This window comes from Telmatherina bonti, assembly GCF_933228915.1.
Source record: "Telmatherina bonti genome assembly, chromosome: 5".
Classification (NCBI taxonomy): Eukaryota; Metazoa; Chordata; class Actinopteri; order Atheriniformes; family Telmatherinidae; genus Telmatherina; species Telmatherina bonti.
This window is the reverse complement of record NC_136623.1, coordinates 21,313,393-21,374,340: the sequence shown is the minus strand read 5'-3', so window position 1 is coordinate 21,374,340 and position 60,948 is coordinate 21,313,393. Positions and strand designations below refer to the sequence as shown.

General features: G+C 39.8%; 5 protein-coding genes across 6 annotated transcripts in view; 2 read left to right on the top strand and 3 right to left on the bottom strand.

The window, feature by feature from the left end:
- Positions 1-2,446: 2,446 nt before the first annotated feature.
- Positions 2,447-4,880, top strand: rnf41l (ring finger protein 41, like; the record flags this gene model as incomplete). Its single annotated transcript, XM_079240904.1, has 6 exons — positions 2,447-2,652; positions 2,787-2,926; positions 3,273-3,299; positions 3,807-3,969; positions 4,052-4,172; positions 4,476-4,880. The coding sequence occupies 6 exons, from the start codon at positions 2,447-2,449 to the stop codon at positions 4,878-4,880; spliced, it is 1,062 nt and encodes a 353-aa protein (XP_079097030.1).
- A 2,312-nt stretch (positions 4,881-7,192) lies between these two features.
- Positions 7,193-22,100, bottom strand: virma (vir like m6A methyltransferase associated; the record flags this gene model as incomplete). 2 transcript variants are annotated; one of them, XM_079241219.1, is made up of 27 exons in its annotated part: positions 22,021-22,100; positions 21,459-21,571; positions 19,919-20,005; positions 19,203-19,251; positions 18,948-19,110; positions 18,682-18,801; positions 17,779-18,024; positions 16,475-17,226; positions 16,180-16,317; positions 15,855-16,081; positions 15,242-15,769; positions 14,995-15,149; positions 14,822-14,904; positions 12,316-12,409; positions 11,769-12,157; positions 11,121-11,276; positions 10,785-11,020; positions 10,448-10,697; positions 10,133-10,350; positions 9,920-10,052; positions 9,188-9,328; positions 8,938-9,092; positions 8,657-8,753; positions 8,354-8,520; positions 7,912-8,261; positions 7,486-7,632; positions 7,193-7,398 (listed from the first exon to the last, which is right to left on the bottom strand). In XM_079241219.1, the coding sequence occupies exons 1-27, from the start codon at positions 22,081-22,083 to the stop codon at positions 7,193-7,195; spliced, it is 5,463 nt and encodes a 1,820-aa protein (XP_079097345.1). In that variant the 5' UTR covers positions 22,084-22,100. The 2 variants fall into 2 exon arrangements, with proteins under 2 accessions (XP_079097345.1, XP_079097346.1); XM_079241220.1 differs by having other exon boundaries at positions 17,809-18,024.
- A 1,050-nt stretch (positions 22,101-23,150) lies between these two features.
- esrp1 (epithelial splicing regulatory protein 1) lies at positions 23,151-33,352 on the top strand (the record flags this gene model as incomplete). Its single annotated transcript, XM_079240793.1, has 16 exons — positions 23,151-23,282; positions 23,728-23,886; positions 24,020-24,136; positions 24,512-24,623; positions 25,007-25,150; positions 25,751-25,805; positions 25,901-26,011; positions 26,155-26,287; positions 26,425-26,467; positions 27,076-27,395; positions 28,041-28,265; positions 28,358-28,610; positions 29,979-30,159; positions 31,192-31,333; positions 31,819-31,908; positions 33,218-33,352. The coding sequence occupies 16 exons, from the start codon at positions 23,151-23,153 to the stop codon at positions 33,350-33,352; spliced, it is 2,352 nt and encodes a 783-aa protein (XP_079096919.1).
- A 3,472-nt stretch (positions 33,353-36,824) lies between these two features.
- On the bottom strand, positions 36,825-52,766 carry epb41l4b (erythrocyte membrane protein band 4.1 like 4B; the record flags this gene model as incomplete). The annotated part of the gene is made up of 23 exons (XM_079241245.1): positions 36,825-36,888; positions 38,392-38,525; positions 38,688-38,808; positions 39,003-39,148; positions 39,238-39,294; positions 39,407-39,520; positions 39,605-39,726; positions 40,781-40,920; positions 44,448-44,551; positions 44,695-44,728; positions 45,054-45,087; positions 45,708-45,817; positions 46,563-46,732; positions 46,820-46,889; positions 46,998-47,086; positions 47,174-47,261; positions 47,900-48,020; positions 48,173-48,225; positions 49,299-49,343; positions 49,596-49,674; positions 50,161-50,203; positions 50,289-50,393; positions 52,473-52,766. 23 exons carry the CDS (start codon positions 52,764-52,766, stop codon positions 36,825-36,827), a joined length of 2,337 nt encoding a protein of 778 aa, XP_079097371.1.
- A 3,319-nt stretch (positions 52,767-56,085) lies between these two features.
- Positions 56,086-60,948, bottom strand: part of ptpn3 (protein tyrosine phosphatase non-receptor type 3) — a 12,961-nt gene continuing 8,098 nt past the window's right edge. Inside the window, exons 21-26 of the mRNA XM_079240447.1 lie at positions 60,740-60,801; positions 60,397-60,543; positions 59,617-59,745; positions 58,433-58,578; positions 58,211-58,346; positions 56,086-56,590 (exon numbers count right to left, since the gene is read on the bottom strand). Of these exons, the coding sequence (XP_079096573.1) occupies positions 56,516-56,590; positions 58,211-58,346; positions 58,433-58,578; positions 59,617-59,745; positions 60,397-60,543; positions 60,740-60,801 (695 nt within the window). The 3' untranslated portion in view covers positions 56,086-56,515. The remainder of the gene's footprint in view (positions 56,591-58,210; positions 58,347-58,432; positions 58,579-59,616; positions 59,746-60,396; positions 60,544-60,739; positions 60,802-60,948) is intronic.

Below are 60,948 nucleotides of genomic sequence, written 5' to 3'. Positions count from 1 at the left end.
GTTGCGCTGAGAACTCGAGCCAGCACTCTGGACAAACCTGGAGCATCCTGGCTTGCTTTTCCTGTTTTATTCAAATTTGGAGCTGAAAGACTTCTCTGAACCTGCAAAGAGAGAGGAGAAAAGGAAATTCATGAATGTTATATGATAAATATAATGCAAAAATAGCTTTCAGTCTGCAGGCGAAATGTTGAAACTTGCCTTGTCCAATGCATTGTCTAGAGTGGGTCTAGGGGCCAAAGATTTTGATTCAGCTGCAAAAAATGAAGACGATGTTCCAGGTGGCAGAAATCTGGGTTTTTTCACTGCATTGCCCAAAAGCTGACTCGGAGCTCCTGAACGCCGCATTTTTCAAATGGTAACACAAAATAATCTTTATGTCTTAAACACAGATAGCAATGATTATTAGCACAGTAACACAATGATCAGGTTACAGCATGACATCAGAATATTTGACTATGTTGCGTTTTCACTGTAATAACTAGATGAAATAAACCAGGTGAATATCCGAAATCATCTTAACTTATTTCACATTAACCATCGTTTTAACAACTTATCACCTTAACTTAGTTTAACTTTCTAACCAACATACTCTGCATTCCTACATTATTCATTATATTCCCTCTCTCATAGCGTTATAACATGTACTGTAGCTAAGATATAACATTAAACTAATACGTACAGAATAATTGAGGGTAATTCATTTTTCTCAACACATTCAGTTGATTAAATGAAAACAAGCAAAGTTAAATATCAGCACATCATAGGGTATCCGGGAGAGGCAACTTATTTAAACATTTTATTCTTAAACCCTGACTATGTTGTTTGTTCATGTGGCCAAACGGGGGTTTTTCTCTTCCTTTTAAATTGCATCTTTGACAGTCTATGATTATCTGCAAACACTTATCATGAGGTAGCTAGCTAGCAACAATCCGAATTCAATGCTGTGACAAGTTAGCAGACTAGCTAACACGATTTAAACAAACAGTCCTAAACAGCGTTGATACAGCCTAACATCAGCTGTACTATCCAGCTGGATAACATGTGATACCTACCCAAAGAGGTTTAACGTTTGGTAAAAACCAACTTGATTAACTCCTCTAATGTTTGTAGCAGCAGGCTCCGTTTCTCCCGCTGAACGTTTCAATTCAAAGACTGTGATTGGTCGAGAGCCGGAAGAAGGCGTGGCCAAATGATGCTGTTTATAGTTTACATTTTACAGTAGCTGTACTCCACAGACTACATACTATACGTGATAATGGGCCACTTACATTTCTGCACCAGTCAATTTCATATACACTCTCTCAGAGTTTCACCAAACAAATGTTATGGGAAAGTTTTAAATGTAAGTTTTATTCAATTTGGCTAAATCTACCCTCCATTTAAGATTTTTGCTTGTTGTTTTGTAAATATTTGTACTTATACTTTGTCTTTATGGATTCACGCATGTCCACATTATAAAACACTGCTGTTTTACATATCCTTCTTTGGTACAACTGACTTGAACGAGCCAAAAGTGGCTATAAATGAAAGTAATTAAACAAATTCACTCAGTCTACTTAAAAAAAAAACAAAAAAACATTTAATGAGGTAAATAAAGAATATGTACTTAGTTTTTACTTTTGATTTGAGCAACCAAGCTTGTTCAAATTTCTAGTGTATTTAAGTATTTTGGTTTAATACTTCATTTGGAGTTTTATTTCACAGCTTCTTTTGTCACTGAGTTTAATCTTGGAAATTATGTTGGGAAAAGTAAAAGGAGTCTGGTTATTTGGGGTGACTTTTGATTCCTGTGCTCATGTATTTTTGTTCCATCTGATGTTGTGTGCTCTGTAATCCAATCAGGGAGGGAGAGAGTGTAATCCACGTTAATCCCACATTCAAAGACAGACAGAGAGAGAAACCATAGTCATTAAAGAGAGACAGAAACAGCAATGATCTCTGATGGCTATGCCACAACACAATTTTAGTGGTTAGGTAGTAAGTAAGTGAAACCAACTACTTCAGAGTTTTAATGTTTTGACTGAGTGTTTCCTTTGTTGTAATTCTGTCTTTCTTTCTGATCTGATCTCATCTGACAGCTGCCTGGCTGTATCCTGAACCCTGTATCCTGTTGTCAGGGACACCTCTCCATAGAAACGCTCTCCCAAAGGTAGTGGGAGGGCTCTGTAAGAGAAAAGACCCTTACCTTGATGACAAAAAGGGAGATGATGAAGAGGGACAAGCCGTAAAACAGAGAAAAAGATACCTGTGGAGGAGCAAGTGGAGTCAAAGTCTCCAGAAGTAAAGTACAAAAAGTTGGATGAAGCCAAGGTGAACTCTTCAGGTAGGAATATTATTGTCAGACAATAAACAAATCACCAAACGCTGTGACAAGATTGCACAATAATTTTCCTCTTGATTTCTGTCATATGCTTTAAACCCTTTTATTAAAATATGTATTGACAGGATGGGCTATGATCTGGAGAGGTTTGTTGGCTATGTGAATGAAGGTCTGCTATGCTGTGTGTGTCGAGATGTGCTGGAGCGTCCCCTGCAGGCACCCTGTGAACATGCCTACTGCAGCTCTTGCATCAGCAGCTGGCTGCTCCATCACCAGTCCTGTCCCGAAGACAGACTGCCGCTGGATGTTAGCACTCTCAAACCACTATACAGGTCTGTCTGTCTTTACCTCTACAGCTGTGTAAATTGTATTATCACACTCTTAATAACTCATTAAATTTCACAAATTATTTTTACAGCAACATTATTAGTCAGCAAGGGTTCTGACTTTGTATGTTTCATGACAGGTATATGCGTAATGACCTGAACCGTTTGCAGATCCGTTGTGTCAATGCAGGGCATGGATGTGAGGTAGTTTGCTCATTGGAGAGTCTGCACACACATGAAGATGAGTGTGAGTTTGCCTTCATATCCTGCTCTAATACAGGTATGAAAAAATGCACTGAGAGTTACTACATATAGTATATGACATGTTGTTTGACTTCTATTTATCACAATAATCATTAAATAGAATGTTATTTTCAAAGAAGTGTGTGATAGAGAGGTAATGTGACACCTCAGTGTGGGTGAGCAACAGGTGGCTCATCCGTTGTCATGACTCCCCTGTAAACATGTGTACCTATAGGTTGTGGGACTGAAGATTCCCAAAAAGCTCACAAAAAGGGGACTCAGGCTCCATCATTCTTTAATAAGCAATTCATAACTTTGAATGTAAAGTATACATAAGTATGCACCGTTCTGCTCATCATGTGCCTGTGGCCTGTCATTGGCAGGAGGAGAATACATATGTTACCACTGTGGTAGGTATAAAAACAAGGTGTGGATATGCAGTGGGGCTTTACTTTGCATTGCTAACCTCATTTGTTTCTCCTGCAGTCTGTTTGCTGTGATCTTTAAAATATTGTTGTTTCTGGTGAAAAACATTGTCTCAAGTATTCTACTTTCACACCACAGTTACAATCTTAAACTAATTTAAACCTGGTTTTTTTTTTTTTTCACAAGAAAGCAAATATTTTCCATGGGTGGTTGATCTTTCCTCAATATGAATTACATATTATTTCATATTGAGCTTTTCCTCTGAGAGACTTGAGCTCATAGGACATTGACTAATCTTAAAGAACCTTTACTTACTTGAATTATATTTTTTGTGCAGCATTGTCAGTGGAAATCATGTTTTTGATTAAAAAAAAACAAAAACCTTCCAATTTTAACTTCCAATTTGTATAAAAATGATTGCAGATCTAGTGCATACATGTAAATCTAAACTGGTTGCTTAACGTGAACTTAATTTGACCCTTTGATCTCAGGCTGCCCTGTGGAGGTAGAGAGGCGGGGTTTGGAAGCCCACCTGTCAGAATGTAACTTCCGCAGCAGAGAGTGTCCTCATGGCTGCGGCCACGCTCTCCACTCTATCGAGCAATCACAGCATAACTGTGTAGCTGAGCTGCGCACAGAGGTGGAGATGCTGAGGTAAAAAAAAAAAGAAAAAGAAAAAAAAAGTGTGTACTTTTCTATTTTTTGTCTTTTTGATCTCAATAAATGTTTACTTCAGAGCAGAGATGCTGTGTAAAGTGGAGGAGGTGAGACGAGAGATGGAGTCTCGGTTGGACTCACAAAGGAGACACATGGTGCAGAAAGAGTCACAGCTGAAGAATGAGGTGGAGGAGCTCAAGGTGAACCATTTATTCACCTCTTTTAACAGCTTTTCGCATAAAAAACATGATCTATTGAACTGGTGCTAAAGTACACATTTGATTCTCTTTACTAGGAGTCTTCACACTACATTTACTTAAAAAAAATACACTTAAATTACCTTGGAAAAGTTCTACTGTGCAGTGTAAAACAAATTAATAGACAGTAATAAATATGTACACATGCATTTTTGACCTCAGCCTCACCCCAGGTTTCAATAAGCAGTTGTCAAAAACTTTCAGTCACATCTGGTTTAAAGTTTTTGATGTGTTCACTATGTGCAGAGTCAGTTATCACGTGTGATGTGCGACATGCGGGCCCTGTTAGGAGCAGAGCGTCTGAGGAGACAGGAGCTTGCAGAAGCAGAACTGGAGAAGAGGGAATTGTTGGAGCTCCTCAGAAACCTACAACCCACCAGGAGTCAGCATCTTCCTGAGCAGCCAGACATGGATCAGCTTCAGAGAGACCAGCAGACATCCTGCTGGGAGCTGCACACCAAACCAACACCACACCAGCAGAAAGAGTCTACTTTTCATGCTTCCAGTTTGTCGCTGCACTCAGCTCAGGGTACTCATGCTGCAGGTCCACCTCCATCACCTCTGCTAGGAGAGGGAGTGCATAAAGGAAGCACCCGGAGTCTGACTCTGGACTGCATCAAGAGAAAGAACCGGGAGGTGACAGTCATCTGAATACACAGGAGCTGATGATCAGCCCGTACACAACAAAGTGAATGATTATTATTTATGTTTAGTAAATTATTTTAAAAAAAAAAAAAAGGTTTAGAATTCCAAAAGTTCTCTTTGTATTTTCAGTTCAGTCATTTTTAGCAAAAATCTTGACCAGCTGTCAATTAAAAGACAAAAAGTACAATTGTGTGGTTTTGAATGAATTTATGAAAACAGGCAGATGTGAAAGAAAACATCCATTTTGTCAAGATATCCCTACTCACTATTTCTTTAAAAAATGTTGCAAAACTTTACTGGATTTAGATTGTTTTCTTTATCATATGATCAGGTTATTGGTACAAGAAAATGGCACCAGATTAACTATTGTTTACTCACAAAGACAAAGTTTTGCTTGGGTTATTAGATAAAAACACCACCAAATCAAACCAAAATACACCAAGGATGAGTGGATTTTAATACAAGTTATACACTTAATATTGAAATCCATTGTATTTTTGCCTTTAATGGTCTCCATAAAGTGATTAACAATCTAACCCACATGTTCACCCACCTTTCTTTTCACTGACTGATCAGTATGTCACTACGAACGATACTCAAATAGTCATTGCCACCTTGAGAATAATGAAAGTGAATTTTGTCCCACCAGGGGCCAGTTACAGAAAGAAAGTTTAACTGAGTGTCGTCAGAAATGTATTCTAAGTTGAGCAACTGAGTTTTCAGTTTCAGAACTGCAGCTCTGGGCTGGTGCAATTAACGCGGAGTATCTTTCTCCATAATTAAAAAAACACAACAAAAAGTCACTATTAAGGAAGCCCCAATACCTGCATTTACCGTGACAACCATTAACAAAAGTCTAGATATTTCACCCCATCAGAACGAGAAGATTTTATTTAAGCATGTGCAGAATAGGAAACTGTATTCAGTAAAAAGGGACACTGCTACTGCTTAGTAAAGAGAAGCATCATGGAAGAAAACTGCTGCCTGAGGCAATGAAGTTTAAATCCACTTGTCCACTGACTGAATATTTAACTTGGTCAAAACATGTGGGTACCGTTAAAATATTGGTGGATAGAATAAAGTCTTGATTTTATTTAGATTCAGTCCCCAGTAGATTATGTAGGAAAATAAAAGGTAAGTATGAATACTTTAGAAAGGTAATGTATGGTACTAGACTATGATTCTTAGTTTTATGAACATCCAACCACAGCAATAAAACCCTGCTGTTTGAAGTAATCAGTACTAATATTGCCAGATATGGTATCTTAAAATTAAGAGAGGCCAAATTATAGAATTAGTTTTTTTAAAAACTTGTGAGGAGTATGACATGATTTGACATGCCAGTGTCTTTCTTAAAGTGTTGTGTTGCCAATGTTGAAAAGAAAAATTAGGGTACAAAACAAATTTTTTTCAAATATCAGTTTGAAGCACATTCATATCACATTCAGTGGGTCACATTATGTATGGATGGAGAATCTGAGAAACAGCAATATGGCTGAGTAATTAGACATATCACATGTTAAGAGTTCTGAAAAATTATATTAGTTCAGCTTCTAAATCTCTGGAATCACGTTGGTACAGACAATCACTGTCCCAATAGCTGCTTCAGGTGGGAGAGACGGGTAGAAAAGTCAAGGTTTCTTTATGGTGAATTTGCCAACAAGGAGGTTTATTTCATGGAGTCAGTTACCATGGTAACAATACTTCTGTTTTGGAAAACCCAGAGTTTCCCTCATCTCGGGGTTAACATACTCAGAGTTTCAACATAACCCAATTTCTGGAGCAGGCCCCAGCCCTGTTTCTGAAAGACTTTTAGTGATGTATAATTTTTATTCCTCAGTGGGGCTAACTGGACATTTTTTAACCAGTCCAGCATCCTGACAGCAGAATGATGGTCTGGCTGCTGTGCTGAACAAATTTACTCTTCCAAGACGAGCCCATGGAAATGAGGCTCCCCTTGATTCTTAAACTTTATTTTCTTATTTAGTTATTTATATCATAAATCTGTTATTTCAGCATATAACTGCTGGACCGGACACATGGACAAATATTTTAAGAATAATGTAAGTAATTGCTTAGATGAACGTTTATCTGTTTAATGAAATGTCCAGAGTATTCCCCTGTTAATTGTGTAGAGTAAAAAAAAACAACTCAAATACTACCACCTTTATTCTCTGCTTACAACTCATAATAAACAAGACATCAACACAGTCCTTGTGACAACATTATACCACCATGTTTCCATGGAGACAGCATACAAAACATCCTAATTGGTCCATTTGTAGCCATGACAGGCTTCAGTCATTACCCAGGTGAATTTACCTGGTAAAGGAGCGCACATGTCTGCCCCTCCCACCTCCACTCCCACCACTGAATTTGCTTCCCTGAGATCCTCTTCCTCCTCCTCCGCCACCTCCTCCGCCGCCACCAGCTCCACCAGCGCCTCCTCCCCCGCTAAGCCACGACAACCCAGCACCTCCTCTGCCCCGTGGAGCTCGATCCCTAATAGCCAGCCGATAAGCGCCTGAGAAGGAAAAGTCAAAAGCAAGCCATTTTTAGATGCATGTGTATAGGTTTGCTCTGTAAAATGTAGATAAATGTGAATACATACTTGCTGGGGGTTGTCGGGAGGGAATAGGTCCTCTTGTGAAGTTGCTCTGGCCTCCGCGGGGTTCGCTGTAGGTTCCTCTGTGAGTGACAGCTGGAACTTGGCCACTCCATGATGAGCCACGACCTCCGTCTCTTCGAGGGTAGTTGCCTACAGGATGAAAAAAATCATTTACCACCCTCTACTAGTAAACTCAGGAAGTAGAGATGCCAGGAAGTAAGAGAACAAGAAAATCCAACTTATGTTTGCTTTTTAGTAACTGTTAAAGCTGGCCATTGCTCAGAAGATAGATATTTTAATGCAGGTAGAAATACTGTGAGCAAGACAGTTTTTGATAACAGAATATACTGAATAAATGCAAGATAAAAATGTTATTTTATATAAATGTACATAAATATGATGCGCATTATAATATAAGTCCATACACACCTGACAGCAGAACACCTTTAGGTTGTGGTGGAGTGAAAAAGCGGGTCTGGCCGTGGAAGGTAGCTCTGCCTCTGTTACCAGTAAAGAGTCCTCGGGTGGGGGGTTTGGGCGTGCTCTTTGGGGGTCGTTTTGGGGGCAAAAGTCCAAGAGGGGTGGCAATGTCTTTAAACTCCGCTGCAACAAAGTCATCTACATGCATACTCGGAGGACGGGAAGTGTTTTGTTTGCGGAGCCGGAAAATGTCATGGGGACGGGAGACATTCTGCCCAAATCCTCCACGACCTCCACGGCCCCGAGGAGCAGGCATGATGTGGGCTCTTTTAGCAGGTTCAACATAGTCAGACTTGCCACTGTGAAGACAAAACAAAATGACATCCAATAAGTTGACTTAAACTACAATTCATTGTGTGAAGTGAAAGGTGAGGTTCAACTAGAGCTGTACCTTGAGGTAATGAATGTCTCGTGTTTGTGTTTGCCCAGTCGGAAACCTTTAGGAGCCTTGGTGTGACCAGGAGAGGATGGCTCAGACAGGAAGGAGCGCTCCAGCTCAGCCTTTAGGTCCAGCTCCGGACAGCTCTCTTGAGCCAAACCCACCAGATCTACTTTCATCTACCACACAGACAAAGACATGTAATGTCAACTAAAAAAAAACCACATGAAGGGAAAATTTCTCACAAGTTCTCTGAAACAAGCCTTAAGAGAATCGCTGTGAATATATAGAGATAATAAAATAAAAACAAGTCACCATATCCAGATCTGTTTCTATGTCATCTGTTTGGAAGGGAGAGAACCACAGAGCCTTCAGCTGATCATCCAGTGCTTCTGACAGAATGAACACCGTCCTGCAGAGAAAGATACACAAATACACCCTCTTTATTTTTCATTTGACTAATACATTAAGTTTTGATATCTCATCTATTTTCTTTCTGAGGGTGCAAAGGTAACAGTGCAGGACTAAAGATTACTAAATTGTTGCACGTGAAATACTTTCATCTGCAAATCATTAATGCCACAATGCTGACAAACCTGTGATTAAACTGAGCTCCCAGTGTCTCTGGTGCTGGTAGAGTGGGCTCAGTGTCAGCTGCAGAAGGCGTGTCTGTGGCTGCTTCCAGCGTCTGCCTCAAAACAATCACATTCTCCAACATTGTTTCCAGAGAATCATCTTCTTTACACAGTTTCTACAGACACACAGACAAAGAAATTTGAATGTTGAGGAAGCCAAAATAATAAAAAAAAAATTTAAAAAATCTTTGCAGATGTGTATTATGTGTACCGCGATTAGCTTCTCTAAGGTGGGTAGTGGATGTGACTCGGACTCCTCCCACTGGAGAATAGTTTTCATGTCAGAGCCTGACAGCAATCGAGGTGGAACAAAGGCAGGCTCCTCACTGGACCCCTGACCCTCCTCAACACACTGGAAACAAAGAAAAGGCAGATTTAGAATTATCCGAGTTGAGCTATAAGAAGTTTTAGAAAATAAGTAGTTATCACCAAGACTTAAATAAATTATAAACAATATACATTTTCTCTTTTATTTGACTGGTGATTTTTGGAAAGTGACCAGTGATCAAATACCATATGCCCACCTACACTCTTCTTTTAGCGATCAGCTAAGCATTTTTTTCAATTATTGTAATTTGAATCATTCATTGTGTTTGGAAATGCACATCGATATTATGTTCTAACTTGTTATTTTCTGGGACATTTTCTAAAGACTTTAACTGTTTTCAATTTCTGCTCAGCAGGATTTATCAGGATTTTTTATTTTTTATTTTTTAAATCAAACTTCATCCATTTATGGAATATTTTTTATTTAATAAAGTGCATTCATTTATTAAAAAATATATTAAAAACAGACTCATTTATACATTATATATTTATGAATGTTTTGGTCACTTTACGTCAAGTGCTTATACTGAACATTCCTTTGAATTTAAAGGAAACATCAAAGAGTTAGTTTAAATAAAATTAATTTGATTTTATAGTACATTTAAGCAATACTTACCACAGTTTCTGTGTTTAGAATCTGCCTGAGGAAGTCAAGCAGAGCTGAGAGCAGATCTGCTGAGTCCTTGTTGAACGAAACCACCAATCTTTTAAGCAACGATGACAGTCCTGCACCATGTTTCCTCAGCGCACTAAAAGGTAGCAAAGTTCTCGTTTATGAAAAGGACACAAGCAGTAACAGTAAGTGAAACAGTGAATCATTTGCATTTACACTTTGAGGTGAAAGAGTCCATAGTTATGCTCTGTAAGGAATGTCAAAGTCCTGATGCAGGTGAGTAGGAGCGCGACGCTGCTCTCTTTATTGCCTAAAACTTCCAACAGGGAATTACACACTGATGACAGCATCTCTCGTCCCGGAAGTGCATTAGCCAGTTGTTCAGCCTCTGACACACAAGTCTCACCAGGTGGAGACACCACAAGGGATATGTCCTGATAAAGACAAAAGGAAATAACATTTTTAGAGGTTTTTTCCTATTCCTTTTCAAAATGAAGACTTCTGCACTTTGATGTGTATGGTGCATCTTACCTGGTCACACAGTGACTGTAATATTGTTCCCACTAGAACACTGCATTGTTGCTGTTGTAGAGAGTGATCCGGGGGAGGAACCAGCAGAGACAAAAGCAAGGGGAACAGATCTGCCAGCTGTTCGTCTCCAGAAATGGACCCTGAAAGCAGGTGCAGTGTTGCACTCTTACAAGCCCTCTGCGAGACCAGAGCATCCTTTAAGGACAGCAGGCGCAAGACTTGGCCCCAGCACACATTTTTGCCCTCTGCCCTGCAGTTAGAAGATTATACACATCTAAAATACAGTTTACTGCATAAGCATAAAAACTGAGTGTTTAGATGTGGGTGCTTTACTTACGGCTGCAGCTCCTCCAGCAGCAGCTCCAGAAGCGTCTTCATAATAAGCGTTGCTGTGGGTGAAGATAAGTCTGCCAACTGAACACACACTCTCCTCAGCATGGCAAGGAGAGGAGGGCAGCTGGTAGCACATGCACATTGCAATACTTCTGACAGTACTTTCCACTGAGCCCTTATGTGCATGCTCCACAGCTTCCTTGTATTTAAGGCTATAGCCACATCTTGGACTGATATCACCTGTGAATCCAAAGACTGAATATTAGTGTCCATGCCAGGATGAGAGCCATAAGAAGCTGATTGAAAGAACATGAGTTGGTAATGAAGGTGAGTGAGTAACCTGAGTGCTCTGCATTGGCAGTGGAAGAGGCATAAGCTCAGATAGCAGCGTTAGGCCAGAGAACAGACCTTCCGGAGCTTTTAGCAGTGAGCCCAAAACCTCCTTGAGCATGAGTGACCAAGTGTTACTGGCCAGAGTCTCTTCTGTGTGAGTGACCTGCAGGGCACATAAACATAGTCTCCATGAAACTAATAACAAAGACACAGTTCGCATCATCTTTCTAATTCTTAACCATTTCATGCATGAATTAATAAAAAAACAATGCAACATTTTTTTAAAAATACAGTATTTTATGTTTACAGACATGTGCAATGATGCTTTTTTTAAATGTATTCTATAAAATATTTATAATACATAATCATAATTATATTACATAAATCTTCTATAAAATATAGCTGGAACATTTTCTCTTCCTATTTATCAGAAAGGCAAACTTGTGTAATTACATTATGTTTAATTATATATTTATTTATTCTCCAGTGAGTGGAAATGTATTGGATGACTCACTAACACCCACTGAAGTGGTTTAATTAACAAAAATATCATCCTCATTCATGAATATGCAAGAAAAAAGCTGGGAAATAGGTGTCCACTATATGGCCACTATGCATGAAAGGGTTAAATATGTTTACATTCTCATCCACACACCTCTTCACTGACACCCTGTGTAAAGGTTAGCAGCACATCAACTATGAGAGCCTGCACTCTGGTCTTGTCTCCATCTAGACGTCCTGATGCAGGGATGGAGCACACAATCATGTGGAGGGTCACCAACACATTGGCAACACGAGTGTCTCTGAACTGGAAAGCCCCCCCACAGAGCAGCTCTGTCAGCATGGTGCGTAGCAACCTGAGGGTGCTGATGCATATACTGAGGATCATACAGCGCTGCGGCGTCGGGCCCATGTGTCCGTGCACACGCCATGGCTGCAGTAACACACTGCACAGCTTCTGAAGGACATGCACACACATATCCAGACCTTCTCCAGAGAACAGCTGGACACCTGCAAGACTCCACTTCAGATCTCTCTGCTGACCTGCAGGAAGGATGAGGAATCACTTTGGTACAATTTAAGGCAACATTAAGAGACAAAAAGTTCAATTAAAAAAATGATAAAGGAAAAGACTATGTAATAATGGAGTATTGAGGTTTTTTCAACTAAAATGATGCAAAAAAGATGTTTGTTGTTGTTACCCTCTACAGCCGGAGGTGGACAGGCGATGTGACAGAGAACCCTTAGAGCAGTAACTAGCCCAGTTCCCTCTGCATTCAACACATTTTCCACATTCTGGTATCAAAAGAAAGATTTAGTTATTAAGATTTAGACAAGCTTTATAAATTCAACATCATTTGAAGTGATCAGTTATTTAAGTGTTCGTTTAATCAAGACAAATTGCTTAAATAGCCCATTTATATATGCACTTAAATTCTTTATTTTGTTCTTCACATGTAAGCTGGGGTGAATCCATTTCAGTGATAGTCCTTGTGCCTCAGCAGGCTCAAGTGGAGGTCACCTTTGCATATTTTTATGTATTGCACTTAAAAAAAGCACACATATATGGAAGTCTGATAAATGATGGTATGAGAAGGATGAGAGAACTGCCAGCAAATCTGAGTGATGGGATTTTGTAAATTCATACATTAGGAAGAGTGGGGGGAAAGACACAAGGATATTACTGCAGCATTTTAAGGGCCTAAAAGTAAAGGACCCAATATAAGTTTCACTCCACTCAGATCTTTCATGTGACCATGTGATTACGGACAATTGAACAAGGCGTTCTAGGTCTGGTTTGCACACCAGATCAGAGAAAATATATATTTCAAAACCACTTAGGATTATCTAAGAAAGTTTTATCACTCAGCCAACGGGTAAACGACTTCGAATCACACAGCAGAAGGAACAACATCAGGGCTTATGGGAATGCTGGGACGTGTATTTCAGTATATACTGGGAGAAAGTGAGCAAGCTCCTGAAGTGGGCCGTGCGCACAGAGCTCTTCAGCAGCAACAGAGCTCTTCAGCAGCAACTGGACCCCAAGGAATCACTCCAAAACATCATTGCGTGTCTACTGTGATGGAGGGACAAAAAGAGGATCCTGGCTGCTGTGAAAAACAGAGAGAACACTCTCCTGGCAAGGTCAGAATTTTTTGATTAGACTAGATTTATCAGCAGAGGTGCGAAGACAGCTTGCAGAATACGACGACCTAATTGAAGATCAAAAAAAAAGAAGAAGAGGAAAATACGAGTTGGAGTACTACACCCTGCCCGGCTGATTGTCACCATTAATGGAGGCGGCACGGAGAGAGCTACAGAAACGGCTACAGTGTGAGAACCTCCCTGGTACCTGCACATCTGATACAGACCTGACATGACATGACTGAGTTTTAGGGGAGAACAGTATCTCACTAGGACTATCTCTCTTTTTTTTTTTCTCTTATCACTGGATGCTGAGAAAGCGTTTAACCGAATTCAGTGGCCTTTTTTTTATTTGAAACTCTTTCCAGATATGGTTTTGGTCCAAGGTGTTTACAATGAATCAGAGGAATTTATAAAAAATCGTGTTTTCAGCAATTAAGAGCAATGGCATGATTTCAGCTCCTTTTTGCCTTTAGCGTTCTACTAGACTCTTTACTCTTTTTTTAGTATTAGAACCGCTGGCATGTGCTGTCCAACAGGATCAAAGTATCACAGGTATTATAATTAATAATCATGATTTAAAATTAAATATGTATGTATGCGGATGTATGTGAGGATCATTACCCCCCCCCCTTTTTTTTTTTTTTTTTGTTGTTGAATTGAATTGAATTGAATGTCTTAGGACTGTGTATGTTATATGGTTTGAATATTGAAATCATGAAAATAAATAAATAAAAAACAATCAGATCTTTCTGGTCAACTAGACCAAAGACTGAAAAATTAGGAAATCATTCTTAAGGCATCTGTAGAGGGAGCCAAGTACTGAACATCACATGATGGTGGCAGCATCATACTGTGTATATGTTCTTTCAGCAATAAGGACTTATAGGCCAAGCAGGAATCATATGTAAAAAAAACATTTTTCAGTAAGCTCACTGGAATTTTGTGTTTTAACAATCCAACACAAGAACTGTTGCAAATAAAACACAGAGCTGGTGTCAGATAAACCAAGACTCTCTTGGTCTCCACACATGCTCACACCACATACTGAATGGATGGGTGTAGTCAGTACCTTTCACAGATGAGGCCAAGGTACAATAGCTCTACTGCGATATTTCAATATTTCATATTTTAGTAAAATAACAGACTTTTTTGGTTTTGTTATTGTTTAGAATTGTCAATCAAATCTTTTTTTATGTTAAATTCATACGTTTTAAGACAAGCCTCAAAAATCAAAATGTGGACAACTTGAAAGAGGCTGAAAACTTGCCATTTGGATATTGAGTTAGGCAAGAATATATAGCTAAATCTGTGACCTCAGAAACACTCCTTTTTCCGGTTATATGACCTATTGTGATTTATCTGCAGTAATGCAGGATCACTTAAAAATAGCTTAACGTTTAGGGTGAGGTAAGCCTCTATTCTGTCAATGACAAACTTAATCCATAAATATTACAACTCTCAAGTTGTTGCTTAGCCGTTTCAAAATTTGTAACATTAGAATATAAAGCAATTACAACTTGAAATAAAAAAAATCACGTATACTAGGTTAAATATCTGTACCTGCTTGATGTAATTAATAAGCGTAGGAATGCTGCCAATCTCAAAGCGGAGTTTCTCCAGAGGTTCCAACCATTTACTGAGCTCTTAAAAGCAAAAAGACAAACACAGAAGTAATCAAATATTCAAAAACGTCTTCAACAACATGACATGTGAATGGGACACTTAATATTTACCTTGCAGTTTGGCATTGGTGTCGTCTGCCTTGGCTATAGTAAGCAACGGAGCGGCATATTGTTCCATCGTCCGCAGTTCATTAGAGGTTTGTACCACCGTTAGAACCAGCATACAGGCATAGTTATATGTCACTGCTTTGCGAGCCTTGGCCTCACTGAAAGAGAGAAAAAAGAATAACAAGTCAAGTTACACAGAAGTGGAAGCACAGAAAGAGAAAACATCAAAAGCTGAAAAAGAGAACTGTACCCTTGTCCGTCTTTGCTGTGGTGCTGGAGCAGAGTGACCAGACAGGACAAGTTGTTCTCCAGGCTGAAAACGTGAGCCACGGCACTACGACCGGTCTGTGTGAATGTCATGAGATAAAGCGCATGCAGCATACCCAGAACATCTGGGTTGTCGCCCTCTTCAAGCCCTGCACCACCCTCTCCTCCTGCAGCCACATGGCTCATGAGTTCTGACACACCCTGAAGACCGTGTAGCGCCTGCATTAGCCACACACAAAAGCCCTCTTCCCCGAACCCCGGCCCAGAGGGGCATCCCTCTCCCCCTGTTGATGTGCCTTCTTCACCCTCAGATTCTGCCATTGATGCTAGGAGACGCAGCACAAGGTTGGTTGGTGTGGGCTGGGCGAGAAGGAAGAGAAGACCTGACTGGGTAAGTGACAGGAAGCGTAACAGCTCTTTTACAGCTTGGATGACACCAAGATGGCCTGCTGCAACAGCTGCTGACAGAACAACTGTTGCACTCTCCAGGAAGTGGCAGGCATGCATGTACCTGAAACGTGTTTAGAAGAAAAACAGAAATTTAGACACAACTGTGAACTCATAATGTCAAACGTAACTGATGACTCAATGTGTACCTATACAGCGTTGGATAAGGATTGTCCCTCTCTTGAGGTCCTGTTATTCTAGAAGAAGTGGGGAAGGCTTTCCCAGGGGGCTGGACCATGCAGTGAGGGGCAGTCTCCAGTAGGTGATGAAGCTCTTCCAAAACTCCAGCCAGCCTATCAAGCTCAGCCTCATTCACAGGCGAGGCGCTCAGCGATGGTTCCTCTTCCATAGGATTCTCTGTATCTTCCATCTCCTCCTGTAGAAGAAAGCCAGCAATGATTAATGTAAAAAAACGAAGTAAAACTTTATCTTTGAAGTTTCAGTGAATGAGTGTGCTTGTATGTGCATTAACACCTGTTGTGGTTCACTCCAGGTCGTTGCTGCATTTTGCAGGTCAACAAGTACTTCATACATATGGCTTTTTTGTAAAATGGCATTTCCAGCTGTTATGACACGGACTGTTTCTTCATGTAGGAACAGCTGGACTAGACGCTATGAAATAAATTAAGTTTAGTTAGTCAGAGCTGAAAAGTAAATTACTATTACTGATCTTAATAACAGTATCAATTATATAGCTTCCAACTCTTTTTCAACATTCAATGCAAATTTACTCAATTTTGGGGAAAATAGTTTACTTTGTGTTGCTAACCTGATAACCACTCTTCTCAGAGTCTCCTGCATGCAGAAAGGCCTCCACGCCGGCAGGAGCGCTGATAAGACCATCCAAAGCTCTCAATATGCTCAGTTTCAGTGTAGAGGAGACATGGTCAGCGTGGAGTAACTCCAGCAGCACACTCAGGGCCCCTTCACGCAGCAAAACTTTAAGACCATGTGGACTCTCTGCCAAATATGACGACAACTTTGCACCAGCTTTTAACTGTCTGAGGTTAAGAGCAATGGGCTGCATGAGAGCAGTTTCCATGTTAAGAGCTTGGAGAGCCCACTGAACTAAAACTTGAACAATGTCCTCCATCTCTCCCTTTCCTTGTTTTATTAAATAGACCAAACTTTTGGCAAGTAATCCAGGTGCCTCTTCCAGAGCAGTGACCCAGCGGGTATCTCTGTCTTCACCAATACCAGCTAGTAGCTCTTTTAGATGAGCAACAGCCTCTGCCTCCTCTCCACCCGTTGTCCCTTCTGTTCCACCAGCTGGTCCTTCAGTTCCGCCAGCATCTCTGGGCTCTTCCATACTGGCCTTCTCTAACTGGGTATCAAAGCGGGTCTTGTATGGAGGGTTGAAGTAGACCAGGGGTCTGAGTTCTCGTTCATATGGATCATACTGGACAGGTGGGACGGATGCAAGATCCTCAGGAGTGTACTCCATGTCGAAGGTGGGCAGCTTGAAGCTACCATTATCCAGGTCATCCTCATCGCTGGAAATCTGCTCATACCCGTCATCACCTGCCGGCAAAAATTAGCCAAGTTTTAATCCATGATATAAGTGACTTAAACTTTTTCTGGATAAATTTGATCAATTTTTGTTTGATAAATATGTGTGGGGAATATGAGTGAAATGAGGAGGCTAGCAACAACTACATAGTCCCTTTTTGATACACAGATGCAAACACTCACAAACCTACTCTCTCACGACAGCATTGCTCCAATCATGCAGGGTTAGTTTGGCATGCACCATGTGATTACAGCACGCATTCAGCCATGGCTGTGAGGAAACGTCAAGTAGTCCTCCACATGACAGCATATGAAGGTTAATCAAAAGCCTTCAGATCGTCGCCTGGAGCAGCATCAAGTAGTTGCAGATAGGCGCAGCATGCCAGAGCAAACACTCAAGCTGTTACTCAGTCCCAAATGGACCCTGGTCCAGTAGCCACACCCTCTCACCTTCTAGCGTCACATCTGACAACCTTGTTTGGAGTTTCAAGAACTGAGGGGTTTTAGGCTGAGGGTCCATTTGGGATTGCCGACTACCCTACTCTCTCATAAGAACACCCATACCTTCCTCCATCTCCTCTTCCTCGTCCTCACCCTCATCATCTTCTTCCTCTTCTTCATCCTCTTCCTGTGCGCTCCCCTCAGTCCTTGCATCTTCCTCCTCCTCCTGCTCTTCCTCTTCCTCCTCCTCACCTTCTTCTTCTTGTTCAGCATCGGAGTAGGTCTCATCGGCAGGCAGCGATCTTTCCGGTGACACGGCTTCCAGGTATTCATCCCGGCCCTCGCCTGGCTCATCTTTGATCACGGCCACTGTAGAAACAACAAAGAAATATTTTGACTAACAGCATAAATCATTTTCAGATGCAAAACACTTCAGAGAGTAATTTTAGAACATCCTGGAATCCACTGTAGAAACATCTTAGACAAAACTTTATTACTAGCTTTATCCCTTACTTGTATTTAAACACAAACTACACAACTTTTGCCATTTTCCTTGTCACGCACCCCCCTTTGACAGCTAATTCAGCATCCATTTTGCATCCTACCTGACCTGTTAGCTCTCTCCAGCCAACAAAAGATGATCTTACAGATGACTCTTGTTTTGTCTTTTCTCTCTTTTAAACTTCCTGTGTTTCTTTGCTAAATCAGCAAAGTTGCGTGTTAAAACAGTCAGTGTGTTTTCTAGTGTAAAGCAAAACTTTGCTGCAAAGTCACAGCGTCCCGGATGTAAAAGTTGTATAGCGCGGTTTCTAAGCCTTGGGACACCGCTGGGCAGCAGCAGCTCCAAATATACACATAATAGATGTCACTGTGTCATTGAATAAGTCCAGAATGCAGAGTTTTAAGGTGAAAAAGTTACCTAATGTGTCTTTAAGTTACTGGATGATCAGAGCACAAGACATTTTTTGTTTCTGCTGAGAGCAGTCTATCTAACTCAATAGCACTGACAAGATGTACACAGCTGACCTGATATTGGGACCTGCTCCTCCTCATCGTCATCTGGTGGTGGAGGTCCAGGTGGAGTACGAGGCCCTCTGGGAGCTGGTCTGGGTGGGCTGCCATTGTACTGGTCATCTTTTTCCCAGCCTTAAAAACAAACAATGACAGCAGTACATCAAGCATTCACAAAATAACTCCTGAAGAAAAACCAAGTTTGTTCATTTAATTGTTTGCTCTTAGAAAGCAGGGGTGAAGTTGAGAGTGCTGATTATTTCATGTGTAATGGTGCCCACCTTGTTTAATGACCCTTTTGAGCCCACTCTGTTGTTGGGGTGGTGGGGGTGGCGGAGGAGGAGGGGAATCTTGATCATGGCCATGAGGGCGCTCTGCACTGCCATACACTGCCAAGGTTAGACTTGTGTACCAGCCACGCAGAACCAGGCCATCAGTGTTTATCTGTGTGCACCATCACATTCAAATAATTATATCTCACCAGACCGAAAAACCCAAACAAACAAAACATCATGCCGTTCAACAGAGTCTGTTACCTTTCCACTAGGTCTGAACACAATGGACTTGTTCTCATCATATTCCAAACTGAGGGCAAAAATCAAGGCACAGCAGATTAATGCAAGAGTCTTAATTTGCTGCACTGTGACTTTTTAAATTTCAACATGACAAGGAGTTTAAAAGATGAAACACTATAAAAAGGAAAAACACATCTCTTTATCCTAACACATTATAGTCACATCCATTTGGAACAGTTAGCAGCTATTTAGACAGTAGGTCAAAAACCTCCTCCCAATGTTCCCAGCAACGATATTAACTCAGGTGTGTCACATTCAACTTTAATAAGCTTTACACAAAAGGAAACTTTTAACACATGGTTATGCTCTGGTGCTGCTGTGCACACCTCTGTTATTATGAGGTTAAAATAAAAATGCTTGACTCAAGCATTCCACTTCTTTTCTACTTCAATGAGAGCTATATACTTTAGTCTCACTTTCAGCTAAAGTGTGGGTGGGGTAGAGTTTCTGGAGAGACCAGTTAGCCAGCACAGGAACAAAGAAACTTGAATTAGGGTGGGTGCAAAACAAGCCTATGAGAACAGGTCTCACATGCTGCTATGACCAGTTCTACAGGTGAGACAGACTTCTGTATCTTAAGCATTTTCAAGATTCAAACTGGAAATATAGGATCGGGAAGAAGTTAATAGGTTTAAAAATCACAAAATGAGAGTAAGGAGAGTGAAAATAATTCTGACCTGCCCAGTCTGTGGAAGGTGGGGCTGTTGGGTTTAGTGACATTATTAAAGAACAGCTCCAACTGGAAGGCATGAGGAGAGGTTTCCCTGGAAGCAAAGTAATGACACAATCAGGACTTGGCTGAGGGGTGTGCAACTCTGGTCCTCAAGGTTTGCAGTCCTCCAAGTGTTAGGATTTTCACTGCTGCAACACACCTGTCTCAAATCAGCAGCTAATTACACGACTTGTGCAAAGATTTGACGTTAAGCTTTGTACATCTCTACTACTTAAGTCTGACCTGTGTTTCAGTACAGAAACTACCAACACTTGCAGGACTGTGTCCCTCAAGGGCCGAAGTTGCCAACCCCTGACTTGGTTTTATTACTAAAAGTTAAAAATAAGCCACAAAATTTGATAAACTATAACAATACACTGTATTTGGTAGATAAGTACAAAGTCATCTGTCATAGTGAGATGCCTAAAAACTGTCCTCTAGTTTGTTTAACTAAATTGTGAGAGAAAAGAAAGTAGTACATTTAATTACATATTTACTGCTGAGTAATATGAAGAGGAAGAATTTAAGGATAAACTAGAATACAAAAGAGCTATAATTTAGGAACGTGTTTCTATGTCAATCTGAAAATGTCATGAGAAAAAAAAACAAATTCAATGAAAGTGGTTTCCCACATACAGTACAGGGACTTGGATCCTGAAGCCACCTCTCAAATCACAGAGTCAGTAGCCGCTGTGCACTGCAATACTTTAGCACCATTACATAATTCTCATTAAAAAAAAAAAAAAAAAAAAAAAGCGATGTTGAAATCAAGATCTTTTCAACAATGCACCCAAGGTGTCAAATTCATTCACACAGGCATAACTATTTCCTGCAGGTATATCCTGCAAGTATGTATCAGGTATCTTTGGTGAGCAAATTTACCTCCAAAAGAAGTATATAATCAGCAGCAACACTGAAGATCACCATTTTAAATTTTGTAGCAACTTATGTTGTAATAATTATTATGGTGTAAAAGAAAAGTCTGTGGCATTAAAACAAAAACCTAAAAGAGAAATTACATCTATAGTATCATTATTACTAAGTATTTAACATAAAAACCGCCACACATCCCACATGTAACTAACTGTTGTCTGTAGTGGTGTCTCTTCTACTGAAAACTATTGTGAACAGATAAGACATCTGCATCTGCATCAAAATGCAAAAATGTTTTTTTTTTTTTTTTTTTTTTTACTGATGCCAGCTTGGCCTGCTCTTAATTGTTGTTGTTTTTTGCTTGTTTGTTTAGTCTTACTTACACAAATATGACATACAGTACAAGTTATCAAAGGCCTGTATTGTGCATCCTATATGTTTGACCTAATATAAATCTATATTTTAAATGAATGAGGATTGTGATAATAAACACTACCCAAAATGGACCCATCAATAACAGGATTATAACACTTCCTGTGCCGTGTGGGTATGTTGTTTAGCCACATTAATCATAACTACTCTAAACTTATAAGGACATTGTGTGCGTTTTCAGTGTTTGTGAACAGTCTTACCCAAATCCTCTGCTGTCAGGTAAATTGCTGTGGGCTTTAATCCCTGGAGGGATGACCCTCACCTCTGTGATCAGGACCCCGCAAGGAAATCGCACCACATCCACATTGGTTAACTGAAGTGAATAGATTTATCATTTAACACAGCATTTCTAACAGCGATTATCCTTTTTAGTCAACGTTTTGTCGCCCATTCAAATGTATTTAGAACCATCTTCCATCTATTTAAGCCACCTATAATAGTTAGCGTTAGCCATCAAGCTAGATAGAAAACAACACAAACGGTAATCTAAACAGATGCAACTACATAAAGATACCAGATTATTTACAATAAAAATATTCAATTACTTTGCCTAAAATCGTTATTTCTAAAGCTATACAAGTGTGTCGTTTATTCAAGCGGTGAACAGCAACGCGCTACTCCTAGCCAAGTTAGCATTGTTAGCATGAAAGTTGAACTTCATTCTCCAAAACTAATGATTATAATGATATTAGAGATAATACTGGAATGAAGGTAACTTTGGAGAAAATATACATGACTGTGGCGAGGCTTGGAAAACATTACCTCTGCACTCTGGTGCTTAAACGTATCTAGAAAAAGAAGCTCCGTTGAAGAGTCCACCGCCATAGCTTACTCGCTTATGGTCGGTCTAAAGATAAACTTCCGGGAAGTATTGTGAATGCTTCCGGTACAAGTTCGCCAACAAAAAATAAATAAATAAATAAATTTAAATAAATAAATAAATAAACACACACACACACACACACACACACACACACACACACATATATATATATATATATATATATATATATATATATATATATATATATATATATATATATATATATATATATATATATATATATATATATATATATACACACACACAAATAAAGTGTAATTGAATTGAAAGTTGAATAAAAGTAAAACCTTTTTCAGAATAAAACCGTTTTTGTGCTCATATAATAATTTTAAGACTTCTATAATATTTGAATTAACATCAACAAAAAATTAATAAACACGCTTATTCACTATTCATGAATTTTGATGTTGATGTATTTTTGTTTGGTCGATCGTCAAGCTTTGTTGTATTTTGATTTAGGATTAGGCCTTATTTGATTAAATATAAGGAAGCTATTTCTGCTAGAAAGAAATTCAACTGAGCTGAATCATTCAAATTTTATAGAGGCCAGATGTGCTGATCAAACAGACTATCAGTTATAGGAAGTATTTTCGTTCTTGCTTTGTTTGTTTTAATCCCTCGATCCCATAAATAGTTATACAGAGAACATGTAAACTCAGTTGAAACGATTTACACAGGTTTACACAATCACTAGCCTATTACTATTTACAGTAAATTACAGATAGCCTACATTTCCAAAGTTTGCCACGTCCTAATCTTTGAACTACCTGAGAGAAGGAGGGGCAGGTAAAAAGTCACGTGGTCCCACAGGTAGACTCACTACAAAAGCGGGGAGTTTCAGCCATTACCTCGCGATGGTGACTGCGGGAGTAAAAAATTAACAAGCGATAAAAATTTGGATTTTGACGGAGCTCAGGTGTCACAGTGAAGCGGCTACCTCCTGACTCCAGTGTGTCTCATCTCTGTAGCCGCTGTTTGTTAGGTTTATATTTACTCTTTTTTCAGTTTTGTGTTACTTTAGTCTTTTTTTTAAGCCGTTTGCGTTCAGATGACGGCGCAGGTAGACTACCTGGTGGTGCTTTTCACCGCCACATCTGGCACGAGCGGCGATCTGCTGGGATCCGATGAGAAGGAGCTCGTGCATTTGGTTTGGCAGTTGGTGGATGTAAAGAACAAAACGGTAACAGAAACGCAGAAATGATGCTTATTGAGTTGTAGGCGACTTGTTGATTCCTATTTTTCGTGATTCCAAAGCAGGAAATCCAGTGATGAAGGAACAAGCTGAACTGAAACCAAACTGAGTCATAATGTTAAAGTCGTTGATATATTAATTAATAACGTGATCAGTTCGGCTTATTCTTTATTTCAACATTTTGTGAATAATGATTTATTAGTTGAAATTAGGTTCCAATGTCAACCAATAGGCCTATAACAAGTTATTAGTGCTTTTCCTCTTGAAGTGACAGAAAAATAATGGAGATTTTTGCTCATCAGTCATAATAGTAATAATTTTTTCAATGAAAATCTATTTGCATAAATTCACCTCTATCATATTCAACATGTTCTAAACATGTTCCTGTTTGTGCCACTGTTTCAAGACTGACTTGTTTTCTTCTCTGAACCAGTTGGGCAAGGTGAATGAGCTCCTCATTAAGCCTGACCTCTTAGACTTGACAGAAGAAAAAGCAGAGGAGGATGTGGTGGAGGAAAGTCGAGAGGAGGAGAATGAGTCTGGAGCAGACTGCTTATCCACAGTTACAAGTATTGACAGTGCTTTAAACCTGGTAATGAAGTCTCTTGAGTATCTGCAGATACATTAACATTATTAATATATTCTGGATCCATGATGCAGATTATGGGTTTTTTTTTTTTTTTAATTTCACTTAATAGTGTGGGATGTGTTATTTTTTTTCACAGTTTAATCTACAACTTACGAATGAGGTGAACAGTGCGGGCGCAGGCACGTCGTTGTGTTTGTGTACTGACGGGCAGCTCCACATCCGTCAAGTGATTCACCCTGAGGCAGCGAGCAAGGTGAGCAAGCTGGGTTGGGTGAACTCCTTAAAGCTAGGGCGGATGTTCACTCACTGCTGCAGGATCCATTAGTGTTGTGTCAGCACTCTTCTCCCAGCTGAATTAAATGTTACCGTGAAACTGATCCACAGAAAAGAGGCGCTCATGCAAAGCTATCGAATGACACAAGCCTATATGTATTTTGGACTTCTGCACATACATCTGAGTTGATGACATTCTCCCACATCTTAAAACTGTTTTACTCAAACAACTGCAGTGAAGAAAGCAGTGTATGTTTCACGAGCTTGAGCAAACAGTGTAATGAGAGTCATAAAATAACAGCTGTTGATTGGCAACTTGTTCGCATCCTTTTTATACAATCTCTTCTCTCTTTAGAACATCCTGGTACCGGACTGTTTTTACTCCTTCTTCGACCTTCGGAAGGAATTTAAGAATCACTTTCCCAGATCTGACCTCAAGGATTTGAATGTACACATCATGGCAAACTGTATCCTTTTAATCTTTACATTTTGTGACCTGTTGACATTGTTGTGTTATTTACTGAACTGTTTTGAGATTGTGTTATTGTTTTCTCCTATTGGATTGATCTTGTTGTGCACATGCTGCACTCAAAAATAGCATATTAAAAGTTAACAAGCCAGGGTGTTGGCTGCAGGGTAAGAGGTTTTGAAATGCAAATAAGGAAAGAATGGCAGCACCTTTCTAAGCCCTTCGTGAAAGAGTGTGTGCTTTGCCAACAGCACAGACCTCACCCATCCACTTTTTAACTCACTTATCCAGACTTGCTGTTTCTCATTTTATTCCATCTTTAGATGGGTAACAGTATTTTGCCAGTGTCCTGTTTACTTTCCTAAACTGGCTCCTCCTCAGCTCTTAGTATACCTGTTGATGAGACCAACATGTGGGATCCCTTGACGTCTCAGGATTCATCGGCCACATTGCCTGCAGAAGTGGCCGTACAACAGACCAGGCTTATGTCCAGCATTGTTCTTGCTTTGCTCTCTGATCCATTTTGTGAGTATCTCATAAGAATCACTAGTTAGTTTGACATCTATGGTCAACTGTAGATGTTTATGGAAGACACTCTATTATGCTACAACAACAGAACTGTTAATTCAAGGAATGAAAGCTAAAAGAGATTTTTTAACCAGAGCCTATTTTGTGCGTGTTTTTTTTTTTTTTTTAGCAAACTCATTAAAAACAGTGACTGCCACTTCCTGTCTTATTGATAAGACAAATCAAGTCTCATACTGAGAAATTTTTATCACTTTGAGGTTTAATAAATTAAGATTAGAAGCTGTAGTGTTTGAAAATGAGGAAACGTATTAGCTACATCCTCAAGTGAATTGGTGTTTATATTGACTTCTTTATAAAGAAGTTGCCAGTGTGTGAAGTCAAGAATTAAACTCATTTAAGCTGGATGTAATGTGTTGTGTGTGTATACAAGGCAGGGTGTAAACAAATGCTTTTAATGAGTGTATCTTTTGGTATAAGTGGGTTAAACAGTTGGAATAATGGTTAAAAATGGTCTCGGTTTGCATTTCAGCTACTGTTTGTGGTTTCAGACGTTAGCTATCTACCGGTAATTTAGAAAACATTACTTTCCCATTACAGGCCACACATTTTCTAATCCAGAGAGAGTCAGCGAGAGGTTTGAGAGTGGCACTTGGTGAGTGAGTCCAGATAAACATTCCTTCTCCACTTCTGAACTGAACGTGTTCACTCCTGCTGTGCTAATTTCTTCGTATGGTTGAATGTGTGCAGCAGTAAGATGGAGAAAGTGTGCGACAACACAGTGATCAGAGCCAGAGGGTTGCCATGGCAGTCTTCTGACCAGGACATTGCTCGCTTCTTCAGAGGACTCAACATTGCCAAGTATGATGTAGAAATCTCACAGACATGCTTAGTTATACAGATCTTTGTATACAGATCTTATACAGATCTCGCCATCATGTAAATGATGATGAAGCTGTAGTTGCCTGATTCTGCTTTAACCCCTAATATGTTGTGTTGTATAGAGGAGGGGTTGCACTCTGCCTTAATGCTCAGGGGAGGAGAAATGGAGAAGCACTTGTTCGCTTTGCCAGTGAAGAACACAGAGATTTAGCTCTGCAGCGACACAAACACCACATGGGCAGCAGATACATTGAGGTAACCTGTCTAAACATAACCAAATATGGAAGTCTTTCCATTTATTTTATCTTTATTCATTTATTTGTTTAATTTTTCAGACACATCTGTGGTGACAAGTACTCTCAAATAAGCACCTTGTTTCCCTCTCTTGGCAGGTTTATAAAGCAACTGGAGAAGACTTCCTGAAGATAGCAGGAGGTGAGATAATATATATATATATATTTTTTTTCATATTTATATGTTTGGGTCTTGAATGAGGAACTAAAGCCCTGAAGACAAAGTTGTCCAATGCACTTCCAAATTTTAAAATCCTCATGATGCAAAAGTTAAAAATATGGAAATCTATCATAACAAAACAGTTCTCTGTTTTGGCAAAATGAGTCTTGTCCAAGTCTGTTTGGTGTTTTAGATTCCTGTTGTCTAAGAGAAAATCATAGTTTATAAATTGCTGAGTAAATGGTCAGTTATGACTCAGCACTGTCATTTGCTTATTAATGGTAACATGGCCTTTTGAAGAGGGCAAAAAGTTAGTCAACCAGCCACAAGTCATTACTGAGTCATCTGATGTGCATATTTATGATTTTATTAGTTCAATGAAGGAAACATAAATGACTTCATCACAACATGATTAGGAATATAATCAGAAAGATGTTTTGGACTGTCACTGAAAATTATGAAGGCATCAAAGTCAAGTTCAGTTGCATTAGTGAAGAGCATAAAAAGAAACTGTCTGCTGCTCAAAGAAACAAAACAATGCATGATGACCAGTGGGTAAATAAGTGTGTCTGTGTTTTTGTGTTAATCAGGTACTTCCAATGAGGTGGCAATGTTCCTGTCTCATGAAGACCAGATCATAGTGAGGATGCGAGGTCTTCCTTTCACCGCCACACACGAGCAGGTGCTGGCTTTCTTCTCTCCAGGGGATGGGCTAAATGACACATGTCCGGTCAGTGGAGGGAAGGATGGCATCCTATTTGTTCACTACCCAGATGGCCGTCCCACTGGAGATGCTTTTGTTTTGTTTTCCTGTGAGGAACATGCTCAGTGTGCTCTGAGAAAACACAAGGAAATCCTTGGGAAACGATACATTGAGTTGTTTAAAAGCACGGCAGCTGAGGTGCAACAGGTATGTCCGTGGGTTTCTTTTTTTCAATCTGTGGTGAAAGTTTTATAGTTTTCATGCTCTTAAAATTAGACAAACGCAACACGCTTTTTTCTTATAAAATTATTTGTATGTTTGTATTTTTTTTTTAAAATTATTATTGGAGCAAGGCTTTATGAATGTGTACCTGCATGACAAAGTGTGCTGTGTTTGCCTTTTGTGTGTTTGTACACAGTTTTTCTATCCTTTTTTCTTCTTCCTTCTTTGTGTCCTGCTCTCCTCGGTCTTGTGAGATCAATTCACAAATCTTTTTTTCTATTTATGCTGATTGATAATCTTACAACCCACATGCAGAGGCTTTTTCTCAAGCTTTTGTGTCTAACAGCATGCAGGGCTATTAATTGGTCCTTTCAGAAATGTAAACATGCTGCTGTCCTGTTGGCTGTAAGCCAGCTCCTGTCTGACATTTCAACAAATTAAACACAACATGGACTAAACTTGTTGTCCACAGGGAAGTGACTAAGAGATGGCCTTAAGTTTTAACTATTTTTTTTTCCACCTAACCACATATGCTAAACACAGATAAGGCAGTCTAGAACCAGACTGATTCCTTGACAGTGTTTGCTTTATGCAGCTTGTGTAATTTAAAACTGTGGTTGTGTGTTTTAGGTGTTAAACCGGTACTCATCAGCCCCCCTGATCCCTGTAGCCCCAGCCCCCCTAGTTTCAATGCTACCCACAGTGTCTCTCCTGCCCTCTCCTGGTGGTGTGAGGGACTGCCTGAGGCTGAGGGGGCTGCCTTACACTGCAAGCATAGAAGACATCCTTACCTTCCTGGGCGAGTTTACACAGGATATCAGACCACATGGTGTGCACATGGTTCTCAACCAGCAGGTACATGTACTAACCACACTGACACACCCATTGGCTCACATACTTTCTGACAAAAAAATTATGGAATAATCATCCATGATATGTGTTTCCAGGGCCGTCCATCAGGTGACTGTTTTATCCAGATGATTTCTCCAGAGCGGGCACTTCAGGCTTCACAGCGACTTCACAAGCATGTGATGTCAAGCCAGCGTGGTGCAAACAACCGCTACGTGGAGGTCTTTCCTTGTAGCACCGAAGAGATGGGCCTGGTGCTGATGGGAGGCTCGCTCTCACACATGCAAACACACTCATACATCCGCAGCAGGAGTGGGACAGGGCTCAGCCCGCCGCCATGTAAGTCCAGACGTAAGTGCTGCTGGGAGCTGGGGGTGCTTCGGGACTGCAGGGTAGGTGGGCTCCTGCCGTGGTGGCAGAGCTGCTGGTTTTTCTCCAATCTAGAACTGTGGGAGGATGGGGACAAGGATTCAGAACTGTGTGTGTGTGTGTGTGTGTGTGTGTGTGTGTGTGTGTGTGTGTGTGTGTGTGTGTGTGTGTGTGTGTGTGTGTGTGTGTGTGTGTGTGTGTGTGTGTGTGTGTGTGTGTGTGTGTGTGTGTGTGTGTGAGAGAAAGTTTTTGTATGTAAGTGTGGGTCCTCTTTGTCATTAAGTGTGATTAATTCACCCATCTGCATGCCCAGACAAACAAGGTGTGATAACTGTTCTGTCATTTTTCACCTGTGTTCACACATTCTCATTGGAGACTGTAGGGTTATTTTTCTCTGCCCTGTTTCTTACTTGTTCTTAATCACATTCCCTTACCACCACTTCACTAATTCATACAGATCTGAAGGGGTTGGAAAAGTGTAAGCAAGACAATGCAATTCAAACTAGTACACAAAATGGGAACGTGTATATAGCTTACATTTTTTCAATCTTATCAAATTGGTGGTGGCTTTGGAATTTAGCATTAATAGACAAGCACGCCGCAGAAAGTGTGCATCTACTATCCTTGCCTGATTGGAAGCAATGTGAACGGTGGCCAGAGCTGGTGTTTAGATGTGCTTTGTTCTCTGTGTCTGTAGCCAAAACTAGAAATGGTGTGTTTGGGATCCGTTTGGTGTACATGTGTTGGTGTTAACATTAGTAAACAACTGCACTGTAATAATTAAAATCATTTTGAAGATTTAAAGATAATCTCTGTTTAACAGAAATCAGTTAAAAGCCAGAATCGTGTTCTGGATTTGTGAAAATGTTCCAGAAAGAACACCAAAAACTAATAAATGTCAACTCATTTATTCAATATGCATAATAAACTTATATTGGAATTGTGCACTGTTGTTCTCATTGTGGAAATATTGGCCATATAGATGGCTCAGTGCTAATGGGAACGTAGAATCAAATTAAATGCTGACGAGACTTGCAGCTGCGATTCAATTGATTTTGAGACATTTGAAAGCATGCCTTACAGTTTGAAGTAGAAAAATGAAAACAATGCAAGTTCTTTCCCTTACAGACACAGCACAGAGCAGAGAAAAACTCTTGATTACAACATGCAGACATGCAAACGTGTCAAATAGTAATTAAAGGCAATGATTGGTCACTGTTTGCATGAGCTCCTCTTGTAGAATCGATCAATGATCAGTCTTCACCATCACGACTGTGCTCTGATGATGTTGTATGCTTGTGTTATGTGGTTGTCATTTTTTCTTCTGCTCCTCTGTTCCCCTCTTTCCAGGTTTATCTCCACCATCCTACACTTTTGCCCCTGTTCCACCTGTGCTACCCACAGAAGCTGCTGCTGCTCTCTACCCTCCTATAGGGCAGATGCTGCTGGCGCCTCGCCCCCTGCCACCAGGACACGCTTACTACCCTGCCTCAGCTCAGCTATATATGAACTACACAGCTTACTACCCCAGGTAAGTTGTTATGGTTACATAATTTGAACAATATTGTCATCTTTCAGGGTGGTGTATTGCTCAACTGGTTAAACTTCCCCATGTAAGGAGATGTATAGTTTCTTAGTGCAGCTGTCCCAGTTTTAAGTTCAGGCCCAAGGTCTCTAAATACTATCATATAAAGACCACTATAGCCCAAAAATCCTTTAAAAAAAAAAAAAAAAAAAAAAAGAGAAGCTCCCTCTGTAATTTTTAAATCAATCTTGAACAAAGCACTTTTTTTTTTTTTTTTTTTTTTTTGATTGGTTCAGGTTGAACTTGATGAATAGAAAAGGTCGAGAGAGTCACTTTACATGTTAATCTAACTTTTTCCATCATATGATACACTCTAAGTAATATAAATAGAAGTGAAGGTCTGAAGAGTTTTTAGGCTTAAACTGAGGATGTTAAACAGTGGTAATTAATGGCTGCTCAGAAACTACTTGGAGTATTACTTTTCTGAACTTTTTGTTTACTTATCAAGTATTATGATGAACTGAATGGCACAGATACCATAAAACATTCTAAGGTTTATGTTTTGTTTAATGAGTCCTTAAAAATAATATTTTTCAGCCTTAACTCTTCTCAGTGTATGCCCAAATTCTTTTACAAACTAAACTTGCACACTGGTTGTCGATTTAAAGTTGTTGTTTTAACAGGTTTCACTTTGTTTTCTTTTTATTTTATATGTTTTTTCATCCAAAAACTGAATTGCTTATTGTGGAAAAACAGACACTTTCTCAAATGTTGGAATACGTCTTTCCAAGGAGAAAGACTGGGACAAGGGTAGTTAATAACTGAATATTGTGTTATCAGAGAACTTGGTAAACATCAAGTGACCTCTGTTTCTCCCCAGTTAGATATTGAGACGTACTTCAGACAACACCCAAGGTCACTCCCTGTTTTGTCTTGTATTGCTTGTCAGCTGCTGCTATGTTTCTTGACAAATGTGTAGCTTTTCATTTATTTTAGGGACAGCAGTCTTGATTTACTCTCTCATTTTTATCTGTACAGTCCACCTGGCTCACCTCCAACTTTAGGTTTCTTCCCCACTCCTGCCTCCCTCTCTTCACCTGGAGCATTGGTACGAATGCCAGGCCTGCCTTACAACAGCAGTGGTGTTAAAGACCTCATTAATGCCGTTCAAGGATACCAGGTGAGCTAGTTTCCTTCAAACACACCATGTTTTATCCATAACTGTACTGATGTAGTGCTCATTTTTTCAATTGCTGTGTGGATTCAGAGTCCACATACCTCCCTGTCATTCCCAAATGCTTTATTCAAATATCTTCCTTTTATGGGCGTGTGTTGTCAGGCATCCATTGTCGTTGCCCAGAGGCTATCAAACTAGTTTATCCTGTCTACTCTCCCTGTTCTGTCACATGTATACTGCTGCTTGCTTCAACTTGAACTGGAGGAACTCAAGCTTTTATTATCTAAACATAGAAGAGAGTGAAGCATCAAAAAGAAAAGAAAATGATACTGAGTTTATTTTCAATATTCAGGCAAACTAGGACAAGAAATATATTTTCCCTTCATCATGTCAGTTCTGGATTTCCTCAGGCCCACATTGCTATTAGGTTTTGTTTAATAGCAGCATGTGTCTCTGTCATCCCTTCCCCCCCCTTCCTCACGCCACAGTACGCACCCGAGGATGCTCTCATGCACGCCCACGGGCCAGTGCATGGTCATGACCCAGCCAGGACTTTGCTTACGCAGCCCAAAGAATGGGTGTGTATTTAGGGTGTCTGAGGCAGGTGGCAGGTAAGGATTGGCTGAGGGCTCGGTGAGAAGGTCTCTACTTTAGACAGCAGTTTTAGCTCTTGTTCGAGTGATCAGAAGGTGTTACTGGGCTCAATGTGGCAATGACGTTTTCTTCAGAAGAGAGGACATTTTTCCAAACACTTCACAAAGCAGCCACAAAGGGAACATATTTGATTGGGCTGAGTGGTTGGAGAAATTTTCTTGGATATTATTTAATCTATGGGATTTGTTTTTAATCATTTTGACTGGGACTCTGCTTTATCTGCTACTTATCAACACACTTCTATTCTTTTGAAGAAAAGATGAAATAATGCACTGATGGGGAAGGGAATTAACTTACTGCTTACTAACCTTCCTCCCATGATACATTGATTATCTAATCATGACCTAATATCCATAGCAAAGCAGGACTGTCAAGCTAAGTACTATGTATATACAATAGAATTACATAGAGAAGGCAGTAAGTACACACTGTGCATGTCTTCAGACAAATAAGCCACAATTGTTGTAATTTCTGAGTAGCTAACATAGAGTACCTTCCCTCGCTGTTTGAAACACACACCACATGAGAACCAGCTTGTTTCAGCTTGGTAAGGATGAATTCAATACTCAGGCGAACAATTCTCGATCAACCAATATTCATTGAAACAACTACACTGAATCACAATCCTCAAGAACCGTTAGCAACTGATCGGTGATTCACAATGCCTCTTTTTTTTTTTTTCTTTTTTTTTTTTAATTAAGAGCTTTTTTAAAAGCTTTAGAAAAATTATAATCTTATATCTCAGTAACAAAAAATAGTGTGTGCAGTACCACAAGCCTAATGGACAGTGCTTTTTTTTTTTTTTACTGTGATGACTAATAAGGTGGACAAGCAACTGCATGCACTTTGTGAACATTTGAACAAGTGGCAAACCAAGTAGAAATTATATGCAAGTACAAGTCCTCCTGAACTGACAAGTGATTTGAATCAGCCAAACACTTCCAGATATGTTGCAATCTGCTCCTGTTCTGTGCCATACTGGAAAACTTGATATGCATAGCAACAGTAGCTAAGGAGTAGTTTTTAGCCAACGGTCAATTGTTGGTCTTTTAGTGTGACAGTATGGTAGATAGATCATAAGAAGTGTCAACTTCGGGCATTTGGGGAGGTGATGGGTAACATCTGGTGTTGGTATAAGGGCTCCTTTTATTCATGTTTGTTCATTTCGCACTGCAGTGATACGCTTGTGTCTTTCTGTCTCCCCTTCTCTCACCCCTCCTGGCCTCTCACCAGGGTTCCATGGAGTCCGTTTCTCTCCTAAACAGCACTCTGATCGGTCAGTCCAGTGGAGGAGACGCTCCTCTCATGTCCCTTCCCACTCTCATGACCAAACCAGGAGGACATTACTTGGATCTGACACTGCTGTAGGGTCACACTTGTACATAAGTCATGTGACAACTTAGAATGTGTCAAAGACTTGTTGGTTTAGTTTATTTTTTATAGTCTTTTAGATGTGTTATTTATATCTTTGAGATACAGAGATAAATGTATATAAAAACTAATTCATTGTGGCCTAAGCCAAAAAATAGCATTTTTTTCCCTGTATTGCACAATGTGTATTTTAAAAGCTTTAAAGAAACCTGTTATGTTGCTGTTATTGTAATCAATACGATATATTTGCTAGCAATACTAGAGAAGAATGTCTTAGTACCAACTGAGCTAACAATTTTTCTTCAAGCTTTTCTATGAAGAGTGAAAGTGTGTGAGTGTGAAAGTGATGAGAATGAGTATTATGCATGTTTATGTTGACACATTTTATGTCATAATCTGTTGATGCATTACATTTTATATGTTTATACACATTTGATACAGTACAGTGATTGTATTGGAAGCGTTAGTGCATGAAGAAGTTTAATAATAAAACTTTTAAAATGTTTACATAATGCCAAATATTAGTGCACTGCTGATCAGTTAAACTCATGATATGTGTTTCAGAGTATAATAGCAGTATCTTATTATAACATTTGTTACATTGTGAGTTTGTCAGATAGTCCGATCCTTTCCTCAGGCTTTAATTCACGAAAATGTGACATCTCACACTTCCATAGCTCCTTGTCTCTCCCTCTTCTGTGCCCTCAGTGAGTAAGTCAGTGTTGTGTTTTTGGCATGCCAGTGGTGGTTTGCCTTTTGTTTTGAGCTCACCTTAGCAATGGACAATCCCGGTTCATGTGACACGGGTTTGAATTCTTCCATGGGACTCGAGTCATAAGCTCTCATCAACCTGTCGGAGGTTCATGATCAACTTATTTGCATATTGTACTTCAGATTTAGCTGTCACACTTTTGTTTTCACATACATACTCTGGACATAATTGGCCATGTAGACTTGTAGAGACATTGAAAAGGAAAGGAACTGAAGGACATGTTTGGCACATGTCTTGTGAATTTTGCTGTTATTTGTAACCAGCAAAGTTGATGTTTTGGCTGTGTATGGATGTCCAGTAGTAGGATTTGTTCCTGTTGCAGCCATGCTGGAAAACAGAAAAAAAGTAAAAAAACAATAAAACTAACATATCAAATTTCCAAGCTTCCTTCCGCTTGATTTCACCATTTGCTTGCTGAGCATTTCATCTCCCTCTGCTGTGCACCTCAGGAGGGATTTGAAGTGTGACAGCACAAAGATCCAGGCAGACTTGTCTGATGACAGAATGCAGCTCAAGGCGAAACTGTGGGAACTCCCTCACACTGTTCTCAGTGATTACCTCTGAGTTTCCCACATGCATGCATACTACAGCAAAGAAGCCATTGTTACTTAGACACACTAAACACATTATGTGAGAAGATGCCTTTTTTTTTCTCCACTGGGTGGAAAAGTGGAGAATAGGGAGAGCAGGAAGTGGGGAAGAAAGAGGGAAGACAAACAAAACGATGTCAGACCCCCTCGAGGCAGATTCAGCATTGTGAAATTCAACACTGCGCACTCCACCCAACTTTATTCCTTCTAAACGCACTCACTCATTCTCCCACCCCAAAAAACGGTTGTCTAAACCAGCATAGCAACATTACCTAACAAAACTCAAGCTAAGATGTGTTAAGTTCTTCAGATTTCTTCACGCCAGACTTAAATGCACTGTCTGAAAATGCTGTGGCTTTTTTTAGCTATTTATAAGTACAGAATCAGCAACCAGTGCATTTAATTTGGTATATTTTTGCCAGAAGATTAGCTTGGTTTGGTATGTTGGTATCTTTCTTATTAAAATCATTAAAGCAAATAAAATAAATGTTGAATCTATTAGCTCTGTTGGACTAATAATTGTTTAGCCTTTCAAAGAAGATTTGCCTAAAAAGACGAGCCTGACTTGTTTGAAAAGGTCAAACAAAGAGCTAATGTTCTAGTTTTAAGAAACTTCTATCCTTGTCAACAACACAACTATAATTAAACTAAAGAAAACGTACCTTATAAGATGTTAAAACTATAGTGCATCTTAGCTGGCGCTTTTGCCGAATCCTCACTCAGTGGCTGCAGCAATAAATGAACAATTAACTTGCCCTTAGATTAAAAAAAAAATAAATAAATAAAATATATATATATATATATATATTATGTAAAAATGCTATGTAATAACTTTTAAATAATGAATTCAGGGTTTAGTAGTGAACAATGTGATTTCTTTTAAGTAAATTAGAGTATTCCAAAGTAACTAGTTTTTTTTTGTTTTTTTTTTTAAATACACATCAGAAAGTCTCTCAGATATTTGCAGCACATTCCTTTACTCATACCATGACGTATTTTTTCACTTATTCATTGGTATGTAAGTTACTGAAGAAATGAGCAGATGTACAATTAATAGTGTGACTTATTCCACTGTACCTGCACTGAGAGGTGTAGTGACATTTAGCGCACAGAGATCCATACTCTCATGTCGATGTACAGGTGGAAGGGTTGAACCGAAGCTGATGATGTAGCCTTTATTAAGATCAGGTGTCAGAAAACTCTGTCAATGAATACACCATAGTATAGGCCATCTGCTGCCTAAACAAAAAACACCCTCATAAGAAATAAATCATTGAAGCAATGCCTTTATGTCTCCTAACAATTTATTTCCAAGAACATGCTTTCTCAGATCAGATTTGCATTTGAACTGCAATGAAAACCATATGTAAAAAAATAGCAAAGTGATCCTGCTCCTTCATGACTGCCTATAACGCTGCATCAGTAGTTTTGATTTGTCTCCTTCTAGTGGACAGCTAGGCGTTTACACAGCTGCACAGTTTAGCAGCACAATTATAATGTTAACTCACTCGTTTCAGGATTTTTGTTTCAAACCACAAATGCTGCAAATGTTTTCAGCATGTAAAATTGAATATAAATACAGTATGGGAGTAATCATTTACAATGCCTGTTTTGTTGTCAGTGCATTAATTACAATGTCTATTTACACTTTCAACAAACCAATGTAATAGTAATGTGCTCTTATGTGCTGATTAGTGCTTCAACAGTCATTGTCTGAAATACAGTTTCGACATCTACATGAACACAATGACAATGAAATGACATAAAATCTAAAGATAACCCCAAATTAAATCAGATCATAATTTAGATAAACATATTTATCATGCAGGCTGTACCAGCAAATCTGCAGTTTGTCTGCAATAAAGAAATTGATTCCATTAAATTTTTTACACAGTTTCAGTTCAGCAAATATAAAGATCCCTCTATGATGATAATTAAGAAATAATAAATATAACAATTGCCACTGGGCACGTATGTATTTATAACTACTTGGTGTGCGTGCAAATATACAATTAATGGTTGACGTCAGTAAATTTAGGACTTTGTTTCAGCGTCCTCCTGTTTGCTTCAGATGTCAGTGAAGTCACAGAGTTCACGGGTCAAGGCCTCAGAGTTCGGTCATCAGTAGAGCTCTCATGATCTTCTCTCTGTCCAGCCTGATTTCCTCTCCACTACAGATAAACACAAACACACAAGTTGTATGTTACTACATATTTCAACTTCACCTGTTTTGATTTTTTTGTCATTTTTTTTTTCTATGATGTAATTTCTTTTCAATAAATGGCCCCATAAAAACCATTGTGCTGCAATAAAAACAACACAAACAACATTACACTTGCTTTATAAGGTAAATATTATAATAATTGATATTTGATTTGGTCTAAATGCTTTGATTTATGCTTTGGATCTGCTTCAAGGCTGGTAGTTCGATTTCACAACAGGATACAATGAAATCATTGATCAATTAAATATTAATGGAAACACAACTGCTGCAGGAAACAACATGTACAGATCAAGACAGCATGTCACTTTAAAGGAAGCTGCAGTGGTAAATAAGGGTAGCACAACTCATAATCAAGCTAAAACATATAAACAGACAAGTGCTTCATTTTGGGCACAGAAGGCATCAGTGGAGTTTCAAACAGTGTGATGGGCTCTGTATGATGTGAACCTCTATGAAAAGTGCCAAGAAAAAAATTGTGCCTTTTCTAACAATGCACTGAAATGAAACTTTTTGCTTAAGAGCATAGAAGGAAGCCTAATGATTTTTTTTTTTTTTTTTTTTTTTTTTAAATTTCAGAGTAGGTCAAATGAGTTTGGTTCATAAAGGATATCAGCATCCAGCTCATTTAGCATATACCTGGCCATCACTGTCACAGGAAATGACTTGTTGCAACAAAGAAGCAAATGAGTGGGTGTGTGACGAAATGAAGCCATTAGTGCAAAAGGTGCTAAAGCTTTTATTTTTAATGTCAATGTAACAGCCAAAATACTGTGTGACAAGATGATTGCCAGTCCTCTGAGGTTTGGGAGAGGAAGAATTACTTTAGATGGATAATTATCTTGCTGTTAACATTAATCATTCTGGTGGAAATAAATCTGTTGAATTTCACTCAGGACTGAACTATCAATTACTTTACATTGTTGCAAAAATTTCTATTGAGCTCTTTGGAAGTCACCTAATTTAAACACATTTGGTCCAGTTATCATGAATCATTTGACTTTATGTAATATTCTAGTATAGTTATTAATATCTCAAATCTGTTCTTGGGTCAGCCTACTTATGGCTTATGAACGTGTCATAGAACCAGACTAAAAGAGCTTTACTGAATGATTTAGATGATGCATCACCACAACAATACTATAAATGTTGCTGATTTTACACAAATCTAATACTGGAGAGTTACTTACTACCACTTAAATAAACAACACGAGTATAACTAATCATAAAATTTATAATCATAAAATTTTTCTAATATTTATATCTGCACTGGGATTAAGCTTGTTTTTGTTATTGTAGAAGAAATTCAATTAGTAAGATGTTAAATCACTGATATATTCATTTTTAGTAAATACAACTCTAAAATTAATTTAGTTTCATAAATTGACCATATGTTCACAACTGGTTTTCCATTAAATATAACAGAGTACTTGATTGAGTGTGGGTGTGTTACCTGTCATTATGTGCAGCGAGGTAAGGGGCGAGGTGAGGAATGGAGCTACGGTAGTAGGAGGGGGAAAGGTGAGGGGAAGGCGAGAGAGAATGACAGCGTGGACTACCCAGCTCCAGTGCTGGCATATTATCCACCTGGAATATACATCAGTGTATGCAAACACACAGACATTCCTCTGTTTACTTTAAGGCAATACAGAAAGAGTGAATTAACCCCCAAAGGTGGTAAACAGTGCACTATATCAGCTAAAGCATGCATTATGAAGAGTTTTTACAGTTTATGTGTGTGGGTGTTACCTGTGGGTATATAGATGGCTGTATCTGTTTGTCCAATGAGCTGCTAGATCCTGACTTGCCAGCTTTCTGAGAGGAGATCACTGCAAGTGCTTCTGGCAGATTATCTTCATCCTCATGGTTACTGGTGAGGAACACAATGGAAGAGTGAATGGGTCACGCAACTTGCAGACTGTTCCGATCAAAATGCGCGTGATTGCTCAGCTTTTATTATCAAGTACTGAGAGCTGTATTTATCTCAAAAAGTTTCCACCTTTAGAAACCCAAGAACTTATTAAGAGCACTAGCTGTCAGAAACAATCAGTTTTGTTTACGCACAAGCTGAACTGTCGGACCAGGCGTTTTCTGCGGTTGGTGCTCAGATTTGCTTTGGCTTGCAGTTCCTCTTGCGTTAAGTTGCAGTCCTGCCGGTGGGGTGTCTTATCTGCTGTCAGACTTGAGGCAGCTGAGTCTTGGGACGAGCTCTGACACCTGATAAGCAGAGCCATCACACAGGAGGGTAAGTCAAGTTTGCAGAAAGATGTGTGAACATGGAAAAAGAGGGGTGGGGTACTGGCCTGTCATTGAGGGTCTCATTTGAACTCCTCCCTCTGGGCGTTGTTGGGACCTCTTTCTTCATTGTCCAGGAGTAAAATATTGAGACAGCGCTTTTGGTTATGCTGCCAAAAACTGACAGGGACTTTTAAAATGGTAATTAGTGGGAAGTGAGATTTAGTGCTCACCCTGAAAGCTGCCTCCATCTGTGCTTTGAGGATGTTGCATTTGAGGTGGTCAGGGAGCATTGCTGGAGAAGCAGGTGGGTGCAGAGATTTTTCAGACAGCTGCTTCTCTTCTGCCTGCCAAGACAACAACAAGAACGGTGATAAGACCTGTATACATCTCACTGGGATGTGAAAGTATCAAGTGAAGACTGGTCTGACCTTGTTGTCAATGTTGATGTGGAGTGAGGGCCATGGAGGAGAATCTCCTTCTGTCTCCAGAGCCTTTAGCAGAGACTGAGAGATGTCCAGGTCATCTGCTGGGCAGGGAGGAGCTCTGCGTTCTAAATAACACAGTATTTATTAAAACTTCTCTCCTAAATACTGGACAATCAAATGTTTGGTTGTAATTAATATGATTAGAAAAATAAATAAATAGTAGAGAATGCAAAATAAGTGGCAATGATTAGGCGAAAAAAAGTTAATGGGGACAGATGTCCATCATTATTCATTCATAATTAATACAAAATGTCAAGCTCTCAGAGGAGTGGTAAAGTTATTGAGGTTACTGAGATATGCTATAGGACAAGTTTATTAAAGGTCTAATGGACACCAAAAATGATAAGGATGTCCTATAAAATAGAGGAATTGGCCCATATTTGAATCACTTATTGAACAAGAGCACTACTGGTACTTTACATTAGGCACTAGAATAATGGACAATTCTACTACCAAACCTATTTCCAGCTTATTTGAAACAAGATACTTTCTTCAAAGAGAAATAAGTCTACTGCATGCAACAAGTATTGCTATACAATACTCAGTCTTGTATAGCACTAAATGTATCATTACAGTTCTTTGCTTGTCGACCCAACAAAGCCTACAAAGAAGACTGATGATTATCTGAACTCTACAGGAACAGCCAAGGGAGACCTGTGAGTCCCTCACATATGTAAGATTTACAGAGACAAGACACCTCCTTCGGTGTTATTTTAGAACTTGGGGTTGTTGATCAAGCAAAGTTAATCCTAAAAACAGATCAAGAAAATGGTCAATTTGACAAACAGGAAACGTTTGTAGCAGTAATTGAAAAAATGGCCGGATAGATAAGAATTTTATTTTAAAAGTCAGGAATATCATTGGCCATTTTTTGTATGCATTAGTCATACTTTGAGCGTGCAGAGATAATTTGCAAAGTTGCCTAAGAAAAAAATGTATTCTCCACTGACAACACTGTATTTGCAAAAGAACAGAATTAACTCTGACAAATGCAGTTTAATGACTGTGTAATCTAGATGAACTGAACTTCTAAATTACACAGTGCTGAGCAAGAAAAAGAGCATCGACGTAAAGTCCAGACACATTTATGCATCACCTTTCTTGGCTGACAGTACTCACTGTTCTTGGTGTGTGTGTGGCAGAGAGTGTCTTGGCTGTGTGTGTGGCGGCGGTGATGATGGTGGGTCTTGCCAGAATATGAATTCTCATTCTCTGATGAGCTGTACTGATGGTCAGTAGCAAGACCGCTCAGCGGGAAACTGTGGAAGACACATGGACTTAAAACAAGCCTCCAAACAGAAAGCCTTTTGGATATAACAAACTGCAAATATCTAGATAAATCTTCATCATCTAACGTGTAAATATTCTCTGTCCATTACTCGATGGATTATGAGACGATGCATGACTGTTTCACTGCTAATGATTCTGGTTTTCTTTGCTATCAAACCCTTAAAGAGAAAATGCATCAGCGTGATACATACTGCATTCTATCATTCACTTTTTTTAAAAATATTTTTGATCAAATTAAATTATATATGCTAAAAATCTTAAAATAATTTATCTTTTTTACTCAGAATGAAAACCACTGGGGGAAAAAACTGAATACTGGCAAAACCTAAAAAAAAGCAAGCTGTCATACTAAATATTTTAGCATTGATTCAATGTAAATTATTTAATTTAATCTGAAACTTTTGACTTCATGTAAATCCAAGTTCATTTTAAAAAAATAAAGAATCCAAATCACTTTGATTCAGGTTCATGAAAAGTCACCTTGAAAGACTTAATTGTTTAATATTAAATATTTAATTTATCTAAAAAAAATTTCATGTTTACATTTTGCTAAATAACTTAAATGCAAATATTATTTTAATTGATTAATAAGGAAAATAATACTGCAGCATGTACTGAGATATAATGGCAAATATCCGCAGCATTCTGCATCTTTGTTACATTTGTGCAATTTAAGTAAGTGTATAAATATAATATGTGCAGAACAGCACATGACTCAAGTTTATCAGACAACAATCACAAAAGGATAAATTCCTGCTGAGTAGGAATTTAACATAAGTCTCTGCATAGCTTGAACCTTTTACGTTCTGATTCAGATTTTTTTATCAGAAATAAACTAAATGATAAGTCTAATTGCTGAGTTGGTCATTGAACTTTATTCAGTAAATTTAATCCAGTTATTTGTAATGGATGCAATTTATTTAAGTTGGCTCTATGCTTCTCTTGATTTAATTTAATTTAATAACCAAAAGGCAATTGTTATCAACAACCAAAAGAATTGCAAAGGATTATAAAAAACATAAAAATATTCTTCAGGCTTTCCCAAGACAGATCTTTCAAAGTTTTTTTTTTTTTTTTTAGGACATTGATATTTTTTCACTCATTGTGAGTTTAGTTCTTATACCTGACCATTTTCAGAAGAACTGATTTCCTTTCTACATCTGCTCTTTTCCCTCTGTAAGTCACTTACCGCTGACCACGATGAATTTTTCAAGAATGTAACTAAAGCAAGTAATGCACAAAAGCCATATTTGCAATTACACCTTATCAAGGAATCTGTTTAGGCAGTGTGGTTGTAGAGACATGCATTTTCTTTTTGTTTATTCAGTTGCATCTAAGAAACCAGTTGCACCAGTAAAGGGGTTCTCAAAGAGCTATTTGACATAACTTGTCATATCGCAGCATGTTATAAGGTGAGTCTTAAAAAAGATGAGGATATTAAAAACCTACAGGAAAAACAAGGAAGCGTCAGGCCGAACTACATAGAGCAGATTATTGGATTCTGAAAATGATGCCTTTGAGGACGGGCACCAGCAAAGGTCCAAAGTGGACCTAAGTGGTTAATCTGACCCTTCCGTTACTCACTGAAGCTTCCTCAGTAAATGTCTCTCAGGTTGGCGATCAAGAAGCCATTCATAAGTAAGAGAAACAGGGAGAATATGATGACATATGCCACATGATACAAGAGTAAGACTGAAAATCAGTGGCAACAGGTCTTATTGAGTAATGAATCCTTCCCAGAGACTTAACAAAAAGATATTTGGAAAAGTGTGGGATCATCTTGACAGAGAACAAAACAGCCATCTTCCAAAGAAGAGTTTTGGAAGGTCCTTGAAGGAGCCTGGAGAACTTCTCCTGAAGTGCATTCAGGCTTTGTTGAAGAATGAAATTGCTCATACCAAACACAGACTTTCAACCTTATTAGAACGGTACTGTTTTTGCTTCACTGATGCACCTTCTTCCTTCGTTCCCAGCAACATATGAAGGAATGAAGGCCATCTCAACTTTTGAACAATACTATAGGGCCTGAAGAATTTTTTCTTACATTTATAAATGTTTTTCTTTTAGTGCAGCAGCAGCAGTTTGTCAGAAAGACCTTTGAAATTTACGCTTTTTTTCTAATGAGCTTTTTATTTATTCTAGAAGCAACACTGCAAGATTCCTTAAGGCAAATAGCGACTTGAACATACATAAAAACACAAAAGAGTACACATAACATTGGCCACATTTTCTGTAAACAGTTGAATTATCAAATAGATAACCTGATGTAACATTAATGTAATGTTTAGTGGAAAAAAAAAAAGAAAGAACAAGACTGCATATGCAAGATTCTACTTCACACTGAGCTACATACTATAAACAAAGCAACATAATTCCTACACCAGCACAAACCACTGGACCCTTTCCACCTGCTGTTAATTACCTCATACAGCCGTTAATTTATTCTATTTTCATGCAAGTGATTTGAAATAATTTAGTTGTCACAATATTTTAAGGCATGAAAACAAAGCCACCCTCAAGGCACATTTGAGATTTCGAAGTAAACACACACAGAAGAATTAAAACATCAAAATAAAATAAATCTGCACACAAAGCAAGACACAAACCTGTTTAAGCAGTTCTTATCTCATTTGTGTTCAGGTGGCATTTTTGTTTTGATTCATATCTAAGTATTTAAAGGAATATACATGTACTGTGCACCATACATTAGTAGTTGAGATGAAAAAAGAAATACAAATTGATGCAACATATTTGTCTAACTTTCTGAAGTGCAGGTATAATTTTATGTATTCTGGAGACATGAAGTTAGGTGTGTATTTATTCATGAGTATTTATCTACACATTCATATAATGTACAGAAGTATAATCCTCAGAAGGAATTTACTGCAGCAGCCGTGCTGATGAGCGGTTGTACAAGTGTCCACACTGTGAATAAGCCAGGAAAATCAGCAAATAAACTTACACAAAAGTAACCTCCTGTAGTTTATTAGAAAAAAAAATACTAGTCCCTTTCATTTTACACCGTTAAATCTGTTCAGCTGTCAGAAACAGCTCAAACAATAAAGTCCTGTGTACTTTGAAGAAGGTGGACACAGATGAGTAGATGTGATAAATGGATGGAGACAGAACTGATGAGGATGAAAGAGACGAGTTCATTAGCAGAGCTTCTCTCTTTGGGGCTGCTCTCTGTGTCAATCTCAGAAATCCAAAACTGATTCCCAGGTTAAAGGAAGGTTAAAGAGCAGTCATGACCTTATCCCTGTAAACCAAACTGGCAGATCCTTTCAGGGTGCTGCTGGTTCGCTGAGGGACAGGAGGATGCCTGGACACTGGACTGGTAGCCTCAAAGGATGATCTAAGCACGACGTGTAGATGAAGGATCACACACAAGCATGGAGGCAGACAAGACAAGAGGGAAGGGGTATGAGTGACATGAAATACGATGAGAACAGACAGTGTGGAGTATGGAGGTTCTCCGCATGGTGTATGGTCTTACCTGTGTGATGGCGTATGGCCGGAGGGGTGCAGGTAAACTGGGGGTGTGAGTGCCGGGTGAGGCAGATGCCACGGCTCATGGCTGATAGGAATGTTGTGCTGATACTGGAGGGGGGAGGAAAGGATTGAAAGAAACTGAAATTAAATGCTGCCACAAGCCAGATTTGTTGCTGCCATATGTGTGTGTGTGTGTGTGTGTGTGTGTGTGTGTGAATGTGGATGAAAGAGGGTTATCTGAGGTTGCTCACTGCATGAAGGCTGGGATCAGGGCTGGCATGAGAGCTGCAAAAGAATGTCAACAATTACTGACAGCAGATTTGCACAAAAACTGATTTTACAGCAAAATTAAATATAGGTTGTTGTTGTTGTTTTTGTTTTTTTTATCTTTGTACTGTATAAGCTAATGTTATCAGAATATAGCAAAAAAGTCACAACACTTTTAATTCTCATTTACAAAGGGCTACTTTTTGTGTTAGAGTAAATCCAGGCAGTTATGTGGATTAAGGTCAAGGATAGGGGATCAGGAATTATTGGAATAGGGGAATGCCCTCGCAAAGATAGCAATGTGAATGTGTGCATTTTGTCTGTTTAAGAGTGTATGTTTTACCTGATATGTGGAGGCTTGGCTGGAGAAATGGCAACTGCAGGGAGATGCAACGTCCGTTAGCAGATAAACGTGCATGTATGGCGTTTCATCATAATTTTTTTATGAGTCAGTCCAGACTCTGCAGACATGTTATTACTCTTCTGCTCAAGACTTCCAGCTCTGCATTTACATACTGGGTCTGAATGGTAGATGTGAGTCTAGAAGGTGTTTGGAAATAATTGCTGAAGGTCTTGGGATAAATACAGACTATAGTCTACACTTTCCTCTTTTATGATGGGTATCATAAAGTGAGGTTTCTGCTTGTGAGCCTGTCAGGACACTGCAGCTCTCAGAAGGTGAGGGTTATGGAGGACTGAGAGTACAGCAGGTGTTTCTGACCAAGAAAGGTTTTCTTTCAAAAAGGAGCAGAGCTGTTTTATGTCAAATAACGTATAAAAAATCACAACGTAATATTGAATATTTCTGGACAGGAACCTTTGAAAGGCCTGATGGTTTCACAGGCTGAAGCTTTTGTCAGCTTCACGCCTCTATGGAGGAAATTTCAGAGAGTCAGAGAACAGAGTGTGTGACTTTTATGATAACACAAAAGGGCTCGTAAAGGACAGAGCATGCATTATTAGTCATCCATGTTTTCAATGTGTTCACAAGACTCACCTTTGCCCAGCGACTGTGTGCGAGAGGGGTACCGTTTGCTTGGCATTCTCTCAAATGTGCTGGCTCGCCTCAGTCTGCCTCCATGAGTGGCCTGATACTCTGTCTTTCCACTGTGGAAAATCCCACAAATGAGTGAATAAGAGAGAGTTATTATTACAAACTACATTCAAAATCTTTGCCAAGCTGCAGAGCGACTGAGCTTGCAGTGTTTTACAAAAAAAGAAAACAAAAGTGGGTTGAAACAAGAGCTGACTAATGGAGGCACAGGAACATATTTTTTAAAAATAAGTTCAGAAGACATAATTATTTGTGAAGACGAATCACAAAATCTGGCATGTAGTACAAGCAAAACTGGAAAAAAACCCATAAATGACTATCTGAGATTGAGATTAAACAAAAAATGTGTATGACAAAAAGAAAAAAAAACCAACAGGATCTTATTCTCTGTCAGCTCTGTTTTTCTCACTGCTCGAGTGTTTGTTTTTGCTTCCACCATCTGTAATATGAGTGTTTATCTGCTGACAACTGAGCATTTTCACACAGTTTTGATTGAGCTGCTCCAACAAATAACAGGAAGTACCCTTCAAGTGTGAGAATTTGCTTTGACCATCTCTGATAATGAGCATAAGAAAACAAACAATATGAGGGAAACATCTCAGTCGCCATAGGAACTGATTCATGTAACCATAGATACAGTGTAACCATAGATACAAAGGCTCTGCTTTATGTGACACATTATTCCCCATATGCTGGCAAGTAGTCCTAGCCACAGCTACCTGAGCCAGGCGATGCGTGTCATACAGGAAACTGCTCTACAGACTAAAGAGCAGGTGTAAGGCCGTCTCTGTGCTCTACCTGAATCTGAAGCGGGATCCCAGTCGTGTGAAGTCGTTGTGGCTGGCTTTTCCTGTTGTTGGCTGGCGCAGACGAAAGAAGGCATGGCTCTCCACGGCACACTTCCACAGGTGTTTGCAACTCTTGGAGCTGGCTAGCTGGAACACAAACGTGTGCTCCTGCTCACGACCCTTCACAATTAAATAAGCAGATACAGTCAGTCCCCTTCTGAAACCATTATGGAAGTTTAGGCCGCTGGAATGTCAACGGAAACAAACCTGATCATCGTCCTCCACCACCACCAGCGTAAGTCGACTCTTTTTAAAATCTAATCGTGTGATTTTGGGCCTGTGTAAACACACAAAAGCGCACAAATGAACAATAGGAACAAGCCTTTCCTTTAGTTCTCTTCCTAACTAACTACATCTGAATGAGTTTGAGTTTCGATACGCTTACCAAAAGAAAAGGCCGATTTTGTTGGAGCCTTCAAAAACCAAGATGCCAGTCGGAGTGAGACCCAGTGCATATTCTCCTCCATCTCTGCCCTGAAAACAAAACATCACACACACTTAGTTCTCAAACACCACAGTGGTATAAATTGATGTCTGTGATAGTAAAATGTTCTCACACACCTTGACAAAGTGCATATCTACGCCGTAAAGTTCCAGCCATTTGCATTTGTTGAGAAAAGAAATCTCTGCTTGAGACGGACTCTTTCCCCTGAGGGCAAAACAACATGACACAGTGTTGATCTTTCACAACAAAAATATCGTTCTCTCCATCACCTTGGTTCTGACTCTGATTAAAAGCTCAGAAAAGAAAAACTATTGTGAAACAACACCTGCTGCATGACTTCTGACTCTAACTGGTGTGAGCTCCTAAGTAAAGAACTGGCAAGTAATTACCAGGGTGCACCTCCAGTTCAGTCTTTTAGGTGTGGTATAAGGCTTACCATAACATTAGGCAGCCTTTTGATGGATATCCTGACCAAGTGAGGAGCTGCATATTGTATGCAAGTTCTCTAATCTGAGATGGATGCAATCAGAACGCAGTTGGGTTAAAATAATGCTCTGAATCAATCAAGCTCCTTCAGAGATTAAGTCCATAATCCTTAACACAGACCAGTGATACGGAGGCAGAGGAGGGACACACAGAGAGATGGTGAAATGAGACACCCTTGTGAAAATGCTGATGCTGATAGGCAGCAGTAAAATTACTTCATTTTCTGCCCTGTGCTCTGGTTTCTGCCCCTGTTGTTTCATCCACTAAGAAGAGAAACCTGCTTAGGTCAAGTTGTCGGCCAGTATGCCCTCCAGTAAGACAGTTTGACAGTGTAGAGGTGTTATTTTCACCCTTACCTGAGCTCCAGCCACCTGCTAAAGATGTCTGCCTCCATGGCCTCACTCTGTTTGGGAGTGAAACGAAACTCTGACACCAGCTCAGGAGAGTGCTCCAAGGGGTCGCAGTCCCCCAGCTCACCTGGATGGAGATGCCCAAAAACACATTCATAGGATTTATACTGTGCAAATTAAACAAAACTATTTGCTACAAGCTTTAAAAATGTGACTGCTTTTACCCTTTTGGGTGATAAATCTCATTAAATGTCAACATATAAAAACAATTCTACTTACTTTGTAAACAATAAGCAGCCAGCTCCACGGACACATCATATGGACATTTTAACCTGACAAGAAAACAGATATTCATGAGCACAACACAAATGTCAACATGAGTTTGCGTGAGTAGGAGAGACATAAAACTGGCTACATGCCTTACGTTGCGTGCATGTGTGAGGGAGCATGTCAAGGAGGAGAAGAGCAACCCTTTTCCTAAAATAAGCAGCCCTCTGCTGTTCTTGATCTTGAGCTTTATAATAGAGTTGGACTCAGGGGATCTGTGGCCCAGATAGAGGCGGTAACACACTGTCTGAAGAGGGTGTTTGCACTGCCAGGTCTGTGTTTGTGTGGAAGAAACAGATGTACAAACGTCCCCCAAAACTCTAGCGGAGGTGACCCGTGTGCAGATGAGTGTGTTTATTCAAGGTTTAATGTTGCTGATGAGACATGGACGTCCTCACAAGTGAAGATGGAGAGCCTGAAAGTGACTTGTGGGGATGTTTGTACTGTCGCCGTTTCCAGCATTTCTGCTGAGCTATCTCAACACAAATGGAGTAAATCTTCTAGTGAAATTCTTGACAGAAAAGCAAATCATTTCTTGCAACAATATAACACTGCACGTGTAATTACTAGGAAACATCAGTCCACCAGAATATTAAAACCATCTGGCCTTTGTAATGCGTTTGAAAGGTCTTCTTCGTGTGTGACCTGTGGTATTCAGCTCTAACTGACAGTGGAGCTGCAAGCCAGGTCAACATCCTTTTTGAGTTTGACTCTAATAATGTTTTGATTAGGGATCTGTGTAAAAATTTACTGGTTTAATGTCCTCTTAAACACAACAGCATGTAGATTACTGTCTCAGTCACGTGACAACAACAAAGACAATAAGTTAAAGCTCTGTGGTCAGAAGTAGTTTCAATCATTTCCAATCAGATCAACAGCCAGTAAATGAGGTTACATTTTAAATAGTAAAATCATCTTGAAATGTATTTATTGCATTTATCTCTGGGCAAGAACAGAATAATCCAAGAACATGTTGGTCTTAGCAAGTAGATCAATTATCAGTATCATTCTTTTCCTGCCTGGTGTAAATAATGTCGGCCTGTCTCTTCACAATCATATGAGCAGATAAGAGACTTACTTGCCGGACAAAATGTCTTGTCGGAGCTGCAGCACAAACAGATACCTGTTGGTGTCACAAACAACAAAGCAAGTGAGTGAAGGCACAAGACAATAAATCGATGGATGTATCACAGGTTTTTCCCTCATGTCTGACACATAATTTGCTTTAACAAGTCTCTGTCCATTTGGCCTTGATTTGAATTTGCCCACAGAACCAAAGTAATTAGCTTATGTCCCCTTTAGACCTCTACGCCGGGCTCCAGAGAGCACACCGTGGATGTATTAATATGAGTGTGTGTCTGTGTGTGATTTTTACCGTGTAAATTCCTCACGCAGGTTATTTGGCTCTGAGGAGTAAAACTTCACTCTGAAGAAGAGCCGGTAAGGTTGGCCATCTAAAAGAAATAAAGACAGACAGGAAAGTGGGAAGATAAAGACAAGGAGCGCAGTGAAGCAGTAACTTGTGGATATTAATTTAACCAATCAAACCTTCTTATGATTTATGTCATCCTTTTAATCTCATCCTTCCACTGTAGCTTTTCCATCTAGTTCATCCATCACTGTCATAAGGTCAGAAATCTCTATTCACTCACATTTCTCTGCAGCCTTACTTTTTCCCTCGTGTTTATGTCAACATTAATCAGATTTCTTCATGCTACAGAATTACAACAATATTCATCTCTCTTCCCTCCTGCTGCACCTTTTATTCCCCTGATAAAAGTTGGAGAGCAAACAAGGGTATGGCTCCTAATGCACATGCTAATCACCTTGTAAACATTTGATAATACTCCACCTGCTCCCCACTTACCTGCTACCGCATGCACATACAGTAGGCTGCACAATTTTCTGCACACATACTAATTAAGTCTTGGGGAACGTACCTTGGATCTGTTTCTTTATAGGTTTGGACATATCCAGCCAGTGCTAGTTAAAATCAAAAGTAGGAAGGTTAGTGAGATTTGTATCAGCATGTGGTCCACACTCTTTGAGGTAAGAGCTTTTTACTCACTGAAACTTGATCTGTGTCCATGAATTGTAATCCAAAGTAGTCTGTCTCAACCAGATCTATGTGATACATGATCTGATCAAAAAGGTCCTGACCTTTGGATTTGCTCTAGAAAAGAAGAAATAGAAAAGAGAATTGTTGGGGTTTTTTTTGTTTTTGTTTTTTTAAATCTTCTACAGCAGGAAACACATCCTCTCTGGTTAATAAGGAATCTTTAAACCTGAGTGTCAGCATTCAGCCTGTTTCCACACTGATCTGGTATCTGTGTCAGGAGGGGAAGGGGAGATGAGTAGCTGCATGGATGACATAGGCAAAATCTCCTGAGGGAAACGCCTGTATACAGGCTTTAGACATAAAAAAACAACCAAGGACACAAGGTGGCACAATAAAGCACAAACTACAGAATATTGTCCTGAACTTCTTGGGTGCAGTTTATGAGTAGACCTGCCTCATTGGCCCATATGAAAACATAACCTGAGTTTGACCTATATAAAACACAGAGGGCGTGTAGAGGGATGACAGCCTTGTACTTTGTATCCTGATAACAAGTCCAAGCTTCCCTGTAGGTGTGTGTACTTGTGAGGAAATCAGTGGTATTAGGAGAGTGGGGGCATAAAAAACACAACTTACGTTTATTCTGCAGTATATAGACAGACTGATTGGAGTCATAGCCTCGATCATCTCCACAAAGATGAATAATTTGCAAACATAACCTTTTTTTTCATTTTTTTAACCCTTTCTGTTGCATGTTGGCTGCTTTGTCTGAAACACAGACACACTAATAGGTTATAAGAGGAAAGTATTTGACTGTGTTCAGTGCACCTTTAACAGCGCCTGTGGGAAAACAAGAGCACGTGAACAAGCTTGTTTTAACACACCTGTGACTAAGCCACCAGCTTGACAAGTCATGTGTCATTTTAAACAGTACTACCCAGGAGAAACTGCGGCTTTTGTTTTATTTCTATAATCTGCCTGCAGCAGGACAAGAGAAAAACTCACTGGTCAGATAACCAACAATATACTAACAGAGTTTCAGAAGTGACGCATGCAACAGCTTCAGTGACACACACAACCTTTAAAATGAAAACATCTTATGAGGAGCCACTTACGCACACATGCCCACACACTCACTCATCATCCCACCTACCCCTTGCATGCTCGTATCGTTTGTCTGTGGCACAGAGTCCCCATAGTGGTAAATCAGATCAGGGAGTCAGGGAATAGAGACAGACTGAGAAGGAGAGGGAGATGGAGGGAGTGCAGGAGAAAAAAAAAAGGAGATGAAGGGCTAGGAGGAGGAGGAGGGGAGCAAAAGAATAAGATGATGAGCGAGGGAGAAAGGCCACTGAGGGAGTGTAAAAGAAGATTATGAGAGAGCATGGCTCAAGGAAGTGAGCCAAAGCGGAGATTGCTTGAGGAAGATCAGATGTGAGCAAACAGTGGAAAGAAAGTGGAGCAAAGATGCCATAAAAGAGCAAACAGGGGGGTCTGCTTCAGGTCTGAGCAAGAGTTCCCTGCAGTTAGAATCAGGAATAAAGTGATAAGGTAGCAACACCTGGACCTGCACCTCTCACACAGGAAGACACATAGAGGCTATTACAGATACACAGTTAGCAGTGTGGTGACCAGTGACTCCAGATGGATTCCCTCAAACACATTTTTTTAACTTCACAGTTAATCACATTGACTGATCTGTAAGTGTTTAAAAATATCTCATTAAAAATTAAAAACGTAAGTCTCAGACGTCATGGTGGAGTTTATTGTGATGCATTTGCTGACCCCTAGTTGAAATACAATAAAAGGTCCCAGTATTTATTCAAACACTTCTTTAAATCTTCTCATCAATAAAACAACAGACTTTTTCTCTGAATCCTGATTAGAACTTTGCACCTGATAAATTATTGGAGAAGTAAAACACACATCTAAATAATCACTTTTCCCTTTGAACCCAACTTTGCTCAAGCTGACATTAAATAGCTCAATTAAAGTCTGACTTTTGAAGCCTGCAAATAAACTGATCACAGCCCTGACATTTGAACGTGCAAACCACAAGGAAAGACCCAAAAGGACCCCAAAATGTCCCACTGGTCACACAGTGATCTGAGCTACCAACTCGCTCTGCCACTTGCACTCATGCTTACACTCTGGACAGTGTAAACACGCAGTTTCAGGCTTCAGCACACTCACAGACAAATCCACGTTGACATCCGAGCCGTCCAGCAGCAGGACGCGGCAGGTGATGGTCGTCCTGGCTGTTCCGGCCGCCGGGATGTGGACCGGCGCTGCTCCGGTCACCACGGCAGGTGCGTGGACAACCTGCTGCTGATGGGGCAACAGCAGAGGGTTCCCGGTCATCCCCCCTGCTCCTCCTCCTCCTCCCCCACTTCCTGCTCCCCCTTTACCGTCCCGCTCGTCCCTCTCTCTCGCCTGGAAGCGGCTCCGGGAGCGGCGGCTAAATGTCCGGCGTAGAAAGTCCATCATCTTCCTGATCCACAAGGCAAGGAGGTCCGTGTTTTGTCCGTCAGAACTGCTCCGCAAAACAGCCGCGGCAGCAGGAGTGCCGCTGCTGCCGTCGCCTCCTCCTCCTCCTCGTCCTCCCCGGGGCGAGGAGTCACTCAATAAGCACGGAGGAGACTTCAGGGCTGCCGATCAGTCCTCGGGCTGGATGTCGGCAGCAGCGGGGGACTCCGGTCGCATACTAATGTCACCAACAGAGATGACTACCGAGGTGCCAACCAGTTGATTTCCAGTCATTCGGTCCTGCGTGATGGCAGGACTGTCACGGAAAATCAAGCACCCTTCCTCCTCCACCCCAGTCCTGTCCTCTCCTGTGCACCTGCCTCCTGCTTCGCTCGCTGTTGCGCACCCGACTCTAAAATCCCGGAGAAATCCCGTCCGACGCTCCGCAGTGGGAACCCTGAGTCACACGGGGCCGTGGAGGGACGGGGGATATTTTTACCACCTCTGAACCGCACCGGACTCCAGTGCTTATTGCTTCTTATTCCCACCGGCGAATCGAAACTAATCTACCTCACAGGTAAAAGTCAACCAGTGAAACTGGACAAACAGCATGATCTGCGCCTGCGTAAAAACAGCGCAGAACAAACTTCTGTTCCTCCCGACTGGCCGACCCAGTAGTGCCAGAGAACCAGCGCCATCTGTCTGTCACAGGGACCCGTATGCCCTAATAGGCCTACTCAATCTTTTTCTCTCCCAAGCTGGAGAGTCGGGGAGCCCAGGGCTTCTAAAGGGTTTTCCAGAGGTCCACAGCACAGTGACAAAGATTAAGGTCCATTTTCCTTGAGCTTTCATTTGCACGGCATTTTTTTGGACAAGTTTATACAACTTTAAAGGCTGTACAGGTGCAAATTTTCAAAATACTCAGAAGAGGGGGAAACATATGATTTCAAATTAGATACAAAGGGATAACCATTTAAACACAAATAGCCCACATGAATATGAAGCAGTAAAACATTTCAAAACGGAGATGAGGAGGTAGAATGTTTATTATAGATAAAGACAAAAATAAAAATATGAAATTCGGGGAACTAGTAAGCTACAAAAATTATTTCCATATGGAAGTCAGTGTAATCCTTTCATACACATTTAAAAACAGATGGCTTATTATATAACTTAAAGCATATTTCATTTTATGCAGCTTTCTAGGACTCTTTCAGTCTGTAAAGATTAGGGATTTCTGATCTTTCAATTCTTCAGAATAGGTTTTCACCTAATTTCTCATTTAATCTGGGTCAAGTCTACCTATAAATCTTTAACTACTAGCATGACCTTGGTGGAAGCAAATGGAACACACACTTTCAGCTGTCCAGGGCTATATGTCCCTAACCCTTGTGCCTTTCTCAAAATTTCTACCCTACATACAAAAACATACACATTCAAAAATTGAAAGCTATTAAATCATCACACATTAATCTTTTTTTTTTTTTTCAAATATAACTTAAACAATTTCACACATTTAAATATATTTTTTAAAATTCTTACTTATTAAAAAAATAAAAACACACACACAAAAATTATTATTTCTCCATATAATAGCAGAAGGATGAACCTTTGGTGGAAATTATAGCCTGTTATGTCATCAATTATTGACAAAATGTATCTGATAACATTACTGTGTTTATGCTCCCTTTGGACAACTATATGGCAAAAATGTCTTTTCGACTTCCATTTAAACTACACTTTTTAATCTTTGAAACAAAGTAGTATATCTGACATTTTTCTGTATTCCACCAGATTAACTTTTTGTCCCATGTAGATGCATGACCTTATTGTCACTAGTGATATAATGGAGTCCTGGAACTACCAAAGGACTTCAAGAGTGATTTGTTTGTGTGTGTAAGATATCACTTTCAAATCAACATCCGTTTCATCCGACCAAACATTAATTTTGCAAACTGCTATGACTTAAAAATTCAATGAGAAAAGAGAAAACCACATGAACATCCAAGCTTTGCATATTGATGTGTGTTTAAAACTCAGATAAATAGACCCAGATAAGCAGTGTGTGTGAGTTTGTGTACTTTTACATTTCCAACAGCAGATTGCTAACCTGGTGCTCTCCGCAAATGCACCTGACACACAGGTGCAGGTGGTAGAAGACCTCAGTAGGCTTGTGCACGAGTACACCCCTCTCCCTCTGGTCGAGCTGGTGGCAGCCACAGCAAGCTGCATTTTTGTCTTTGGTAGTGAAAGCAGCCAGGTGAGTAAACACACCAACAGTTGCTTTTGAGCACAGCAATAGGCAGGAGGCCATGTTTTTACTCAAGCACCCTTTCAAAACACATAAAACATATCTATAAAATATGTTTTCTCTTAAACCCTGAAATTATTTGCATACTTCCTCTCTGTCAAGCAAGAAAAAGTAAATAAGATCTAACTTGGAGCCCTCTGGTAGTCATGAATAATTCAGCTGGCATTTAAAGGGTTACAATCCTGATAATGACTTGAAGTTTGGTAGTTTTCAGCAAGTCTGACGTATAAATAATTTCTTGGTCTCTTAAGACTCAATAGCAGTGTTTTATCTGTAGACTTAATAACAAATGTGTCCACAGCATGAAAAAGGCTAATCTGACAGATATCGATCACTATATATATATCTATCTTCCAAAATCCACGTTACAAGCTTTAACAGCCAAAGTTATCACTGGATACCAAAAGAAAAAAAGGTGTGGGTTATGTACAAATTTGGACAAGGATTGCATCAGGGTTAAATCATTTATCTGGTGGTTTTAATGATAATCACTGCAATTTGGTGGATTTTCACATATTATTCTGTAAATGTCATTACTTCACGCTTTTCATGACATTTTGCCCTACTAATAGGCTACTACTGCAAAAGTCATGAATGAAAAGTTGAATAAAGCTGCAGATACTACAGCCCGCACACTATATTTTATTCAAGTAGCTTTTTAACCTTTTTTTCATCATAACCAAATTATTTGGGCTGATTTGAGATGCTAAGATGGTTTCTGACATAATGCCAACTAAAAGAGGCATTAAAATGAAGACTAAATAAACACAGTGAACTTTACTTAAGTTAGCATATTTAATCTGCAGGAAAACTGGACAAAGCCTGACTTTAAAACACCAATGTGATGACACATACTCAACAAAGGAAATGGCAAAGCAGACACATTAATATAAATCAGTGTATTTATTTAGTATCTGAATAATTTAAAAGCAAAAAACATTGAATTTGGTGCTCCTGTGGAAGACAGCATTCTGTGCTGCAAACCCCTGACCCTACAGTATCCGCTGTAGTGATCTAAAGTCAGCTTTGATTCTCCTCTTGGGAGATAAAATACAGATTACAACAATCCTAGTCAGCTTCTGCTACCCTGATAGATCTGTGGACTGGGAGGCATCAGTCTAAGGCACGCATAGTTTAATAAGAAGCATTGTTTCTGTGGGGCTTCTTGCATGGGAATTAGCAGCTCATGTCAGTCTTGTATCAGCCTCTATGGTGACAGCAGCCTCCATAAGCTTTATGCACCTATAGGAAACACTAAGGCTGACTAGGTGTAAGATTCGTACCCACACACAGCCATGCAAAGCACACATCTGTGCTCTGAAGCTTGTTATACTTTCATTATCCAGTCCATGTTTCAGTCCCATAAGCTTAATCTGTTTGAGCTCCGTAGCTTTCTGTGCAAGTCGCCTATTACGAGTTGAGGCAGAGAGATCTGGTCTGGTTCTATTGATGACTTGGATTAAGGTGTTGTAGATTTCTCCTGTTTTTCTTTGTAGACTCGAAGAATGGCTTCACACACAAACTGGAACTGACTCTGAAACACAAAAAAAGCATATAAAATTATTAACTGTTATTATTAATTCATAGTTTATTATATTAATTATTCATTATTAACTGAGGCAAAAAATAAGATATTTCTGAAAAAATCATTTTGACATAATCAACAAATGTCAGGAAAATATCAGATTTATTTGACCCTCCTAACAGGCCTACAGTGACTAGTGAAAATAATCAGAAGTACAAAAGAGTAATCAATTTCATGGCAACCAGACCAGTGTTAAAAGACATTTGACTGGGAAAATATGACATTATGGTGACATTAGAGAGAGAGATTCAGTCATCATCAAATGAATAAATGTCATTTTCTGTGAACTACAGATGTGTTTAAATTTCTACTGCCATCCAATAGATGTGGAGATATTTCCATCCAGACAGACATAAGGATGTTCCTGTCAGCAGAGACATGTAGCTGGAGAGGTAAGTAATGACAAATGGAAATCTTCCATCTGCTCAGGAAGAAGTTGTGACACGTTGGACAGCTTTTCAATACAGTTACTGGGTAAACCCTCTGGTAGGACAGATCTGTAATTTGTACATTTGTGACCTGTTTCCAAAGATTTACATAATCAGCAAGAAACAGTTGGGTAAAATGAGATGCGCCATGGACAACAAAGATGTCAGACAGTACAGAAAAATGGGATTTTTATACGATTTTCAAAAGAAAACTTAAAAAAAAAAAAAAAAGATCACTATAGAATTATGCCTGTACTATTACTTATATAAATAGGATGTCCTCTGACTGTGCATGTTTTCTGACAGACAAACATGTGAGGGAAACCTGAGGAAGCATTTCTTCAGCACATCAGAGGGATGAAACCCCAGGGACCAGTTCAAAATAAGGGTGATAGTGGTAGTCACTGAGCCAATGAAACAGGCTGCCACATTTCCAGCTCTACCTCCCACTGAAACCATGAGCAATACTTTCCCATTCCTCACTGACAACCACTGAAGCTGCAGAGCACGGCTTCCAACCTCAAATACCCGATTGGAGGTACTCATCATGACCCATCAGTATATTACAGTGTAGTCAAGGGTCTGTGAATTAATGAGGGTCAGAAGAAAATGATTTTCTTTCTGAAAATAATGCTGTGATTTACAAAGTAATGTCAGAAAAAACCTTGAGCATGCAGGTACTTTTTAGTTTTGCTGGCCTTTGCTGTTAAACTAAATGTGAAAAAATGAAACCACGTTTCAGATCAGGAGAAAAAAAAAAACCTGTGAAGAAAAAACTGTATCTTCCCTGGAACAGAAACGTCAATTTGGTGAAATACATTATCTTAACTGGTGCCCATGTTAGCCAAAGCCTTGAAGATACATATGATATTCTCAGCAATGATTTCCAAATCTCACATTCAGTCAAGGTGCAAGACGTTTTTCCACCTGACAAATCCTCCCCAATTACATGTCTTGCAGTAGAAAGAGGAAATTTTAGAAAACAAGCAGTCACACAAATCAGCGAAGCCACTATGTTCAGGCAGACAGAAATGGAAAGCAGCTTGGGGTGATCATAATGCGGTGCAATAAAGGATTTAATGAGGCAGACAGTATCAGTATCATTAAACAGACAAGAAGCCCCCATTCAGTTTCTCAGTACCGTTGTCTGAACCATCATAGCGCGCTGATCTCTCAGTGTTTTGACAATGTCCAGTGGGAGCACTGGTCGACCCTTATCCAACAAAGTCAGGGCTGTTTCCATGGTGATCAGAACACCTGTACGTCCAATCCCAGCACTGAAAACATTTAAAAGAAACATGTGTTCATGCTAAAAGAAGAAAAGTATGGGCTTCGTCAGACCTTGAGTTTGCATACAACTTACCTGCAATGTACCATTAACGGCTCTTCACCTCTCCTCCTCTCCCTCACTGAGGTGATGAACAGCAGAAAGTCAGAAGGGTCATCGGGGACACCATGGTCTGGCCACGCGACATACTGTAGGTGCGTGACCGCTCGTTCCTCACCAAGCTGAATGCACAAGTTTATGGGGGAAAGGAAACACAAAAATGGCAAAGCGATGGGTAATGGGACAAAATTACAGCATTGCATAATCAGTACTCAACATGATGAACGTGTAACCTTTGGGAAATATCGCCCACTCGAGACACTGCAGAGCTGCAGGCTTAAACACTCTGACATTATCCAGAATGCAAGGAGACAAAAACCATGGAGAGTGGAGTGGAAAACAGAGCAAGACATCCACGTGACCAGTAGGTGATACTGAGATTAGGAAAGAGATGAAAACAGGTGGGGTGGAGAGGAATAGATTGGAGTTTAAAAAAAAAAAAACACCAAACAAACACTGAATGCTGGAGGAGGATGGCTGACTTTAGAGTTTATAATGGGCATGTGGCCTGTGACTCCATGCAGGGATTAACTCGATCCGCCAGAGGAACAGATGGGCCCACACAGCAGTATCTGTATGCATGTGTGTGCATTCATACTTCATGCCTTCTTAAAAGTTATCTATTTATTTACCTGTTTACCACAGAGGCTGATGTGGACAGCAGCATTATGTTTAATCTGGTGACATTCCACGACACAACTGACCAGCTAACCCTCTCGGGAGAGCTCACCTGCCCACACAGACGGGCTGCAAAATTAGCTAATATGCCCAACCACGCACATGCAAAACCACACCACCCACACGGAAGTGACTGAATGCTAGCTGTAGTTGGTTTGCCAGGAGTGACTGCTGCCTGTAGTGAGCTTCGTTATGCGACATATGGCATAAACATGTTACATGCCACTGCAACATACAAAAAAACCTGCACAGTAATCTCTCTTAGTGTCACCATTTAACTAATTAGTTGCCAACTTTTTTCCCCCACTTAATCAGAAGGAAAGTGCCCAATAGATTCTCTGAAACCAGAGCATATTCCGTTTATAATAATACAGCAAGAAAAAGCAATTAAGAAACATAAAAGAAAGTTTTTGCAGTGGATGAAGATACATATTCTTTTGAGAGTAGCTAATTTTAATCTGCAGCTCTATTTTCCACCATACCTGTGTGTGTTTCAGTGTGAACTGGCGAGTCACATATGCCAGGTTACATTCCTCTGAGTGACAAGTCACCCTAATGTGCCCATAATCTTTCACGTCAGGAGGATGCGGCCAGTACTGGTGACATTTAGTCTGCAAATTGCATAACATCAATAACATCAACAAAACATTGCATTAGTCAAACATTAGTCATCAATCAGGATACAGTTTACTGGTGCTGCCAAATCTGCTGTGCTCTGCTCTCAAGAAATCAAACTCATATTCAAGAGCCTGCTCTGTTACACAGGGCAGTCTGAGGAACAGAACAATTCATCAGGAGCAGAACTGAAAATCGATACATGTATGCAGTAGGGAGAAAGTCAGGACACTAGTACGAGTATCAGGAAAATGATCAATTAATAAGAACATCTGGTTACCAAGCAACAGGCAAGACGAGGCAGAGATGTGTTTATTTGACAAGACCTTGATACCTCTGTCTGAATGCGTGCTCACCCACCCTTATTTATCGCGCTGGCAAACAATTCACACGTTACATTATCTGATCCTGGTATTACTCACTACTGAGTCAATTGATCATTTTTTGTGTGCAAACAACCACACTGAACCCTCTAATTACTGTAATCACGTATGAAATTAAACATGACACAGCATGTAATAAAGTGCTGCAGTAATCACTGTGTTAAGGCATCACTGATACTGAGTTGTGTAATTCCAAGAGTCCTCATTTCCATTCATTTAAAACTGTGGCTGTTTACTGTATGCAGGAAACAAAGTATAGTATACCCGTCCCCGCTCTGTTAGAGTTGTAAGCATGATGATGGTGTGTGTCTGTTGCTCCCACACGCTCTGCCAAAAGTGAGTGCAGGTCTGTGGCAGGGGACCCTGAGCTGCAACATAACGTAAACATACACCAGACACTGGGGGCGCCACCTAAGAGACATACATATAAATATATACATACACAAACACACACACACACACACACACACACACACACACACACACACACACACACACACACACACACACACACACACACACACACACACACACACAGAGGATGAGTTTATATTCAAAGTCAGACAGGGAAAAGAGAGAGACACATTTTCAGATGGGTGATGTTCACCGTTATGTGGCTGGCGTTGATGTAGTCTTCCTGACCCCGCAGCACCACTCTGGTAGCGTCATCTGAAAACAGAGCAGTTCAGCAGCAGGTGAGGGTCAGAACACAGCTGTCAGAGCACCCCAGGCTCCACCAATTAAATTTCATGAGGACCCACAGCAACGAGATCTATATCAAGATTAGAAAGGTAGCGCAGAGTTGGAGCTGAGAAG